The following is a 72089-nucleotide window of genomic DNA, read 5'->3' as shown; positions in this document are numbered from 1 at the left end:
ATGAGCCATTTGCAGGCATTTGTCCCCACGGAAACTACCTCTCCTATGTAAATGCATGTGTGACTCTGGACAGAGAGATAGCAGATAAACACTAGATAATATAGGAAAGCCTTTAATATGTAAAGAGACATCTTTCTACCATTGTGTTGACTTGTAAATTTTGTTTACTCCAAAATGATGTATGGTTTGCAAATTGAACGTGGTCCTATCATGTTAAAGGACATATGACTATAACCAATAGCGGTAAGGGGCTCCTAATTGCAGTTTTTGCTTCTGTACTTCCCACTTACAAAACTGTAAAAACTAAGTAGAACAAAGGGCCGGCACACTCTCCATCAGATTTCTGTCGGAGTTCCTGCCGCTTGGCCAAGCTAGACAATAAAGCTTTGATGTGTAAACAATGGACCTTGTTCCTGTCTTCCATATTTTGGGTCCCTCCGAATTTGGATTAACAATACAAAGATACATATAATCAAATCACTGTCCTAAAGGAATTAATGTTGAAAGACTGAAAGACAGACAATCCAAAATAAGGCAATGGCTAAACATTACATTCTACTGAAGCAGTATAATCCCGAATTAAAATCTTCAATAATTTCTTAAAGGATAAGCATTCATTACTAATGTTTTCATAGTTAAGCTGCAAATACTTAACTGTATTTGTTTACTTTTCATTGTTTGTTAAACTAAAACCATTTTGTGATTATATTAACAAAGCATTTAACTTAAGCAATCTTCAAAGCTTTACACAAGTATGAAGAATAAATTGAAAGTTCAAACAAGTCTTCCTGTTTATCATAAAATAGTAAATTAACATAAACTCAATAGCAGCTTTAAGTAAACTACGAAAGTGAGAGAGAACCATGGATCTGACCAATAAATATGAACACTGAAAACTTGCAGTGTTCCAGGTGCTGCATGCATTGGTGGCAGCTGGGGACAGAATCCCCCCCAGATCAGTAGTGAGGATACAGTCTGCTGGATGCCTTTTAAATTCTGTTCTTACATCTTTCCCATAAGCCCAAGCCACCTATTTTAGCGTTGGCATGAAAATGTCAGAGCTGAATAAAGGACCCCTGTGGAAAGAACCAAGTTTTTGCTCAGAACTGATGAATTACAGTCTAATACTTACAGTTCTGATTATTTTTCCCTTAAGTGATTTATAGTTGAGACTGTCCAGAGACATTGCCATTTCAGAGTCAGCAAACAGGGGTAGTTGATTATAGTTCTGGAGTGCCTGGTGAGTTTAAGCCCTCGGGTTCACTGCCACTCAACTCTGACAAAGAAAATGGGCAAGATCAGCAAAAAAATTAAGACCATTTAAAGAAACTGAAAGAAGAGAAATTCATAAAAATCAACTAGATTTGTCAAAACAAGTAATATCTAACTAGGAAGTATAAATAACACACTGGCAACAAATAACTAAATTACCTAGGAATTGACTTAAAAAGGAATTCATGAGATCTAAAAAGAGAAATGTATATTATAACTCTATAATGCTATAGAGAAGACTTGCAAATACTACTCATTCTATTGATTTGGATGGCTTAATAATATAAATATATTAACTTTATAAAATGAATTTATAAATTAAATGCAATCTCAATTTAAATTCCAGCTGGAAATAAAAAGTTTTATAACAATATTCTAATATTTATATGACAAATAGTTCATAAGCTTCCAAGTTAAACTCTTTTAAACTGCTTTTTTTTTAAACTAGACACCAAGGACACACACCATGAAGAATAAAATTGATGTATGATTAAATTAAAATAAGGATTTCTATTCAATTATAGCAACATAGAGTTAATTGTCAAATGCCATATTTAAAAAAGTTATTTGCAATATCTAAAAATCATTAAAGGCTAATACCTAGGGTATATAAAATCTCCTAAAAACCAATAAGAAATAGAAGAAACCAAAAGAGAATAATAGATTTTAGAAATGTAGTTCATAAAAGAACAGGCAAAACATAAAGCAAAAATATATCCTCAAACCTATTAATTAATTAATCAATGCTATTTTAATACAATATTGCTTGATACTTTGTACTTTTCAGATTAGCAACAATTATAAAGTTGGATAATGCTATGTGTTGTCAGGGATATGGAAAATGGAAGCTTCTGTACTCCTGGCAATAAAGAGCTTGCTGTAGCCATTCTGGAAAGCAATCTGGCAGTATGTGGTCAAATTAAGCATGTGAAAACTATATTCAGTAATCTTACTTTTTTAGTACATACCTGGAGACATTCCTACTCATATATGAGTATATGCCTGACCTGTGGTGGCGCAGTGGATAAAGCATCGACCTGGAAATGCTGAGGTCGCTGGTTCGAAACCCTGGGCTTGCCTGGTCAAGGCACATATGGGAGTTGATACTTTCAGCTCCTCCCCCCCTCTCTGTCTCTCCTCTCTCTCTCTGTCTCTCCCTCTCCTCTCTAAAATGAATAAATAAAAAATTAAAAAATATATATGAGTATATATACTATTATAGATTGTGGTACTGAGTTATGAGAGAAAATCTAGTTGCCCATCATGAGGGCAATGTAAAAGGACAATTTAACAAGAATGTGGTTGAACACTGTTGATATATTCATAAGTAATATGCATAAATATTTTTAAAAATTATTTTGGTTAAAAATAAAATGTATAGGGTCTGTTGCATAATGCAACTATACTAAAAATACACATAAATAATGTTTATAGAACATGTACAAATAAAAAAAAATCACCAAATACATTAGATCAGTTAAATGTAAAGGAGAAATGAAGGGCATTAGGATGAGGAATAAGTGACAAATAAATGTTACTATTGACTAGAGAGATACAAAAAAATCTTTTCCAAATGATGTTCCTTCCTCACAAATTTGGTCTCAAACTCTGAACCTAAAATGATTACAGTGCAGCCTATGTGGACCTTAGAGAACTGCACCTTATTATTACCTACTAGAGCTGATGGGACTGTAGCCTCCAATAATCAATGAAAAAGCTTCATTTTGTACAAAACTTGGGATTTTTTTTCACTTTTTCCCTTTCTCACTCTTCCTCACCTCCTTTCTTTCTTCTCTCTCTAATTAATTAATTAATTTTATTTTATTTTTACAATTTAATACTTGTAATGTTGTAGATTAATTACAATAGTGGGATTTCTCTTCAGACCCATGAATTAAAATTACTAACACAATTTTTGTTGAAAAAAATGAAGGGGATAGGAAAAAACATGGTATTTTAATTTCAGAATATTTATGCATTCCTTCATAGCTTAGATATGGGCAAATCCTATCAGCAGATTTTAGGGACAAGTCTTAATAAATTTTGGATGACATGGATATGGGAACTAGTTAAAGTATGAAACAAAGAGAACCAAATAAAAGGAAAAATAACCTAGGTATTTCCTAGCTATTGTGATTCCATTGGTAAACAAATTTAAAAAATAATAATGGTAAAGGTATAATAATGATAAAAACTAAAACAAAAAGTAAATAGTACTGGTTCTTCTAGATACTATAAAACCTGATGTTTCTGTTGCTACTTGAGCATAAATGATATTTACTCATAAAGTAACACAGCTATTCATTAATCAATGGACTCTATGGGTAACAACAAAATACAAATTATATTCTGTTAAAGAGCTGAGACAATTTAAAGAGAAGTGCTAATAGAAGATCAGTTCATCTTTACTAGCATCAATTCTCAGAAAAATGATCAGAAGAGTGCATCACTTATCTTTGTGGAAGTGATTATTCCATTCCTAACGTGGCTACAAACTTTTGCAAGTAGACACTTCCAGATTGTATTATAACTAATAAGTTGCAATGGTTGAAGGTGGAAATATAGCAAACATAGCCTGAAAATGTCAAACTGCTATACTTTGTCCAACTAACAAATAGCATACTTTTCCCTAAGCAATGATAATGTTAAGGTCATAGGCAAAACCCAAACAGCAATGCGACAGTAAAAAAGCAACCCTTATTTGGTACTGTGTATACAAATCACGCACCCCCAATTTCTGGAACTCTATGTAACCTGGCTTTGGAGGTGGCAAGAAAATATGCAGACGTAGTCACCACATATGTGTTAGATGATCACAAAGATGAATACTATCCTTCATCAGCAACCTATTCCTAGACAAGGTGGCATGAAAGTGAACATGAAGAAATGGAAGAAGGACTAAGCCAGGTGAAAGTTTATATGGCTACTATAAAATGGAATGCAAAATAAAATAAAGGAAATTGTTGAAGTTCCTACTATAGAACTCCAACATTGATGATGGTAGTGAATCATCAATGGTTGACTGTTTGAAAACCAACTTTAACTCTAGCCATATTATTTTCTACTTTGAATAAATTAAAATTCAACAGTGAGAAAAAAAATTAGAAATAAAATAGTTGATGAGGGGTTAAATTCTGCTCCCCTTGGTTAAACAGGAAAGAATCTGAAAATGATTAACTGAAAGACGGATCTTGTTGCACAGCCTTGACAGGAAGAGCCAAGGTCTTAGACAATGGTATAAAAGAAACAGTTGCAAGGCATGTACAGAGGGTCCTCGGGTTTCAACAGTCTTGACATATGACATTTTGAGTTTACGACACTCCCATAAAAACTTAAAAAATTGAGGCCCTGGCCGGTTGGCTCAGCGCTAGAGCATCGGCCTGGCGTGTGGGGGATCCGGGTTCGATTCCCGGCCAGGGCACATAGAGAAGCGCCCATTTGCTTCTCCACCCCCCCTCCTTCCTCTCTGTCTCTCTCTTCCCCTCCCGCAGCCAAGGCTTCATTGGAGCAAAGATGGTCCGGGCGCTGGGGATGGCTCCTTGGCCTCTGCCCCAGGTGCTAGAGAGCGTCGCCCCTGGTGGGCGTGCCAGGTGGATCCCGGTCGGGCACATGCGGGAGTCTGTCTGACTGTCTCTCCACGTTTCCAGCTTCAGAATAAAAACAAACAAACAAACAAACAAACAAACAAAAAAACTTTAAAAATTGAGATGTGAGTGTTTTGGCTTACATCATTAGTGTTGTACTTATGGACTACATGGGTAAACTAGTTTGGTTGCACATGCCAAAAGAATACACAGTAATCTGACATGTGAGTGAGGGAGTGGCGTCCCCCAGTGTGCTTACCTATGCCATTTTGGACTTTTGAAAGCACTACTGTTTCATTTCTGTTGCTTCATTTGGTGACCTTTTGGCCTTTATCATAGCTCCTAAATGGAAGTCATTCTTCAGATGCTAATCCTTTGAAGAAGAGGAAAGCCATCCTCATTGATGTCGCCGAGCTACTGGCATCACATAGAGAGGAGCTGTTTGCTGAGGACATCATTCAACTGGAGAAGCTGACCGAAGAGGAAGAGCTAGAAACCCCAAAACCCAAGAGATTTACCACCAAGGGTTTGGCAGAAGGTTTTTTTTATGTTAGGGTGTGGGTTGGCAAAATTTCAGGCTGAATACCCCAGCAATGACAATTTCAGTAAGGGCTACAGAGCTGTTATGCATGTCTTGCAATGCTTTTGGCAGATTTTGGAAGAGAAGTCATCAACCTTCCAGGCTAGTCGGAAACGGTTCTTTAAGAAAGTAGAGAGACCTGCAATAGATCCTGTACCCTCTATATCAGCTGCTTCTTGAGTTGAAATACCTGTAGTACTGAGGGAAGGAGGGTTCAAAGGGCTGACTGAGTTAGTTTGAAAAGTAAAAAAACCACAGCTGTGCAGCTCCTTTATCAGCACTTTAAATAAATTTCAACACAAGCAAGGAAAACAGGATATGTGAATAGTCAAGGACAAATGGTTTGAACCATCTCTCATCCCCCTACCCTCACTGAAACGGGAAAGTCACATAGGTCTGCAGGCAAAGAAGTCAAATTAATTAGGCGCCCATCATGTGAGAGCTATAAAAGGTATATAAGACTCAAGAAAGCCAGCTTTGAGGAGCTCGTGTTGTGGTGCCTATTAGGTCATGCTGCTTAGCCAGCTAATAAATCCTCTTCATCCAGTACATTGTCTGAGCATCTTTGTCCTCTGGTAGTTGCTTCCTCTGTTCCTGCAACAGTACAGGTACAATCATCTCCAGCATCTCTCTTGAATGTTCCTTAGGCAATTATGATCCACCTGACCCTGTATCTCTAGCACCTTCTGCAGTTTCTTCTGCCTCTCCAGCTTCCTTCCCCCAATAGCTCACTCTCTCCCACCTTGCAATACCCCTTCCAGTGTGCAAGCCAACGACAGGAGTAAAAGTAAGAAGTTTTGTTTTTCTGTGGCTTAGTTGTGTTTTTATGTTCTAGATTATGATTTTACAACTGTGTTAGGATAGGTAAATAACTTAGGCTAGGGTGCGTTTCAACTTACACCAAAATCCAGGCTATGTACGTCATTGTCGTAGGAATGGAACTGTGTTGTAACTCAAGGACCCCTTACAAATCTTTTGGAGATGACTGGATATAGATAGTAAATATGCTATGCCCACTAAGGATAGAGAGGATGATCTAAAGACCCAAAGGTAAAACTTAGATGGTATAGATAGGCTTTGATAGAAAACTGAAAACTATCACAGGAGGATATTTAGTATTCTATCACCATTACATTAAAGTACAATGGAGATGATATTATAAGCAATTGGAGAGAACTGAATGTATCATTTATTAAATTGGAAGTGAGCCAAATTTACCCTTGACCCAAATAAAATTGGACATATGTAAACCTTTGAAATTTCTTTGGCTCTCTTCTCTCATAAAACTAACCAATATAGAATTCTGAGAAGGCAACAAGAGACTTTTTTCTCTGATTAAGAAAAAGATTGAAGCAAGAGTATTGATTTCCACTAACTACCTTTTTAACAACTCCTTCTGATAGATATACAAGGCAGTTGGTGATGGAGTCTGACAGTAAGGCTATTGGGGAGCAAAAATGCAATTTTCCTGAGAGATTTGTCTGGAAGAGATATGGTAAAATCTATGTAACAAGAAATACAACAAGACAAGGGTTATTGATATGTCATAATAGATTTGACTAGCCCCTTCTTACCAATTTCCTTTTTTATAATGTAGCTAAACATTACCTGGTTTTATGTGGGGTGGATGTCGGTACACTTTCACAATTCTCCCAAAGGAATATTTAATTCACTGACATAAAGTAGTACAACAGCACTTAGATTTTCAAATCATTGGGACTATTGATGCATTAAGTTTAAAATATAATGATAATTGCTTCCACAGAGAGTCAGGAAGATATAAGGACAGTAGTCACTCATGTGACAAATGAAGACTGGCTGATATAACCAGACAAAAGGCAGGATCCAGAAGAGTCTGTGGAATGTTGAACAATTATAATGGGCTGAAGTCTCTCTCCAAATATGAGAAACAGATTACTGTGTTTTACTAACCCTTGAAACAAAATAGTAAGTACAGAAACTAATGAGGTAATCTGGGTCTGGTGAATCACTTCTCTCATTAAGAATCATGCTGAACCCTATCCACAACATTCTGAGACTTGATTTGAATAAAAATTGAAAAAGAGTAAGTAGGAAAATATTTAAAAGGACTATTGATAAAACACTGCTTGTAGGAGTTTGTGATGAAATAGTTCTTAAAGTTTCTGAAATTAAAAAGAATGAAGAATCAAGTTTTGGCAGGAACTGAAAAGTATACTTTATTGAAGATTACTTGGATTTTGAATTTGAAATATGCTATTGTAGCCACTCAATATAAGTGTTTTGCAAGACAATTAGTAGCTGCTACTGGGCATAAAAAATAGATTGCTTTTAACACAAAATGATATCAGAAAGCCCTGAGAACATAAAAACCTATCATGTTATGTGAAACATCAGAGAAATATTTGAAAGAAGAGAGGCAGCTGTTCAAGATGCAAGATCAGTGACAGGAAATGTTAGTGGGAGACCATTCCCTTTATAAAAAGCCTGCTTCAATTTCTTTAAGGCCAATGATGGAAACCCCAAGACCTCCCTGCTCTTATTGTTGCATGATTTGAACTACATTTTCCCTTGAAACCAAGGGAAAAAGCTTTTTGATTTGCTGATGAGAGTCCCTGTATTGAAGGGCATGCTATTGTGCAGAAATCAGTGAAAATAAACCCTGCAGTTGGTCAAACCTGGGTGAAGGACATGGGGAGTAAATTTTTATCGTAAATAGAGCTGAGTGCTCAATATTGAGTAATGTAAGAAGAATTAAATATATATCCTCAAAAAATATTAAAACATTTACAAATTCTTGACTAGACACAATAGTCTTGAGATAAAGTCAAACAAATAGACCCTAGATGATATCAGGTATTTAGTGAGGAAAGTTCCCATGGAAACTTAAAGGAAGTAGTAAGACCAGTAGTTTGCATAGAAGTGCACTGAGATTTTAAGGCAGATGCCTTGGGCAGACCCATAGTATTAGATACCTAGGTTAATGAACTAAGGTGACACAATGGTGTACAAGCAATCTAAAGATAGACAAAATTATGAAAAATTCCTTTTACATCTAGTGAACCATTATGTTTAAGAATGTAATTGTGTGTGTGTGTGTGTGTGTGTGTGTATATATATATATATATATATATATATATATATATATATATATATATATATATAATCAGGAAAAAACATGCCTGGAGACAGCTTAAGAAAAATTTCTCGAGGTCAAAGAACTATACATAGTAATTGAATTCTATTGGAATTTATTGCTCAATAGATAATTTCATAGAGAAACCCCTAATTTTTGGTGCATTTATTTTCAAATTGTATATACTACCTTAAATCAAATGACAAAATTATACAGGATAGTTTAATCAGCACTAGCTTTAACAGGGCTAGCAGGAGCTTTAGGAACAAAATTCAGAATTCTGAATCACACCAAAATTAAAATCCTGGAGACCTGTCATCAGACTGGAAAAGACTTGCTAATGTAATATGTACATTAGTGGAAGCCCTCTTCAAGACTAGTCATGACTGGTGGTCAATATTGAAAGAAATAAAACAATGTATAATGGATTGAACATGTTGTTAAGTTCATAAACCACCACATATATCAAAAGCTGGCATGGCCTGACCAGGAAGTGACATAGTGGATAGAGTGTTAGACTGGGAAGCAGAAGACCAAAGTTCGAAACCCCAAGGTTGCCGGCTTGAGAGCGAGCTCATTTGGCTTGAGCACAGGCTCACCAGCTTGAGTTGGGGTTTCTGGCTTGAGCCCAAGGTTGCTGGCTTGAACCTAAGGTTGCTGGCTTGAGCAAGGGGTCACTCGCTCTGCTGTAACCCCCTGGTCAAGGCACATATGAGAAAGCAATCGATGAACAACTAAAGTGCTGCAATGAAGAACTGATGTTTCTCATTTTTCTTCCTTCCTGTCTGTCTGTCCTTATCTGTCCCTCTCTCTGTCACCGTCAAAAAAAATAAAAATAAAAAAAGCTGGCATGGAGTCTCACCAAACAGAATTACTGATTATTATTATTCTTTTTAATTTTGTGAAAGCAACAGAGAGAGTCAGAGAGAAGAACAGACAGACAGGAAGGGAGAAAGATGAGAACCATCAATTCTTCGTTGCAGCACCTTAGTTGTTCATTGATTGCTTTCTCATATGTGCCTTGCCCAGGGGACTACAGCGGACCGAGTGACCCCTTGCTCAAGCCAGCGACCTTGGATTCAAGCCAGCAACCTTGGGCTCAAGTCTATGATCCCATGGTCAAACCAGCAACCCCTCACTCAATCTGGTGAGCCCACATTCAAACCGCCGACTTCAGGGTTTTGAACCTGGGTCCTCTGCATCCCAGTCTAATGCTTTATCTACTGCACCACTGCCTGGTCAGGCAAACTACTTATTATTTTAACTTTCATGAAATCTAAGATTTTAAAGATCAGAGGTCATAAATGCTAGAGATCTAGAAAGTAGATTGTTTATAAAAATTGAAATCTTATACTGAAATTACAGCAGAGCATTACTCAGGAGTATAGTCTTTTAATTGTTTTCTATTAAGTCAAGTATTATGTATATAAAGGGAACATATATTATTTCCTATGGTTTACTTTTATTCATGCTGCCAGGAATGAAGAAGTAACACTAAATTCTTCCTGTGGGCTAAGTGAGGGTTGTTACTGCCCTGGCCAGATAGCTTGATTGGTTAGAGAGTTTCTGGATGCACAGAGGTGGCTGGTTCAATCCCAGTCAGGGAAGATACAGGAATAGCTCAATGTTCCTGTCTCTATTCTCTCTCTCTCTCTTTCTTTCTCTCTCTCCCCCCCCCTTCCTTTATTACTAAAATCAATATATAAAAAAAATTTAAGTAAGGAATACTAAATGATAACTGGAAACCTAAGTTGGGAAGAGCCTGTTATCATATCTAAAATATGGTTATCTCTAGAACTAGATGGAATCCAGAATTTAAAGAACAAGTATCTTTTAGGCACAACTGCAGGCATTAGACATGTCATTTCTGTAAAGAAGGAATTGAAAATGATCTTGTATTATGTATGGTGTTCAGCTTTTTAAAATCTCTCTGCCATGCCTGTGTTATATAACTATAACAAAGGTTAGTGAAATCTAATTGATTTAAAAATAAAAATTATGTATTTATTATCTCAAGAACTGGAAAATATTTGGGGGGACTACTTTAATAAAATTTAAATATTATTGTACTTGTGGAAAATGATCAGAAAAATAAGTCAATTTGGTTTTCAATTAAAAATGTAATTAATTATTTCACCTATACATATAAAAGGTTTCCCAATAATTGTGGATTATTATAAAAAGAATACCTGAAACCAATACAAAATAAAATTGAAAGAAAAATTATATACAATAGTCCCCCTTTATCCACACTTTTGCTTTCCATGCTTTCAATTATCCATGGTCAACCACAGTTTGAAAGTATTTCATAGAAAGTTTCAGAAATAAAAAATGCGTACCACTCTTAGTAGTGTAATAAAATCTCATGTTGTCCATTCATTTCATCTGGAACCTGAGTCATCCCTTTGTCCAGCAAATCCACACTGTATGTGCTACCTGTCCATTAGTCACTCAGTAGCCGTCTGAATTCTCAGATGTACTGTCGAGGTTTTGCAGTGTTTGTGTTCAAGCACACTTATTTTACTTAATAATGGTTCCAAAGCGATCCACATTACTTTTATTAGAGTATATTGTTACAATTATTCTATTTTATTGTTAGTTATTGTGGCTAATCTCTTCCTGTGCCTAATTTATAAACTAAACTTTTTCCTAGGCATATATGGATAGGAAAAACATAGTATATATAACGTTCACGACTATGCAGTTTCAGGCACTTACTGAGGGTCTTGGAACAGATAAGGGAGGACTTCTGTACAAGTATCTATTAAAGGAGATGGTCTCTATTAAGATTTATATAAGGAATTTACAATCTTCATTAGATAGCTGCTGAATGACATACGGTAAAGAGTATATTGATTCCTTTGTAATACATTGCTCTTTCTGTTAGCAATCTCATTGCCTCGTGTTTAATCAGCAAATACTTATGAATCTCCAGTCATATTTAATAAATTGCTATTTCCTAGATATGTCATTTTTTGCTCTTATCTCCAGGCCTATCACAATGATATTTCCTAGAAATACCCTTATCTTTTTGCCTCACCATGTCTTAAGCATTTTTCAAATGAACTCCTCGTGGGAGCTTTCCTTCTCCCCGCCTTTGGGTTAGGTGCTCTTTCTCTTTGCTTCTATATAACTACAATCAATTCTAGTCCAAATCCCCTTTTACTTGTTCATCTTGACTTCGAGACCGGACTGCCTCACAGTGTAATTTACAGACCACTGCATCAGCATCACATAGGAAGTAATTTAAAAAATGTGTATCCTTGGATCTCGTCCTAGGTTCATTATATCAGATACTCTGCAGCCTGGGAATTGGCTCTGTGACTCTTATGATCACTAATATTTGAAAAATCTGTGCTCTACTCTGTCCTCTCTTAGATAGTTTATGTACTGAGCCTTCTGACATAAAGTCTGAAATGATTATAGAGCTGCAACTCTGCTTCTCAGTCCAATTAGTTTCCTACTGGATCAGATTTCTCGAACATGGGTCATTTATAACACCTTTAATAGGATTAGTAATAATAACAACAATAATTAAAATACTATGATCACAGCAGTTATTAGAAATATGTATATTATTTGCTGTGTTTTAACACAAATCTAGGTATAGTTAGTGTGATTTAAATTTTTCTATTATTGTAAATCAAAGAATATTTAATTGTACAAAAAAGTGGAAAAAATTAAAATTAGCAATATTAATTTAGAAAAATAGTTTTACTTTGCTAACATTAAGTTACTGCATTCAAATTAATCTGATTTAATTGGCAGGTGTGACGCAGCTTCTTTTGAGTTTATCATGATTAACACTGTGCCTCCAAGAACACAACAGTTGACCTTAAAATATGATGTATCACAAAAATTTCTTTTGTCCAGAATATAGCTTTACTTATTTATTTTCAGTTAAAATTATTTTTAAAACATTAATTAAACATTATTCTTTTAAGGTCAACTGTTGTTTTATTGGAGGCATCATGTGGCTAGAGGCCCTGAGCTCCGTCCTGGAAAGGGCTGGGTGTGCCTTGGCTGAGCATGGCCCAGCCTCCCACAACATACTTCTACCCTCCTGAAGGCAAGGAGAAGCTAGTCACCTGGGCACACCCAGCCCCGGGGTTGGCAGAGGGGGGTGGCTGGCAGGCAGGGAAACCCAAGCAGAGGGCCTGGAATCACATGTGCAAGCTTGGACCCCAGCTCCTACAGTCTCCGTGTTTCCCCAGCCTACAGTCCTGTGCTTCTCCTTTCAGGAAGAGCCCAAAGGAAGAGGGTGCCATGCCCGGTCTTTAAATTTAAAAATTTAAATCACAATAACTATACCTAGATTTTTGTTAAAACACAGCAAATGATATACATATTTTTGATAAGTACTGTGACCATAGTATCTTATTATTGTTGTTATTATTACTAATCCTATTAAAAGTGTTATAGATTACTCATATTTGAGAAATCTGACCCAGTAGGAAACTAAGTGGACAGAAATGGAGAGAAGGCTGTGAGAATGCAGGGAAGCTGCGAACCCAGCAAGGTGGGCCAAAGAGCAGGTGCAAACCAATCCTACTGGCTGCCTGGCATCTGAAACACGAGATTCCAGTGGGAGAAATGGTGCAGGGCTCTGGTTTTCCCGACTCTGGTCCCAGCCGCCTTGCCGCTTGGATTTGCAAGTGTAGGGCTGCCTGGAGCTGGTCTACCCTGCTCACAGTCCTACTGGCACAGGCAGAGCACATGCCCCAAATTCACCCTCCCAGCATCTGCTGGATCCAAGGCCCAGGTCTGAACGCATTCCGAAGAACAGTCTCCTTGGCAAGTGCCTCTGACAGCCTGGGTCCTCCATCTACCGCGACCAAGCTGAAGGTATAGAGCAAACCCATCCAGGCTGGTTTCCCAGCTTGTCTCGGCTCTGCAGCAGTCATTGAGAGAATATATATATTTTTAGGGTTCACAATTTTAGGGTTCACCTTGTTTGTTCTTCTTTTCTCAGGCCTCACTGGTTTGCACTCCTCATGTCCAATGTCTGAATCTGAAACTATTGTTATATATGTGTGTAAATATATGAATAAATAATTGAACATTTTCATATATATTATATATTATATATATATAAATGTATATATTTTCTAGTTCTGTGTTGTGTCCTTTTTGCTCCATTTTGAGTAGAAGAGGAATTCCTTTAAATGAGTTTTTACATAATCTGCAATACCTTTCATGACCAAATATTTCCACACACTTTCAATACTTTTATTTGCATTTCAGTTTAGGGTCACACTGATGTTCAGTAGAATTGACAGGAGAGATTCTAAATGTCCTGTATGAGGTCAAACACAGGTTATAGCTCTATAAATATACTTACATACATACATGTGTGCACACACACACACACACACACACAAAGAATATATGATATATATTCTCTTGACCCTGGCCAGTTGGCTCAGTGGTAGAGCATCTACCTGGAGTATAGAAGTACCAGGTTCGATTCCCGGCCAGGGCACACAGGAGAGGCATCCATCTGCTTCTTCATCCTTCCCTCTCTCCTTCCTCTCTGTCTCTCTCTTCCCCTCCTGCAGCCAAGGCTCCATTGGAGCAAAGTTGGCCCAGGTGCTGCGGGCGGCTCCATGGCCTCTGCCTCAGGTGCTAGAATGGCTCCGGCCACAATGGAGCATTGCCCCCTGGTGGGCATGCCGGGTGATCCCGGTCTGGCGCATGCGGAAGTCTGTCTCTCTGCCTCCCTGCTTCTAACTTTGGAAAAATACAAAAAATAAAAATAAAATCTATCTATCTATCTATCTATCTATCTATCTATCTATAGATAGATATATGCCAAACTATATCTATGATGCTGTTGCAATTAACTTTTTATATAACTTATTACCATAGCAACATGTAGGCTACTTAAAATATCTTTTTCTATAATTGAGTTTCAGATGTTAAATCTTTATTAAAAGTCTACCATTTAAAGATAATAGTTATGTAATATGCTTTGGAAATTCTTATAGATTTGTTTGCTACTAAAATTTTAGTTTTCTGTTTATACTTGATGTATATACTTTTAGTTATTGTTATTTTATGGATGTGGCTTTGTTAACTGTACACTTAAACAATAGTGATCATTGAGTTTTTACTTTTGATATTTTATCTTACCACATCCCACTTGGGAAATGGCAAGTTATTGTTTTTATTTTCCCACTCTAGTGCTTTTTTTCTGTTGCACGCTAATGAATGGCTTTTTTAAACTATCGATTGTTCCTGTCGGCAACGTGCATTTATCACTGCTGCATCTCTGTTTTCTAGTTTCAAATTGCATAGTAATTTGCTCATTTATTTAATTTTACAACTCACAAAGCTAACCATTCTAAACACCCTGTACTAGGGGAACATAGAAGACATATTTAACATGATATTGTTTTTTATGAGCATTTTATTTAAGCATAAATGTCTTTAAAATATAGATAATGAGTGCTCGCTTTGGCAGCACATATACTAAAATATAGATATTGACAGAGGAACAAAAAAATGAAAGAGGGTTAAATGAATGAAAAGAAAATTTTCTAGGTGTAACTACTGGTAATGAAAAGCAAACTAATAATATTTCTTTATTTAAACATTTTATAATATACTCTCAAGTATAATAAGGTATATTGGGCTGCTCTAATCCTACTTTATATTTACATCCTTACTCTGCAGCTCTTTCCCCCTTTGAATCATTGAGTTATTGCTATCCTTCCAATTTTGTTTAAGGTGGCTGAGTTTAGGTCTCATTGGCCGCAATCAAAGAAATCTTGTAACTCGACTACAGCCTGTCCCCGTGTACTAAAATTAATTCAAAATGGATCAAAGACCTAAATATAAGACCTGAAACAATAAAGTACATAGAAGAAGACATAAGTACTAAAATCATGGACCTGGGTTTTAAAGAACATTTTATGAACTTGACTCCAATGGCAAGAGAAGTGAAGGCAAAGATAAATGAATGGGACTACATCAGAATTAAAAGTTTTTGCTCAGCAAGAGAAACTGATATCAAAATAAACAGACAGCCAACTATATGGGAACTGATATTTTCAAACGACAGCTCAGATAAGGGCCTAATATCCAAAATTTACAAAGAACTCATAAAACTCAACAACAAACAAACAAACAATCCCATAAAAAAATGGGAAGAGGATATGAACAGACACTTCTCCCAGGAAGAGATACAAATGGCTAACAGATATATGAAAAGATGCTCAGCTTCATTAGTTATTAGAGAAATGCAAATCAAAACTACAATGAGATACCACCTCACTCCTGTTAGATTAGCTATTATCAACAAGACGGGTAATAGCAAATGTTGGAGAGGCTGTGGAGAAAAAGGAACCCTCATTCACTGTTGGTGGGACTGTAAAGTAGTACAACTATTATGGAGGAAAGTATGGTGGTTCCTCAAAAAACTGCAAATAGAACTACCTTATGACCCAGCAATCCCTCTACTGGGTATATACCCCAAAACCTCAGAAACATTGATACGTGAAGATACATGTAGCCCCATGTTCATTGCAGCACTGTTCACAGTGGCCAAGACATGGAAACAACCAAAAAGCCCTTCAATAGAAGACTGGATAAAGAAGATGTGGCACATATACACTATGGAATACTACTCAGCCATAAGAAATGATGACATCAGATCATTTACAGCAAAATGGTGGGATCTTGATAACATTATAAGGAGTGAAATAAGTAAATCAGAAAAAAACAAGAACTACATGATTCCATACATTGGTGGAACATAAAAATGAGACTAAGAGACATGGACAAGAGTGTGGTGGTTACCAAGGGTGGGGGGGGAGGGAGGACATGGGAGGGAGGGAGGGAGAGAGTTAGGGGGAGGGGGAGGGGCACAGAGAACTAGATAGAGGGTGACGGAGGACAATCTGACTTTGGGCGAGGGGTTTGCAACATGATTTGATGACAAAATAACCTGGACATGTTTTCTTTGAATATATGTACCCTGATTTATTAATGTCATCCCATTACCATTAATAAAAATTTATTAAAAAAAAAAAAAAAAAAAGAAATCTTGTCCCACACAGTTTTCGGGCCATCAACACTTAAACGTTATTTTAAATTTATATGCTATATAATTTGATAATTTTTGTGTAGTATTAAATATAAATAAAGCATGAATTTTAAAGAATTTAAGATATGGTGGAGATTTTAAATATAAATTTGTATAATGGGCATTTAAACCCTAACACTTTAGACAAGGTTATGTTTGACAAAAATTTCTAAGCCAGTGTTCATAATAAAAGTCTATGAACAAAAGGTTTATAATGAAAATTTAGGCACATATTAATATTATATTCAACAACTTTTTCACATTTTTTCCAGAGGAAGACTAAGTCAAAGAGAGAAAATAAATATTACTAAATTAGATCTTCTTGGATATAAGAAGTTCTTGGATTATATGACCCTTTTCCCTAAACTATTGTCAAAGTTCCATAATCTTAGCTTCCATTATTATTCTATAAATCATCAATTGTTCTAAGCAAAATTAATATCCTCAGTTACTACATTGGCTAAAATATCTGTGAAGTCAGAAAGAAAATATATATTTAGATAAGGGTAGCTTAAATTACCAGGCTGATCATTGAATATTCAGCCTTGTAACATCTAAAATAAAACATTCGCCCTTGCTTAAAAGTCCAAAAACTAGATTTTTTAACTGTTGGGATTTTTTAAACTCTCAAGCAAAAATTGGGTTGATGCTAACTAAATTCACAAGAGATTGATAAATAAATCAGATTTCCAATATATTAATTTATTCCAGTGATCACATTTCTAGCTAGGGCAGCTCGCTTTCTGGTATTTGAATTATATAAGAAAATTAATTATTGATCAAAAGATTGCCTGATGACCACCGAATGAAAGAATAGAGAAGCAGATGCCCACAAGAGATATTTCATCTATGTCAAGAAGATTCTAGTAAATTATTCTAACCCCACACAAGAGAACATTGTCAAGGGGCCAAATTTCTCATATCTCCTCAAATTATTTTTATATCTGAACAGGGATGAATCTATACTGCTGAATTTTGCCTCTTTGAAAGCTTTCTTATTCTGTTATTTTCTCTATTTATTCTTTCGCTATGTTAACATCACTTAGTATACTACATATATCAAGTTGTTTACATAAAAAAGAGACATGAAATCTTTTCCTGCTTTTTCTTAATAATTAAGTTTTGGAAGTTTACCTGAACCTTATATTAAGAGTAAGTTCATTCTTTCCAACTGGCTGTTTTATTTTTCTTCAACCTCAAAACTTCCATTTCATCTCACACATTGGTAATCTATTCATAATCGATGTTGACATTCATAGGATAAAACTACCATTATCCCTCTGGAAATATAGGCCAAATTTGTAAGATATTTTTAAAGGATCTCTAATTCTCTTTCCTTATCTCTTATTATTTAGTCATCGGTTCTTTCTGGACAATATTTTGTGTTCTTTATTTTTTTAGTCTAATTCTCACTTAGTTCAGAAATGTTTTATGTTTTCCTTTAACTGACCATGAAATTTTAATTAATTATTTATTTATTCATTTATTCATTCTTTCAGGTATTCAACACCTATTTATTGAATTCCTACTATGTGTCAGGTACTGGTCCAGCTGCTGAGAGTATAGCAATGGATCGACAAGAAGAAGCCTGCCCTTGTGGGATTATGTTCCAGTGGAGGAACTCAATCAGCTATAAATTATAAGTAAATAAATATACCTTTGTATATTCGTATAATATTACTTTGTATAATATACTTTGTATAATATTACTTATTATTTACTTATTGTAAGTAAAATATTAAGAAAATTATAAAGGAGGATAATAAGTAAGAACATAGTGGGGAACAAATACTGTGATATTTCAGTTGGATAATCAAGGAAGACATTTTCTGAAAAAGTAAAATTTAAGCAGGAACCTGAGTGATGTGAAGGAACAGAGGGATAGAAAATACATGCCAATGGATAATTTGTCCTTCAAAATGGAAAAATAATTGGGAAGTTTAAAAAATAATTAAAAACAAACAAACAAACAAGACAGTATTACTGAAGTGGATTGCAAGAGGGAGAAAGCATTGGAAATGAGGCTCAAGAAGTAGGCAGTGGCCAGGTAATTTTTGGCCCTGTAGGTCATAGTTAACATTTGGATTTTACTCTACAGCTTTGAGAAATCATTGGAGTGCTGTAAGCAGTAAAAGAACACCACCTGATTTCAAGTTTCTAATGTTATCTCCAACTGCTGTTTCAAGCATACCACTTTCAAAAAGCAAAAATGGATGAGAACTGATTGGATTTGGGATATCTTTTAGAGATGGAGTCAGTAGAACTTGCTGATGAAACGGAATGTAAGATAAAAATAAGGCCACTGATGTCTTCCGTTGAGAAACTGGTGAATTTTATTACCACTTATTTAGGTGAGGAAGATTGAAGGAGAAGTTGTATGAGAGAGAAAATGAGTTTATTTCAGAAAAAATTTGTCAATATAGATATGTTTTGCAGATTCTGATCCAAAAATGTAAATACAACAAAGACATTCTGACATATTATCTTCATTTTGTATGGTCAACTTTTAATTATAACAATAAGGCAACAAATCATAAACTATGAGTCCAAGAAGCAATTAAAAGTGCTTTAAGTGGGCCTGGTGCTGGCTCAGTGGATAGAGCATCAGCTGGGTGCGCGGACATCCTGGTTCGATCCCCCGTGAGTGCACACATGAGAAATGACCATCGGCTTCTCTACCCTATTGACTTCTTCTCTCCCTCTTCCCCTCTCACAGCCAGTGGTTTGACTGGTTCGAGCCTCAACCTCAGACATTGAGAATTGCTCAGTTGATTCAAGCTTTGGCCCCAGATTGGGATTGCCTGGTAGATCCTGTTAAGGGCACATGTGGGAGTCTGTCTATTTCTCTTCCTTTCACTTAAAAATAAAAGTGCTTTAAGCAATTTAGGTTTGAACAGTATTGAATCAGAATCTGGAATCCAAATTATAAGGTAGTTAGATATGTTGGAGTGAGTATATCTCCTGTAATGGCAATAACAAATGCATTGGAGAGAAGGAAATCAGTAATTCAATTAATGCTTCAAAGATGATAATATGTGATGCTGCTATTGAAATTGGCTTTCTGATTTCAAGGAGGACATTTGGATTCTCAGGTAGCACAGGCCCAGAATTAGTACTTTATTCCTCAAAGCAAGAAGGTTAAGGCTTCTTGATATCCTTGGAATGGTAACAAAAACATTTTGATTTTCAGCATTCTTTGGTGGAGGCTTAATGGATCATATCAGGACCAAGTCTTATGGCTAGGTTACTAAGTTTCTCACTGGATCCACACGGTATATATAACACATGGCCTTGTGAGATTTGCTTCCTATGGTCAAATAAATACTAACTGATCCACCATGCTATAAGGTTGGGCATAATCAGCAACATTACATTATCAATTAGAAGTGGTTTATCCTATATGGTTTCTAATATTCTGAAGACATAAGAAAGTTCTATAAGCAAATGATTCAAAATTTATCGGCCTACTTGTACAACAATCTCATTCTTCCTTCAGCCACAACAATAAGGAGTATTCTCTGTCTCAGATGACAATATCAGATGATTTAGAAGAAGAAAATTTTATAGAAAAACTCTGCCTAATATGCTAACACAAGTCAGAATTGCTCTGTAGTTTTTGAGCCAGACTCAGAAGTGTTTATGGAGCCCCACTGAGAAGATAAATTCTCCCAATGGGCAGACTATCAATCAGTATATCTTGTGGTCACCTTGCAATACAAAAGAGACAATGTGAGGTTAAATTTCTATTTTGATATATGGAAAATAGCTAACAATATTATCAGCTAGTAAGCTATTTAAATAGATAAAAGGTGAAGGATTTGTGATTTATTCCCTTAGAGTGTAGTTGCTGGTTTACTTGTCCTAATTCCCAAGAGTACAAGGATTATATTTGATATAACTTTGAACACCATGCCCAGAGCATGCCCTTTAATCAGAACTCAGGATACTGTTATCCAATATTCAGTTTGTTGAAGATACAGTTCAAGTGCTAGTTAATCCAGAAGACTGAAATGATCTCTATGATTCTCTTTGAAGTGTTGTATCCTACTTTAAAAATTCTACGGTTGTCTTGTCTAACTTTTCATATTTGTATTTCTTTTATCTCACAATTTACTATGTTTCACATTTTACATCTTTCTTTTTCATATATATAAGCCACCATATGTCAGTTTACCAACTAGTCTATATGTTTACTGTGTCAAGGATAATAACTACCTTTCATTGAATGTCTATTTTGAGAAATAAAGATCAAAAAGTTAATTAAACTTTAAGTCTCAAAGTCACTATGAGTCAGAGCCAAGATACAAATCTTAAAAACTTCAAAGCCAAACTCCTGACTATATTACAGTGCCTATGTTTGAGCTGCAAAATGCCTAGAAAATAAGGTCTAAAAATTACTTGTGGATTCATTGTTCACTTAGTTTTAACTCTCAGAATGACTCAGATTGCTTCATGTAATTGGAAGAGCAGTGGAACAGCAGGCTAGGTTTTGCCAAGAGGCTAGATTCTGTCCCCAGGGAGCGAAGTTTCCTCAGCCAGATCAACAGCTCTTGGGTGCTTAAGTAGCCAGATGATTTAATGATTTCAAGCTAAAAAAAAAAAAAACAACAACAACAAAAAAACAAAACAAAAAAAGAAGTAAAATTTTTTAAAAGTAGTTATTCAAGGAAAATTTATATTTCATAATGTATACATTTTTTATTTTTTTCAGTTTAATTCATAATTTATTTTTCAGAAACTATTTTCAAACATATAAAATGAATATTTTAATGTAAAATTTACTTATTGCTGATTTAGATCACAATCTGTTGTGTTCATTTTATTGTAGACTACTTATGGCACTAAAATATCTTTTTATGCCAACAATTGAAAAGGGCAATTAAAAAGAAAATTGAATATTTTTAAAGAAATTTTGAGCAAGAAGTTCTTTTTAAAGAAAAAAAAAACATCATTTTTCAAGAGATGTATTTTTCTCTAAAGAGAAGTGCACATCATTTCCGAAGTACCAATTTCCTTGTAAAACAAATTTGGAGGAAGCTGTTTTCACCATGGTGACAAAATCTGGATGTAGATTACTTCATCAGAAAAAGGCAATTTTCCATAATCATTTGAGCTCAGAACACTCAGAGTTTGTTACATTGAATTTTTGATACAAGACTACTTTTGCAGATATTTGGAAGCATTTGTGTCCTTACTCCAGGTTTCAGAGAGATAAGAACTAACTAAACTGATGAACAATCTTTAGGCAAAGCAAATGCAACTTTCATAACAATAAATTTGTTGTTACATATTTTTAAGCCTCTGCGAGCTAAGATTAATTACAAAAAATATAGTCCCTGAGAAAAAAAGATGTAATATAATTGATATTAAACATAATAAAAAACAGATAGGGAGTTGCTTTCTTTACTATGTGTGGACCTGTTCACTCCTGATCTGTGTGATAACAGCACATGTCACAGCTAAGCATGACCTCTAAGTTCCTGCACAGTTGCAACAGAGTTCCTGTTTATATAAAGTAGGGCAGAAGCTAATACAAATGAAGGCTAATAAGAATATCAGCAGAATTCTAGGGTTCCCAATTTAAATTCAGAGAGCAGGGTGTATATTTTATATATCTTCCTGAACTTCTTTTCTTTTTTTCCTTTTCTTTGTAACAGAGACAGAGAGAGACAGAGAGAGTGACAGACAGAGACAGACAGACAGGAAAGGAGAGAGATGAGAAGCATCAATTCTTTGTTGCGACACCTTAGTTGTTCATTGATTGCTTTCTCATATGTGCCTTGACCGGGGATCTACAGTAGACCGAGTGACTCCTTGCTCAAGCCGGTGACCTTGGGTTCAAGCTGGTGAGCTGTGCTCAAACTAGATGAGCCCGTGCTCAAGCTGGTGACCTCAGGGTTTCAAAACTGGGTCCTCTGCATCCCAGTCCGACGCTCTATCCACTGAACTATGACCTGGTCTGGCTGAACTTCTTTTCTATGTGATGTTTTCCTGATTTGTTTTATAAATTAATGGATAAGCCCAAGAAAGAATTGCCTAGGTGTGTTTATATCAATATCTATCTTTTATTGTTTCTATTTCTGGATCTAATCAGTGGATAAATTATATGAGTCTTATCTATCTACCCAAGACTAAGGCTGGCTGTCGACTTCATCCTCAAATTTTCATGTTCTAGAATTGAATATTATTACTTTTTAATGAAATAAGAATACATTTTATAGATTTATGTAGTCTAAACAGCTGTACATGAGAGTACATAATTTTGAGTAGCCAAAGGATTTCTCATTTTGTCAAGTGTTTTCATTCCAATATTGTACTCAAAAAAAGTGATAGAGGATAGAGGGGCACAAAGAAAACCAAATAGAAGGTGACAGAGGACGATTTGACTTTGAGTGAGGGGTATGCAGCACAATCAAAGGTCAAAGTAATCTGGAGATGTTTTCTCAGAACATATGTACCCTGATTTATAATGTCACTGCATTAAAATTAATAAAAATAAGATAAAAAAGTGATAGAATTTTAATTTCTGCATTTTACTTCTTGAAAGTTATATCATTTATGATAACAAGAAAAATAGGAATTTATCTGCAGACCATATATGGGATCAATGTAATAGTTTTGAATTTCATCTACACTTCTCACTTAAAGTCTATGCATCCTAAAGTTGACTCTATGGTAAGAAAGACGATCTCTGTCAGCGTCATTAGAATCAACCACAAATAGGCTTAGTGGAAAAATAAAACTTGATATATGAAAAGGTGCTCGATTTCACTGATCATTGGGGAAATGCAAATCAAAACCATGGTGATTCTTTGACATCTAAAGAGAAGATGAAGATTATTCTCAGCAATCAGGTTGCTGACCTTCCAGAAGATGTGGACATCCCTCTGAGGGGACATACAGTTATTGTGAAAGACCCCACAGGTACCCTGTGAAAGGATTTCAGTCACATCAATGTTGAACTCAGTCACCTAGAAAGAAAAAAAGAGGCTCTTGTTGGCAAATGATTGAGAAATAGAAAGAAAAGAATAAGCTACCATTCGCACTATCTGTAGTCATGTACAGAACATGATCAAGGGTGTCATCTTGAGCTTGCTGTACAAGATGAGACTGGCTTTTTTTTTTTTAATTTGAAACTTCCTTCTCTGTTAATATTTTTTTAATTTTTATTGAATTTATTGGGATGTAGTCAGTTAATAAAATTATACAGGTTTCAGGTGTACAGTTCTACAACACATCATCTGTACAGTGTATTGTGCGTTCACCACCCCAAGTCAAGTTTCCCTCCATCACCATCTATCCCCTCTCTATTTCTCCTATTTGGCCTCACCTCACTTCTCTCCTGTAATCCTCACACTGTACTTATGTTTCTTTCTCTGCTTAATCCCCTTCATCTTTTTTCACTCAGTGCCCCAAGTCTTATTCCCTCTGACAGCTGTCAGTCTGTTCTATGAGCCTATTTGTTAGTGTACTTTGTTCATTAGATTCCACATATGAGTAAAATCATGTAGTACTTGTCTTTCTGTTCACTTCCCCATCAATGTCATTACTCAGGAGAATGGTTCTCTTGTTAAAATCAGAAATCTCTTGGGCAAAAAATACATTTTCAGGGTTTGGATGAGGTCAGGTATTGCTTATTTAGTATCTCAAACACAGAAAGATGAGTTAATTATTGAAAGAAACAAAATTGTATTTGTATTAAATTTAGCTATTGATTCAGTAAGTCACAACAGTTAAAAACAAAGATATCAGAAAAGTTTTGGATGGTATCTGTATTTCAGAAAAAGGAACAATTTAGCAGGCTGATGAGTAAGATCTAAGTTGTCCAGCTACAGAACAGAGAGATGGTAGAGATTCTTCAGACTTATTTGTGATTATTTTAAAGATGCAATAAAAGCCATGTATTGTTAGATATTTTATTCTTTTTCTTATAATTGCAAAAGAAATTTGTTTTTTTATTATTTTTTCTGAAATTTTATTGTTAGTATATAGAAAAAAAAGTGGATCTTTGAACATTGATTTAGTATCCTGCAAGTATACTGCATATTTGTTTATTGTTTCTAATAGTTTTTTGGTAGAGTGTTTGAAGTTTTCTATATACAGAATTATGTCATCTTCAAAAAGTGAAAATTTTACATCTTCATTTACAATATGTATTTCCTTCTTTCCTTCCTTCCTTCCTTCCTTCCTTCCTTCCTTCCTTCCTTCCTTCCTTCCTTCCTTCCTTCCATTTTTGCTTGCCTGATTATTCTGGTGAGGAATTTCAGTACTACATTGAATACAATGTAGTTTGAATGGACATCCTTGTCTTGTTCTTAATCTTAGAATAAAAGCTTTTGTTTTTCAGCACTGAGTATGATATTGGCTGAGGGTTTGTCATATACGGCCTTCATTAAGTTGATTTTATATTATCAACAAGACAAGTAATAACATGTATTAGAGAGGTTGTGGAGAAAAAGGAACCCTTATTCACCAGTGGAAATGTAAACAAGTACACTACGATAGGGAACAGTATTGAGGTTACTTAAAACAATTAAAAATAAAGTCAATATATGACCCAGCAACTCCTCTTCTGGTATCTACCTGAAAGTTTGAAAACATTTATTCCTAAAGATATATGCACCTCTGTGTTCATTGCAGCATTATTCATAATGGACAAGACATGGTTACAACCAAGGTGTCCTTTTTTAAATGATTGGATAAAGAAGATGTGGTACATATATACAGTGGCATAATACTCAGCTATAAGAAAAGATGAAATATTGCCATTTGTGATAACATTTATAGACCTTGAAAATACCATACTTAGTGAAATAAGTTAGACAGAAATGTTAAGAACCATATGATTTCACCTGTGTGGGTTATAATACTGAATGCAACAAATGAAAAAATAAGAAAAACAAAAAACTCAGAGACACAGACACCAATATGGTCTTTACCAGAGAGGAGGGTATGGGGGGGAGTGAATAGTAAAGGAAAAAGGGGTTAAATATATGGTGATGGAAGTAGATTTGACTTTGTGTGGTGAGCATACAATGTAATATACAGATGATGTATCATATAATTGTACACTTGAAACCTGTATATTCATATTAACTGTTGCTACTGCAATATATTTAATTTTAAAAAGCCATATGTTGATTTGGGGGAAAATATTATGGTGAGAATCACCTCACACCTGTAAGAATAGCTATTATCAGAAAACAAAAATAAGTAAATGTTTGCAAAGATGTGGAGAAAATGGAACCCTAGTATTGGGAATTTAAAGTGGTACAGTACACACATACACAATGGCATATTATTCAGCCTTAAGAAAGAATAAAATCCTGCCATTTGGGACAAAATGGATGATCCTGGAGAATATTATGCTAAGTGAAATAAGCCAGATGCAGAAAGACAAATACTCACTGATATGTAAAATAAAATATGTCAAACTCATTGAAATAGGGAGTAGAAAGGTAACTGCTAGGGACTGAAGGATGAGGCAAATGGATACTAAGTTTCAGTTATGCAATATATATAAATTCTAAAGATCTAATATACAACAATCTGAGGTAGTGAATACTACTGATTTGTGTACTTGAAATTTAAGAGCAGATCTTAGTGTTCTCACCACACACACACACACACACGCACACACACAAAATGGGAACTACATGACATGGATATGATAATTACCTTGATTTTGGTAAATATTTCATAATATATAAGTGAATCAAAACTTCAAGTGGAATTATCTTAAATCAATGTGAATTTTTTTATTTGTATTTTTTTGAAGTGAGAAGCGGGGAAGCAGAGAGACAGACTCCACATGAGCCCAACCAGGATCCAACCTGCATGCCTACCAGGGGTTGATGCTCTGCCCATCTGGGCTGTTGCTCCATTGCAACCTGAGCCATTCTAGCACCTGGGATGAAAGCCATGGAGCCATCCTTAGCACCCAGGCCAACTTTTGCTCCAATGGAGCCTTGCCTGTGGGAGGGGAAGAGAGAGACAGAAAGAGAGGTGAGGGGGAAAGGTGGAGAGGCATATGGATGCTTCTCCTGTGTGCCCTGGCCAGGAATCGAACCCAGGATATTGACATGCCAGGCCAACACTGTATCGCTAAGCCAACCAGCGAGGGTCATAAATATAATTTTTAATTATCAACTATACCTAAATAAAGTTGAAAATAAATAAATCTCCTTTGCTCCAGATCTGTTGGAAAATTTAAGAGCATAGCACTAGAGGATACTGTTTCCCATTACTTTAATCTATTATATAATTCTTCTGGTACTACTGTGCAATATTTGAAATATAGACTTTTATTCTTTATTCTCTTATTTTTTATCTTTCCAAGTACTGTATTCATTTTTAAAGATGCACTCCTTTTAAAAACATCTCTTTTACACAAAAAGTTTTAATTGGCAAGAGCTATTTGGCAAAGTGATCAGTCTGTTTCTGTTTATTTCAAAGAAAATTAATAAACTTAGAAAAAACAAATGACAAAATATATTTTTCAGAAATTTCTGAAAAATTTATGAACTGGCTTCTTTTATTTAGTAGTCCTTAGAGGAACTGCAGTTCAATTTATATTAAGATAAGTGGGGCAGTATGTCGAAATTACTCTATAAAAACTTATTTCCAGAAAATGTATCTAGAACAATTTTCATATAACTTTTAAAAAAATCACACAAACAGAGCTTGGTTTTAATTAATACCACTTTCAATCTTCTAACTCTAGAGATTAAACTCAATATTTTACAAGTAATTTTCTGACATATTTGGAGAAGGCATAAAATGTTTTATATCTCAGCAAACAGGTATTAAAACAAGAATTTGTTTTAAATTTTAAAGAAAAAATAGTTGACTATTTGTATGAATGCCAATATATAATGATTGTGCTCTGTCATCAAGAATTAAAACCTACCTTTTCCTTAAAATGATAAAGTCTAGAAAAATAGCTTGATGTCTCAGTAAATATGTATGTTTTTTTAAGTATGAGGAAGGGAGATAGAGAGACAGACTCCTTCATGTATCCTGACCTGGCTCCACCCAGCAACTCCATCTGGGGCTTATGCTCAAATCAACCGAGCTATCCTCGGTGCCCAGGGCTGATGTGCTTAACCAACCGAACCACTGGCTGCGAGAGGGGAAGAGAAGCAGACAGTCATTTCTTATGTGTGCCCTGACTGGGGATCAAACATGGTATGCCCACACCCCAGGCTGACCCTCTATCCACTGAGCCAAATGGTCAGGGCAGTTATTTCAATCTTAATTGCATTTAAAAATATTTATGTAGTTGCTTCTGGTGTGACTATTGAAAGATTTTTCAACATAGTATATAGATAATATAGCTAAAAATAAAAAGTTTTTTCCTCCTTTAAACAATAAAAGTTTGCTTTTATCATCCATGACATGCAATCTTAGTCTTGAGGCTCTAACTACTGAAAAGTCCCCTTTATATAATTGATATTGGTAATTTAATTGACTCACAATATGACTTTTAAAGAAGTTAATTTGTTAAAATGTTTATTGTAGGCTACTCAATTAATTACCAAAATTTCAATAAACAAACTAGTATAGTGATAATTAACTTACTACTTAAGACTTCTGTTAATTGTTTCTTTGGGCAAACCAAATCTTATATAAATGATCCAAATTCATATTTTAAATAGAACTATTAAGAAACTGATTTTTTTCTTACATATTTATGTGAGGAAAAGAATTACTGATTTGTTTCTAACCCAAGGAAAAGTGTTTTGTTCAACTGATTTATGAAGTAAAGAATGTAAGATATTCTTGTAAACCTTAAAAGTTAAGCATCAAAGGTTATCAAGCAGTAAATGAGTTTATTTGGTAATAGCACAGCAATTGCAATTTGGGACATGCAAACTATGGCAAACCAAGGGCAAGTCTGAAGAGACAAAAGGAAGATTAGCTTTCATTGGGTCCCAGGAGGAGCTTGGAGAGATTGTTTGAACAGCAGTCCATTACTGAGGAATGAGAATTTCGAGTTAAGGCAGTTTCTTATTGGCGCCCCAGAGCCAGCTGCAGTTGCCAAGATGAACAAAGAAACTTTTCTTCTTTGTTACGTAGTGTGAAGAATGGTAGCAGATAAGAGCTCTCTCTTCATGGCTTCCTAACTCCATTTTGAATAAGGTTTCCTTTATTCATTTTCAATTCTTTAACAAATTTTAATACTTTTTCATTGCATTAAGCTGAGGTGGTCAGTGATGGTGGTGTGGATTTAACTATATATCAAGGATGAATCATTTTAATTAATTTTAAAAAAGAGAGGCAGGGGTAATTTTTTAAAAATTTATTTATTCATTTTTTTAGAGAGGAGAGGAAGAGACAGAGAGAGAGAGAGAGAGGAGAGACAGAGAGAGAGAAGGGGGAGGAGCTGGAAGCATCAACTCCCATATGTGCCTTGACCAGGCAAGCCCAGGGTTTTGAACCGGTGACCTCAGCATTTCCAGGTCGACGCTTTATCCACTGCGCCACCACAGGTTAGGCCACAGGGGTAATTTTAAGAAAGAAAGGAAGAAAGTAAGTTATTCCTTTTCAAGTCTTCACCTATTGGCTCTCACAGTGACAATTTATAAAGTTTACCAGTTTATTCTTTTTAAAACTTTAAAACAAAAATATTTCATATGTTTTTTCCCTTTGGCTTTCGTAACTCACTGCCTACAGCTGGCTCCTCTTTCTGAACACAATCGTGTAATATGGAAGGGCCTCAAAAAGCCTCCAGGTTTTACTCTTTGGGTCCCTGGTCTTTAACTGTAATCCTTTCCTAAGTTAACTAGTAAGGTGCTATGAGTATGCATGTCATGTATGTGCATGTTCAAATATAATTTTGAATATAACTTTGTTTAGAGTGATTTCTGGGGTCTAGCTAACTCCTGTCCTCAACCTTTAATACTTTTCATTGTGTTAAGTGAATGTGAGTGAATTGCACAATCATTGATTCAATATTTCAAGCCAAAAATTTGGCTTTCTCCCTTTCAGTATACTATCACTTGCAATCCAAAAGCAATTTCTTTGGCTTTACCTCCAAACTTTTCACTCCCTACTATTATTCTAATGTAAGCCATTATTATTTCTCACCTGGAAAACTGCAAAGTTTAATTACTCTTTCTACTTACATTCATAACTTGCCACAATCTTCTCTCTCTCTCTCTCTCTCTCTCTTTCTCAGCTACAGGAATGATCTTTATTAACTTAAGTCAGATTAGCTCACTCTCCTTCTTAAAACTCTCTAAGACTTTATTTATTCTTAGAATAAAACTAAGTTCATGGCTATGAACTGTAAGGCTCCACATGAGCCAGATTCTATCTCCATGCCTTTCTGATTTCATTCTATACAGGAGTTCCCTGACCTCTTATGCTTAACAACAGTAGGTTCCCACTTATTGTGTAGGAAGTAAAATTTGAACTCTATATTAGATTTCAGCTATTCCTTCAGCTTTTCTTTTAGATCTGCATATGAGTGACTCATTGAAATCATTCAGATTTCAACATATTTTCTAAAAGTATATTCCAGACCACAGTAAAAAATAGCCCTACTTCTCTCCCACATAAAGCACTTTACCATGTCACTGACTTAATTTTCTTCATGGATGTTGCCGCCATGTGAAACTATCTTGCCAGTGTGTTATTAATGTATTGACTGAACATCCCTACTGAAAGGTCCTGGACCTGAAAGGAGTTGCATCAACAATGCAGAGCGTAAAGTGTAGTAAAGCGAGTTTATATTAAGTGCCTGGGTGCAGATGGACTTGGTCAAATAAGGGAGTCAGGCCCTGATCAGGGATGAGAGGGTTAGTTTTCAACTCTGCTGCCTCCTTCTGGCAGTTTCTGTTGATGCTGGTTACCAGGCATGGGCCTGGGCTTGTGGTTTTCTGTTTCAGTTCCTTCCTCCATGGTAACGGGCTTTTTCTGCTGTTTCATCCCCTGCCTCTGTTGGCAATGGATTCCTGCTTGGTCAACTTAAAGGTTAAGTACAGTTCATCATGTATTGACTGAGGAAGACTTGGGAAGGGCAGATTTGAGGCCTGAGGATACATTTTTCTTTAACACCCACTAGATTATAAATTTTAAGATAGCAAGAAACTTGTCTGTACATATTAATCATGAATATAGGGTGAAAATAAGCATGTCAATTTTAAGGACACAAGATTGATCAAAATTTTAATTTTAATTTTGAGGCAGAGTGTTGTATAAAAACAGAAAGTAAATTGATTATAGGTTTTCTGGAAGAACAGGTGGCAGAATTAAGATTTAATGTTATAGAAAACAGAAATGATTCACATTTTCCATTAAACTGGCAAATAAAGACCTCTTTGAATAATTTATAAAACTTCAGTTCCAAAGGTCTGAGGAATCTACACATTTTGTGTAAAACATAACAAATAAGCTTATTTAAAAGAATATGTAGGGTATAAGTATTTGTTTATTTATTAAAGTGCTGTATTTTAATCATGAGTAAATAATGACAAAATGTAAAAAAGTAAAAAAAAAATTATCTATTTCCCATTCAAGGAATAATTTTTATTTTTTTTTATCACTTTTCTATTTTTCTATTGAGGAATTCTATTGTATTTTTTTTTTACCTTAGAGGCATTTGAAGTCATGTAAAGGCAATTTGGCCTTAACTCTAAGGATTTGTAATAGATGTTTGCAATAAAGAAATTCATTCATAAAATATATTTGCTAAAAGGATGTTTAAATGACTGTTGTATAAGCTCTCTGCCTTTTCTTTGAAAATTATCATAGCATTTTCAACTTTACAAACACAATCACCGTTAGGCAATTACTTGGAAAGTGTTATTTTTAGTGGCTATTTTTTTTTCTTTCTTTCTTTCTTTTTTTTTTTTTTTGTATTTTTCTGAAGCTGGAAACGGGGAGAGACAGTCAGATAGACTCCCGCATGCGCCCGACTGGGATCCACCCAGCACGCCCACCAGGGGCAACGCTCTGCCCACCAGGGGGCGATGCTCTGCCCCTCCGGGGCATCGCTCTGCCGCGACCAGAGCCACTCTAGCGCCTGGGGCAGAGGCCAAGGAGCCATCCCCAGCGCCCGGGCCTGGGCCATCTTTGCTCCAATGGAGCCTTGGCTGCAGGAGGGGAAGAGAGAGACAGAGAGGAAGGAGGGGGGGGTGGAGAAGCAAATGGGCGCTTCTCCTCTGTACCCTGGCCGGGAATCGAACCCGAGTCCCCCGCAAGCCAGGCCGACGCTCTACCGTGGAGCCAACCGGCCCGGGCCTTTAGTGGCTACTTTTTTTTTTTAATATTTTATTTATTGATTTTTAGGGGGTGGGAGAGAGAGAGAGAAGGGGGAGGAGCAGGAAGCATCAACTCCCATATGTGCCTTGACCAGGCAAGCCCAAGGTTTCGAACCAGCAACCTCAGTATTCCAGGTTGACGCTTTATCCCACTGCGCCACCACAGGTCAGGCTAGTGGCTACTTTTAAGAAAGTCAAAATATTTCTTTTTAGCAATCAGGAAGGAGATTCTACATACATGTTCAGAATAGATATAAAACAATAATGTTTACAAAGAAATAATGGAAATAAATAACCAAAAATAAAGTGAAAAGTAAAAAATGAACTGAGAATTTACATAATACATTTTCCAGTGGAAGAAATGTTTTTGGTCTTATTTTCAGCTATAATCAGAAAGATTAAAGACTACTTTGCCTATAATAGATGTTAGATATAAAAATGGGCATTAATTTAAAAACCTCATATAATATTTATTGAATTAGCACTTTGCATTTAAATTTATTATTCATTTTTTAATACAAAACATATCCTCATGAACAAACTTATGAAATAAATATAACATAATCAATACAGCAAGACACTAATGAAGTTATCAATAATTTAAACAAAAACACAAACTCGTTATATGACAAATAAACCTAACATCGTTGTCTCTCTACAAAATGTTCAATGTTGAGGACCAGAGAAGAAATTGTTTTACTATTAAAACCAAGGAAGCCTTGAACAACTAAGGAATTCCAGGGATTTCTCACTTTTGTTCTGTGTCAGCAAGAATTTTTGCTACGTTATACTGAAATCTCCACTAATAAAAATCCACTGGCCAAATCTATCAGTAATATCCTTGCATTTAAACAAAGTTAGCTTTATAGCTTGCTGTAGCCAAGAAGAATGTAGAGTAGAAGAACCATATTGTATTTCAAATAAGGATTGTAGGAAGGGTGTTCTTACTGGGGTTGTGCATGTACTGAGTGTTTCTAATGAATGAGCAGGGAAGCAGTGCCCACTTTAGACCAAATGTTGTCATAAAAGAGGGTAGTTCGGTAATTCAGTAATCTTAGTTCAATATATAGAAGGAAAGAAGAATTAAGGTTGGGGATATTATTTGTAAAGCATCCACACTCTGTTACAAGAATAGTTTCTTGCTTATTTCTCAACTTTAGTGTGGTTTTTGTTAGGTTGCAATAGAGATTGTTTTGTATTAGCCTGTCCATGTCCTGTTGGAAACACAGTTAATATTCTTCAGCAACATCCCATTCTGATTTCTAGGAAGGTTGAATTTCTATCTCCCTAACTAAGCCACTTTTGAATAAAGTTTCCTTGGGAAAAATAATGTGGAGTTGAGAAATACAAACCTGACCTAGATATCTCTCTTTCTGTCTCTCTTTCCCTCTCACTTTTTCTTTTTCTCTCCCTCTTTCTCTCTCTCTCCCCCTCTCATCTCTCTCTCCTATCTCTCTCCCTACCATCTCTCCCCCATCTCTGTCTTTCTCTCCCATCTCTGTCTCTCCCTCCTATCTCTCTCTTCTTCCCATCTCTCTCCCTCCCTCCCATCTCTCTCTCTACAATCTCTGTCTCTCCTTCCCATCTCTCTCTCTCTCCTATCACTCTTCAACACTTCATATGAGCTTTCAACATGGCCAGCTTGGGGTTACTCATAGCATAATATCTTTCGTACAGTGCTATTGTACATTTTATATAGTAGTCCAAAATTCCAAATATGAGTTTTTCAAGAGGCAGGATGTACAAAAATCTGTTTCTTTGGTCATAGAAGCAATGGAACCCACTTACATTCAAGGAGGAGGGGACAGAAACCCCATCCCTAAGTAGGATGATTGTGAAAGAATTTGTGACCACCTTTAATATACTACATATAGTTAAATAATCTATAATATTATATATGAGTTACATTGTCTCAAACATTAGTATACTCAGCAAGGATTTCCCTTATTAAAATGATTTGAAAAACTAGAAAAATATTTGCAAAATAATTTTCAATCAGCCTAGCATGAATTCCAAATTCTGAGAGATTATTGGTATTAAAGTTAAAGTGTTATATTATAGCTAGAGCCCTGAAGCTGGTCTTGCCTTTCTTCATAGATGATAGACAACGTAACTCAGTAATATAAAGACACACAATTGCACACAGGAGAAGCGCCCATTTGCTTCTCCACCCCTCCACCGCGCTTTCCTCTCTGTCTCTCTCTTCCCCTCCCGCAGCCAAGGCTCCATTGGAGCAAAAATGGCCCGGGCGCTGGGGATGGCTCTGTGGCCTCTGCCTCAGGCGCTAGAGTGGCTCTGGTCGCAACATGGCGATGCCCAGGATGGGCAGAGCATCGCCCCCTGGTGGGCAGAGCATCGCCCCATGGTGGGCGTGCCGGGTGGATCCTGGTCGGACGCATGCGGGAGTCTGTCTGACTGTCTCTCCCTGTTTCCAGCTTCAGAAAAAAAAAAAAAAAAAAAAAAAGACACACAATTACTGTATCTCTGTATGTTTTAAATAACTGTAAATTAAATGAAAGAAATAAGTGACTATAGAAAAAATAAAGGAGAAACTGATGTCAGTGGCTCCAAGGTCTCCTTCTTTCTACTGGTTTAAAGTGTTTCAAATTTAAGATTTGCATTTTTAGTTCCAAGGTGAATTAGTGAGTTTTTGCATGGGCAAGTTTTTCTGTCTGAAAAGAACCATTTTCTCCCCTGTACTTTCAGAAAGACCTTTTATAATGAAAAGTTGTATCTACTTTACTCTGCTGCCTAATTGTCAGTTGGTTTTGCTTTCACCAGTAATCAACTATAGAAAATAGAAGGAAATTTCAAATTCATTGTGCTAAGTCTAACAATGTATCACCCTTATGAGAGAAAAGATTAAATTATCTTATGGAAGCAAAAAGTCAACTTTGAAAATACCTTTATGCATATACATGAAAAACATTTTTAAAATGTCCTACACATGATAAATTTAATGTTTTGGCTTCATGCTATGATAGAGATGATTGAATTAATATGCATTAAATTTTAATTCTCTAACACTATTGAAAATTTTGATTCTCCAGAGAGACAAAGATTAAAATTATTCAACTGTCACTTATGTAATCTGTTTAAACGGAATCAATTCAAATATGTAGAACTTACTCTCCCATCTATGAAATTCCATAAGATTTACTGTTATTTTGCCCAACTCATAAAACACTTTCGGTTGCTCCTCAAACCACCCCCTGAAGCCACCATGAGACAAGAAGTAGACATAGTTTATTTTTTGTAATAAACTTATTATTTTTAAAAAGTCCATGAATACACTTTAGGAGAAGCATCCATATCTCAAACCAGCAGAGTATTTCCTTCAAGACACTGACATCTCATCCATCTTCAAAGATGCTTCAATCCTCACAGAGTGTTGGAGATTTTTTTTCCTTCCTTGTCTAAACCACTAGAGTTTTAAGCTTCATCTGACTTGTTTATAAATAACTAAGACTGGGGCCCTGAAGTCTGCTCTCTTTTTCTTTATCAACATTTAATGGAAAGGGGGGAAGGGAAAGAGAATGCATGCTGTTAGCTATTATCTTTACAAATGACTTGTTAGCCTTTTATTTGCCTGTTCATGCTTCAAACACTCAAAGGACATTTTCAGAATCTCAGTAGATGAAGGTTCAATCTTGAAATGACTTGACAGGCTGTATCTTCCTTAAGAGATTCTGACATGATATTAAGCCATAGTAACAAGCCAATACTTGAATGGGAAGCCCTGGGGAAATCTTTCGGAGCTGGAGCACAGCATTTACAGCAGGAGGCAGGTGTCTGCACCAGTGAAGCAAACCACAATATGATATATTTAGTATCGAAAATGGAAGCAAAACTACTGACTCTTTACCACTGGGGACAGTGGAAAAAGTTGAAAGAGGAAAAAACCATCTTTTGGGGCTCCTGAAAATGTTAATTTACTGACAGTATGAAATACACTCTCATCACGGCAGGTGCACCCAGAACCAGGTGCTGCTCTCAATATTGTCTTTGAATTTATGGGTCTCCTTTGCAATGATCGGATGTGAAGCAGCTGTACTGGCCATGTGGAGAGAAAGCAAAGAGCTTTTAATTAGCAATCAGAGGGCTGCTAATTTCTTTTGAGATCTCACTTCCTCTGTCTCTGTCTTTTTCTCTTTGCACTTTTATTAGTATCTCAGCAGGAGTTTCTGCATGTCTCCAAAAGCACAGAAAATTTAAACAAACAATGTACTATGATGCATTCAGGTTGGGGGTTCTGTGCTATTTGGTGAGAAAAGTTAAGAATACTATATAACATTATTTTTGGAGATTAAATCCTCAACCAAGATAATATAAATACTACTTTGAACATGTTTTTACTAATAACATCATGTAATCAAGTTAAGAGATAAAATATATTCATTATTATTATAGTCAATCACTTCATTTAATTTTTGAAAGTCTGAAATATATGTATTAAAGCAATTAATTAGAAAGTTTTTGTTTTCATTCTAGCATATTCAAGGACAAAAGCAATCCAATATATAAAGTGTAATCAGCAATAGCACTAAGATTAGTTTTTTTCATATTACTTTAGTATAAATTTTTGTACGTTTGGTGTGAATGGTTTATATTATACATTTAGGTATTAATCAATAATTAGTAATCATTAATCATTATCACTATACTTGAAGATAACTATATATATGAACACATAATTCTATATATGTATATGTATATGTATATAATGTGAAAGTACTCTCATTTTTCAGTCTGGATAAAATAAAATTTATGTTAAAAATTGTTCTGTAATTGATTATGACCATCTGATAGACACAGATTTCTTCTAACTAAAAACTAATATTTTTTTATATTTTCTACTTCCATTTCTAGAATTTTAGGATAATAAAAATTTATTCATCTATTTATTTGTGTGTGTGTGTGTGTGTGTGTGTGTGTGTGTATGTGACAGAAACAGAGAGAGAGACAGGGAGAGGGACAGATTGGGACAGACAGGAAGGGAGAGAGATGAGAAGCATCAATTCTTTGTTGTGGCTCCTTAGCTGTTCATGTTCATTGATTGCTTTCTCATATGTGCCTTGACTGGGGGGCTACTGCAGAGCTTGTCACCCCTTGCTCAAGCCAATGACCTTGGGCGTCAAGCCAGTGACCTTTGGGCTCAAGCCCCTGACCATGGGGTTATGTCTATGATCCCACGCTCAAGCTGGTGAGCCCATGCTCAAGCCAGCGACCTCAGGGTTTTTAACCTGGGTCCCCTGCATCCCAGTTTGATGTTCTATCCACTGTGCTACCACCTCGTCAGGACCCATCTATTTCCAATACTCTAAATTATATTTCTATTTTTAAATCATGAGTGCTTCTTCATTTTGATATTTTTTGTGTCCACGAGTCTTCTACCTTTTTTTTGTTGTTGTTCATTTTTGCTCAATTTATCCACCCCCTCACTCGGCCCCCCTCATTTTAATAACACTTCTAGATCAGTTTTCTCTCTTTTTATTTGTACTTAGACATCTTACATTTGCATTACAAAGCAACATAACACAATTTTTAACAAGAAATCACTTGATATAAATGAGTATCTTTGATAGTGTGATTGTGTTTTCATAATGGTTTAAATATTTACTTTACATTTCTTTCAAAGCTAGCTTTTTAATGTCATAACTAGAGTATGGGTAAAAGTAGATGAAGCTAAACCCAGTTTGGCTGAGAAACTTGATCTGTATCATAAAATTGTGCAGCTTTTGAAGGTATATAGGAGGTGTCAGATTGTTCTCAGGAAACTCAGAACAGGAATAATAAAGGTATATGTGTGAGACAGTGACAAGAGTGGAAAATTACTTTCAAATGCATTTGGAGTATGATTCAACATTAATGAGGGATTGGAAAGTTTGTACTCTGAGCTTCTACTTAATGTAGTTAAAGTTCAATAAATAAAATAAAAATGAGTATAAAATTATGGCAGAAACTAGTAAATGAGTGGTAGAATACAGCAAGGGCTTTAAAGACTAGCAAACATGGGTTTTAAGTTTTGGTTCAGCTACAACAGTTAGGAGCTATGAGTTTTGTTGCTTGAAAATGAGAACAATATCTTTATCATAGGTTTATTTTGTGATTCAATATACTTTTAGGGGTACTGCATTTGGTAGATTATAATCATGAAACAGTGCTTTCTCCCCACTATGTTAAACATACTTTGTTTTATCAGTTATCTTTGACATTTAATAACACTTTAAACAATTCTTAAAGCCTCTTAGTAACTTTCAATTATAAAATTAGATTTATCTATGGACAGATTAAATTAAAAGTTTAAACTCATGTCCACTTAGAAGTTTCTCCCATATACTAATTTGAGGTCTGCCCAGTGGCATATTAACTAGCAGTTGTGGGAGTAGGGGTAGTAAGTTGCAGGAACGTGGCCTGTTCTCTAAATTTTCTTATTTTACTTATCCCCCATCTTAAACACTTGTTACTCCAGCGTTAGGGAATTAAGAAGGAAGAAAAGTGAAAATGCTATTTCTTTTTACTTGACAGATATGATAGATTATGTATTTTTCAGATAACCTTTTAAAACCCATAATGAGGGGAGGGGGGTGTGGGCAAGAGGGTGGCAGGAAGGGAGTAAAGAAGAACAAACATACATTGATGGGAAGTGTTTTGACTTTGGGTGTTGGGTATATAGCATAATCAACAGTTCAAATGCTATAGAAATGTTAACCCAAAACCTATGTTCTCATCCTGATCAATGTCACTCCCATTAAATTTAATTTTCTAAATAAAATATAAAAAAGTGCTAAGCCTGACCAGGAGGTGGCGCAGTGGATAGAGCGTCGGACTGGGATGCGCAGGACCCAGGTTTGAGACTCCAAGGTCACCAGCTTGAGCGTGGGCTCATCTGGTTTGAGCAAGGTTCACCAGCTTGGACCCAAGGTCGCTGGCTCGAGCAAGGGGTTACTCAGTCTGCTGAAGGCCCACGGTCAAGGCATATATGAGAAAGCAATCAATAAACAACTAAGGTGTCCCAACAAAAAACTGATGATTGATGCTTCTCATCTTTCTCCATTCCTGTCTGTCTATCCCTATCTATCCCTCTCTATGATTCTCTGTGTCTATAAAAAAAAGTGCTAGAAAACCCCCCACAAAAACCACCTCTCAATTCCTGCCACTAGAGTTTCAATCACAACCCATTCAGCGGGAATATCTACATCTCAGCTGGCTACCATTTTGAATAAATTCCTCTCTAATGACTTCAGTGTGACCACCTTCCTCATTGTTTATGCTTTTCCAATTCAAATAAAATGAATCCTGGTACCTATTAAATAGTAAAAACACTGCTCACCCCTCTTGTGCTACCTTGCTATCATGGGTGACTAGGTGAGAAATAAGCATCAGTTTCAAGTCTCCACACCCAACAAATGGGTGTGTGATCATTATAGTTCTGTACATATCCAGTAGGGTGAGTGAAGAAGTTTTCTCTCATATGGCAATCCCAATAGCTTTGAATAACTTCCTAGGACCTCCTAGCTTAGGTTGAGGAAAAGGGTGAAGGAAGTACAAAGTCTCATTTCTGATGAAAAGAATAAAGACTACTAGACGACCATTCTCTACCTCTATGATTTCCTTAAAGAATCTCCTCAAATGTCTGATCTCTGCTGATTTTACTGGTAGATGTGTATGGCAGCTAATAGCAAGGACAATTTTAGACACCTCTTAATTAGAACCACTAAGTTGTGTCTAGCATCCTTCTTTAAAACTTCTCATATTGTGCCTTTCCTTAGCTTTGAGCCTATAGTAAAATTTTGGAATGGGAAAATTCCTTCTCTATATACTAAGAAATATAAGAATCACTTAGAAAAGTTTGTCAAAAAATTAAAAGTTTCTATTCTGTTGTATACTGAGATAGATATTTATAATCCTAATAAGACATTGATACATTTTACTATTCATCCAATTAATGAATAAAAAAGGAATAAAAATTCACTTTTACTATTGGTGCTTGATCAATTCTGGACACACACAACAACTGGGTGTATCTTATACAGTGGTTGTGACATTTCCAGTGCCATAGATGGAACTGAGGACAAGGCAATATATGAAGACAGTGATTTGTCATCAGATACAGATGAGGACAAGCTAATGGATGGGAGTGATGAGGCATTGCATGAATTTTGTGATGAATAAAACTTGAGTTCAATAACTTTATGTAATACATTCTTTTTCAAATTTTGGGCCCCAAAATTAAGGTACATCTTATATGTATGGAAATATGGTATAACTTGATATTTATCATCTCTATCTTTTCCTATGTGTTTGTCCCTGTCTGTCTTTCTCTTTCTCTCTCATTCTGTCTCTCTCTCTTTCTCTCTCAATCTTGCTAAAAAAAAAGGAAAGAAATAAAAATATCTACAGCTTTCTGGTTTTCTGATAGTTCCCCTAAGCCATAAGGATCCCAAATAATTGCTTTTGTAGGAATCTTTATATTACATTTTTATAAATATGCTTTTATGACAGTCAGTATGTTTTGTTCATCTATGACATTGTTAAATGGAAATCATTGGCAAAAATATTAGTTCAAAAGCTTTTCATATACACATACTTTTCTAAAGAAGAATGAAAAATTTCACCTTTTTTCTCATATGCAACATCCATTTGCCATGAAAAGCTTTTCATATTTTATGCCTATGTATAATAGTAGAAGCATAAAATGGATCAACTGGTGTTTAATTAACTGAAATTCCTAGGTGAAATGGAATTTTGCTTTGCTGTTTGTCAACATGAATAAACTTAGATATTTAACATTAATATTTTAATAGATGTGTCTTTTGAAACAGAATAGTTAACTTGGAAAACCCTACAGTTTCAGAAAAGAATTGAGTTCATTCATTTTGAAGGCTTTTTTGTTTCCAAAGTCAGCAGTAATTCACAATTAAGTTGGTCCTGTGGGTAAATATTAATTCTCTCACAAAAAATAAGATGTTTCAAAGTCTCACAAAAAGTAGCCAAGTCTTTTTCTTCTGTACAAATATATAGAGCATTTATTGCATAATAACTTTTAAAATATACGTAGAAAAGATATAAGCTTGCAAAAATTGATTGAAACTACCACACAAATTTGCATAAACATTATATCAACTATTTATATGACTTTGTATTTGATTAAGGACTTTCCTAAGTATTGCAAAGACCAGAACATTTAAACATAACAAGTAAACTATTTATTTATTTTCATTTTATACATGGAGCAAATACCTACCAAAAATATCTACTTCTTAAAGCATGTACAATTTGCTAATGTTCTATTAGGTGCTTTTCATCTGGTATTTTCATTGCACAAAACACATTAAAGCAGCTCTTATCCACATTTACTGGTAATGCAACTAAGATTTAGCCTGACCAGGTGGTGGTGCAGTGGATAGACCGTCAGACTGGGATGCCAAGGACCCAGGTTCGAGACCCCGAGGTTGCCAGCTTGAGTGCGGGCTCATCTGGTTTGCGCAAAAGCTCACCAACTTGGATCCAAGGTCGCTGGCTTGAGCAAGGGGTTATTCAGTCTGCTGAGGGCCCACAGTCAAGGCACATATGAGAAAGCAATCAATGAACAACTAAGGTGTTGCAGTGCGCAACAAAAAACTAATGATTGATGCTTCTCATCTCTCCGTTCCTGTCTGTCTGTCCCTGTCTATCCTTCTCTCTGACTCTCTCTCTGTCTCTGAAAAAAAAAAAAAGAAACTAAGATTTAGAGAGCATAAAGTAGTTGTGTTCTACACTATGATGTTCCATCTTATGTAAATCAAGTTTTAGTTTTTAGCTATTTCTTCCTTCCTGTCCTTTAAAAGACAATTTAAGTATTATTGCTTAGCCTCTTCTCAACATATTTGCTTTCTTCCTGCCTTTTCATGATATAATATTAATGATAGCAATGTCAGTATGTATTTTGATTTTAATTTTATTACAGGCATTTTGGTAACCACTTCCTTCTATTATGGCAATTAGCCCTAGTAACGTTACATTTCTATTCCACTGATGTCATATATGAGGAAAATGATGAAGTGATTGAATGAGTGGGTTGATTGCTAATTATGTGTTCTTTCTGTTCATATAAAAGCAAATGCATCTTTTCACATGAGTTAGTGATGATTAAACATTTTCAAAAACACTGTTATATCAGAATCCCACAGAATCTTTCTTTTCAGATAAGATAGAGACCCATTGTTTGTAAGCTGAGCCAATATTTATGAACTTTGAATCAGAAAGAAAAGAAGGATCTAATACCTATTGGGGGTGGAGTTGACTGTGTGGTATGGCTGAACTGTGCTATCATACATATATTTATACCCATGTGGTGAAGGATAATTTGAGAGAATAACAGCAAGCAAAGAGAAACTGAATAGTCAATAATGGAATAAAATGTCAGCAATTAAGGTCCTAGACAGAGATGTTTTTGGATCTCAGCTGCTACATTTTTCTTTCTGGAGTTTTTTTTTTTTAAACATGAGCCAATAAATTATTCTCACTGTGTTTTTATGTAAACCACTATATACCCAGTTTTATAATAGCAAAAGAGTTGTTTATTTACACTATTACAAAAGTAAAACTGATACACAATGTCTCCCATCTCTTCCAAGTAGAATGTATTTTATGTCTAATATTTTGTTAATGTGTTGTCATTTATAATTTGTCCTTTTATAATTTGTACTTAATTTAAATCTTCAAATTGTGTAATCTCTTCTTGCTATTTTGTAATATCTTCTTGTAGCTTTTTGTGATGTCATATAAAAGAATTCACTGACAGTTAATAACTACTGATGTTCCAAACACTATATTGTTATAAAACAGTATTTTTAAAAGAAAACTAACAGCTAATCATCTTCCTCACACATTTCACAATTATAAAGTTGATAATTAAGTAGCTGTATAAATTTGCAGTTTTGTCCTTATTACTTATCTTTATATAACTCCAATGTGTGTACATTGTAACCTTTAAATTATAGGGAAGCTTCTCTTTAAATGCATGTTAATTTCATAATGCATGTGAAAAATTAGTGACAAAAAATAATGTGTTCTTTGTAGTAGAGAAATTGAAAGTTTAGGCAATTCATATTAACTCTAATGTTAGTGGATAAATATAATTTGTATTATTTGTTACTTCATCATTTGCTTATAAAGGAGACTAGATATATTTTAGAATATTTGGATTTTGATGATAATGTTATAAAAATTTTTCAAGAATTCCCAACAAAATTTTATTCTATAAACCTATTAGATATCCTTCCTATATGGAAAAAAAATGGTTGACTAAGTTTTATACAAGTTTTAGAGTTTTTATATGGTTTTATAATTCTTAAAATTTGTGTTGTAAATGAAAAATTTTTATTAAGATAAGCAAATAATTTTAATGTATTTTTAGATGTACTAATTCTATTTGGCACATTTTACAATGGAGATTTTAAATATTATCAGTTAACTGATAAAAGTGAAAAAATAATTTATCATTTGGATCATCTATTTGCCTATTTTTCTCTAACGTTCTACAAAAGTTTATTGAATTGATAGATTCTTTGCTTTATATGAGGGAAAATGGTTAAATAAGACTCATTTTTATCCTTTTGTAGTCCAAGGTGATTGAAATTGCTAGAAAACAAATTACAATGCAGAGTGATAAATATTATAATAGAGGAGGCCATGGAGAGATGAGAGTACAAAGAAGTAAAACAATAAAAATTACACCAAATTAAACCTGTTAGTAAGAATTAGCTTCACAGGGTAGATAACACCTAAGTTTCCTGAATATCAAGCAAGAGTCCTGAATCAGATAAATAGGAGAAATCCATACAAGTATAGGAATTAGCTTTTGTTAAAGGAAGCTAAAGAACTGACATCACAGAAATACAAAGAATTATAGGAAAATATTATGAATAATGATATGCCAACAAACAGGACAACCTAAGCAAAATGGCTAAATTATAGAAACATAAAATTTTCCAAAAACTGAATCTAGAAGAATCAGAAAATATGACTAGACTGATTATAACTAATGAAATTGAAGCAGTTATCAAAAACCTCAGAGGAAACAGAAGTCCTGGACCAGATGGCTTCACAGGAAAATTTTACCAAATATTCAAAGAAGAACTAATACTTGTCCTTCTCAAACTATTCCAAAAACTTCAAGAGGAGGGAAGACTTCCAAGCTCATTTTATAGGGCCAGCATTATCCTAATTCCAAAACCAAATAAAGTCACTACAAAGAAAGAAAAGTATATGCCAATATCCCTGATGAGCATAGATGCTGAAATTCTCGACAAAATATTAGCAAACTGGATCCAGAAGCATATTTAAAAGGTCATATACCGTGATCAAGTAGCATTTATTCCAGGGATGCAAGACAATATCTTCAAATCAATAAACATGATACACCACAAAAACAAAATGAAGGATAAAAACCATATGATCATATCAATAGATGCAGAAAAAGCATTTGATAAAATTCAGTACCCATTTATGATAAAAACTCTCAGCAAAGTGGGGATAGGGGATCATAATTCATCATAATAAAAGCCATATATGACAAACTTATAGCCAACATCATACATAATGAGTAAATGCTACAAACATTTCCCTTAAGATCAGGAACAAGACAGGAATGGCCATTTTCGCCACTCTTATTCAATATAGTACTGGAAGATCTAGCCACAGAAATCAGACAAGAAGAAGAAATAAAAGACATTCAAATTGTAAAGGAAAAGTACCTGTCATTCACTGTTGACATGATCCTATACATAGAAAACCCTAAAGACTCCTCTAAAAACTACTAGATCTACTATAAGTATATTTGGCAATGTGGTATGATACAAAATTAACATTTATAAATCAGTTGCATTTTTATACACCAATAATGACCTATCAGAAAGAGAAATTAAGGAAACAATATATTTACTATTGCAGCAACAACAAAAAATAAATTTAGCCAAGGAGATAAAAGGTCTGTACTCATAAAATTGTAGGACATTAAAGAAAGAAAGAGAGGGTGATACAGGTAAGTGCAAGCATATACTGTGTTCATGGATTGGAAAATTAAGACTATTAAAGCATTTGTATTACCCAAAGCAATCTATAGATTCAATGCAACTCCTATTAAAATACCAGCAGTGTTTTTCCCAGTCTGGAGCAAACATTCCAAAATTTATATAAAGCCTATAAAGACACTATATTGCCTCAGTCATTTTGAGAAAGCAACAAAGTTGGAGGTATCATACTACCTAATACCAAGCTATGCTATAAGGGCAATGTACTCAAAACAGCCTGGCTACTGGCATAAGACACACACAAGCATATAGGTCAGTGGAACAGAACAAAGAGCCCAGAAATAAACCCATGCCTTTGTAGTCAATTAATACTTGACAAAGAAGGCAGGATCATGCAATGGAGTAAAGGTAATCACTTCAATAAATGGTGTTAGGAAAATTAGACAAGTACATCAAAAAAAATAATACTAGATCATCAAATTACACCATACACAAGAATAAACTCAAAGTGGAAAAGAGACTTAAATGTAAGTCACAAAACCATAAAAATCCTAGAAGAAAACATCAGCAGTAAAATCTCAGACATCTCTATTAGCAATATTTTTGCTGATGTATCTCCTCAGGCAAGGGAAATAAAAGAAAAAATAAACTGGACTTCAACTAACTAAAAATATTTTGTACAGCAAAAGAAACCATCATCAAAATGAAAAGACAGCCCATTGAGTGGGAAAACATATTTACTGATAAAACTGATAAGGTAATACCTAAAATTTATAAAGAACTTATAAACTCAACACCCGAAGGACAAAAACTTCAATTAAAAAATAGGCAAAGAACCTGAATAGACACTTCACTAAAGAGGGCATACAGATGGCCAATAGGCACATAAAAAAATGCTCAATGTCTTTAATTATCAGGGAGATATAAAATAAAACTACAGTAAATTACCTCACAGTTGCCAGAATGGATATCATCAACAAATAAGTGCTGGTGAGACTGTGGAGAAAAACGAACCCTTGTGCACTGTTCGTGGAGTGCAAATTGGTGCAGCCACTGTGGAAAACAGCATGAAGTTTTCTCAAAAAATTTAAAAATGGAACTGCCTTTTCACCAGCAATCCCACTTTTGGGAATATATCCTAAAAATCCTGAAACACTAATTTGAAAAATTATATGCACCTCTATGTTCATTGCAGCATTATTTATTATAGCTAAGTCTAGATGATTATTATGCTATGAATCTAGAGATTATTATGCTAAGTGAAATAAGCCAGACAGAGAATGACAAATGCCATATGATCTCAGTTATATGTAGAATCTAATGAACACAATAAACTCATGAACAAAAGAGAAACAGAAGCATGGGCACATGGGAGAAATGGCAGCTGTCAGGGGGTAGTGGGAGAGGGGACTGGATGACAGAACATGAAGGAATTATCAAAAAATCATTATATAATATATATATATGGCACATAGACACAGGCAACAGTGGGGCACTAGCCAGAGGGAGAGGAGGTGTGGGGACAGAGTGGAGGTGGGCATACGGGGGAGAACATGGGGATGGAAAGAGACTTCGCTAGGGTGGAGGGGGCACCATGCTGTATGCAGATGGTGTTTTGCTGAGTAGTACACTTGAGACCTATATGTTATTGCAAGCCACTGTCATCCCAATAAATTCAATTCATAAAAATAAATAAAAATGGTAGAAGGAAGAAAAAATAATATGATGCTAATGTATTTGGTAAGTGTGCTTGAAGCCATTTATTTCACTATGACATGTTAAAATTTTGAACAAGTGTAAGGTAATACCCCAGAAACATGTGTATGATAACAGGATATTACAATTAGATGATGATATAGTAAGATGACTTCAGCTCCAAAATAGAATATGTATTATGTATGTCTTTATGTGTGTGTATATATGTATGTGTTTATTTTAAAAAGCTAAAAACAGCAAGAAGTTGCATTGTAAGAGAACACAAGTCCTGAGGCCTTGCCTTCCCACTGAACCCATCCACACCCAACAAGATGACTTGTAGCAAGAGAAAGCAGCAATATTCTCAGAGGAGCACTAGTTTCAGTTTAGTTTTGGGACTTTCTTTTTTTTTTTTTTTTTTTTTTTTTTTTTGTATTTTTCTGAAGCTGGAAATGGGGAGAGACAGTCAGACAGACTTCCGCATGCGCCCAACCGGGATCCACACGGCACGCCCACCAGGGGCGACGCTCTGCCCAACAGGGGGCGATGCTCTGCCCCTACAGGGCATCGCTCTTCTGCGACCAGAGCCACTCTAGCGCCTGGGGCAGAGGCCAAGGAGCCATCCCCAGCGCCCGGGCCATCTTTGCTCCAATGGAGCCTTGGCTGCGGGAGGGGAAGAGAGAGACAGAGAGGAAAGCGCGGCGGAGGGGTGGAGAAGCAAATGGGCGCTTCTCCTATGTGCCCTGGCTGGGAATCGAACCCGGGTCCCCCGCACGCCAGGCTGATGCTCTACCATTGAGCCAACCGGCCAGGCCCTTGGGACTTTCATTAAAAAGGATATTCATTACACCCTGGCCAGATAGCTTGGTTGGTTATAGCATCATCCCATTGTGCAAAGGTTGCCTGCTCAGTTCCCACCAGTGCACATGTTTCTGTCTCTCTCTCTCCCTTCCTTTCTCTCTAAAAATCAGTGAATAAATTTAATATAAATAATAAATTTAAAATAAAAAATCAATAAATTTTAGAAATAGGCAAATAAAAATGAAAAACATATTTATCATGATGGTGTTTTATTGAGCTGTACACTAAAAACATGTCTAGTTTTGCAATGCATGTCATCCCAATAAATTTAAAAAGATATAAAATATTCAATATAAAAAAATGGAGTGGTTAGATTGCAATATTATGCTTTAGTCAAGAAGAGGCTTTAGTGGATTAAAATAAGCAATACTAACAAGAGTTTAAACACAGAAGATGATGTCTATTTGATCATTTTCTGAAGCAATCAAATGTTATGTTTTGAATTGCAACCTAAAATAAAATTAAACTTTAAACAATTTTGAAGTATATGTAACTTAATGGCCAATCAAAACTTTAGTTTTTCTAACGAAGATTTTCAAGTTTCCTTATACCCTTTTCCTAACAATATCAACTATTGTTTGTTTGTTCATATCTATAGTGCTGTCTCTTACCTGATGAGAAAAAAAAATGGGCTTATAAAAAAAACTCAAGTATTATCCAAAGTACATTAGTCTCTCCCTCAACACACACAGTTTGTGATTATTTTTCCATTTATAAATTAGCAATATTTCAGTTATTTTCAAATATGGAAGAATAACTTTACTATATAGTTGAACTTGTATAAAGTTTCTTTGTTTTGTTTTGTTTTTGCCTAAAATAGGTTCAGATACAAACCCTGGAACCAAATCCTGAAAATTACCATCAAAGTGTGCCTTCAGGACAGTTCTTCCTTCTTTTAAGTTAAACCCAAATACGGATATTTCATTGCTCTGGAAATATGCTATGCACTTTCTTTATTCTTCAAGATACAATCTGTGTAACTAAAATATACATCTTACTGTGGTCTATCAAATATAATGTGTATAGCCAATCATATCCCTTTGAATATTTGAATAAATATAATGAAAAGATGAATGCCAGATATTTCTAATTGAATTCAGTCTTGAGTAAGGCATTAATTTTAAGTCTGTATAGGATAATGAAGATGTGTACTGGGTTTTCTTCTTTTTTTCAATTTGCACATATTTTGAGAGGCAGTTTCAGAGCAGTTGGAACACTTCAGTGCTAACAGCACTCTTTTTCTTGACAATACTTACCTTGACATTTCTATTACAAGAAGCAAATGAGTTATTTCTGCTATTATTCAGGAAATGTCTCAGCAGGATAAAAAAAAATCATGTTTAAGAATTTATATGGAGACTTGACTTTAGGTGGTGAATACACAATACAATATTCATGATGTCTAATAAAACTGTATACCTAAAACCTATATAATTTTATTAACCAATGTTACCCCAATAAATTCAGTAAAAACTAATAAACATAAACTAAATAAAATGTAAATTTAAAAAAGAACTTGCATAGAAATCTTTTACATACCAGATAGTTAGTCATCACATGTCCATACAGAAAAAAAATATTCACAACTTAAATATGTAGGTAGGTTTTCACCCATCCTTGATCTCTGCAGAAGACTATTGATTTCATTAAGGATACATTATAGCCCAGAGTCTTTAAGCAAACACATTTTCCCTAAAAATCAAATAAAGGGATAGCCAAAGAATTCTCTTTCATCTATAAATTATAAAGCCAAGTTCAAGAAAATCAAAATGCTTGAAAAGTAGTATTTGATTTCTTAGGTAATAAAATTGTAAAAAAAATAATAATAAAAACTCAATACAGACTCACTTGAATGATGAAACTGTAATATTTTAATACAAACCCGGATTCTCTGTCCACCTGTGTTTAATTGCAAACTAATACTAAGATGTACAAATCATAGAAGCAGTCAGTAGCAAATTTTATCTCAGAGTAAATGTACGTTGAGTAGATGTTTATTTTCAGTAAAAACATTATTTTAAATCCTGTAAGTACACTCACCCACACATATACACATATCAATTTCCTTCAGTTACCATCATTTTCATCATTTTAGCTAAGAACCAATCTGTCTCTTCTGGTCTAGGGAGAATATAACAACAATGACTCTGAAAGTGTGGAAACAAAAAAGAAATCTTTTTTTATATTTCTGTTCTATTCTGTTTAAAATGAGAAATAGCAAATCTGTAGTCAGTGCATACCTTGAAATGGTATTAAATGACAGTAATACAGAAAATGACAATATCCTTTTGGAAGATGGTATGAGTTTGTTACTTTAAAGCCATTCAGAATTTTTATCCCTCTTTTTTTTTTTTTTTTTTGCCCTTATCATTTTGGCTGGTAAGTTAATATATCTGCCTTTTCACATTCCCTGCTTATATGATGATTTAGATCTAGCTAATGAAAAAAAGGTGAGAGTGCTTGGATAGGACAATCTTTAAAAATTTTAAGAATAAAAAATAATAAAGAATATATCTTTATTAGGAGAGGATGCCTTTCCATTGCCTTCCTCCTTTTCCTTTTTTCTTACCTGGAACTCAGACTCAAAGTTGGAGTCCTAAGGGCCATCTTCAGCCTATGATTTTAAAGCCATATGTTAACAATGAAAATAAAGAGTCACTCCTGTATTTATGCCCTTGAACCCCAAGCTTCTTATTGCTTTAATACCCAAAGCTTATCTAAGGTTTAAACAAATAAATTTATAACTTACTTATGCTATTATAAAAGGTTTTCTGTTAACTATAGAAATATAGCTAAAATTAAATGATATAAGCATGAATAAATGATATGAGCTGTCTGTCTTCTATAAACAGGAGAACCTTTACCATATTGAACTATTGATTATTTCTTCAATTCTGTATTATGTTGAAAAACATCAGAGGACACTTTTTTTTGTAAATTCTCCTATTGTATAGTTTGACACAAGCCTACCCCAATACAGTAATGTGATTCTTTTCAGGGTTTCCCTTGTGAAATATTAACCACCTAGCCATGTCAGATATCTAGATGAAATTGTTCTGTTATTTTTGAAGCATTGGTGCCTTTTATTTAGTCACTCAAAATCTTCTCAAACCCTTCAAATACTTTATAGGGGAAAAATAAACAAATAAAATACCACAAAGATAAAACTATTCAATTATTATTATTATTATTATTATTATCATCATCATCATTGTTTTTATTGGAAGAGCAAGTAGGAGAATAATTTAAGTAAACCATGCTTTTTAAAGAATGATATCTAGACTTGCAGAAAGGATTACAGCTAACTTATTTAGTAGTGTTAGTTGCTACATATACTAGCTATACCTCCTTGTTTAGGTGGTAAAAATCTATTATATATATTATTTATGTAGTGATAGGTTAAAACATCTATCAAATCACCATTTACTTGGGAATATAAGACTCATTTACATGGTTTTCTTTTTTTTTTTTTCAAGTCTGTCATGTTGCTTATTGAATGGATATGTCTGTTGACTGAATGAGTGAAGGCATTGTTTGGATTTAGTTGCTTTTAAGAATAAAACTCTTGCCCTGGCCGGTTGGCTCAGCGGTAGAGCGTCGGCCTAGCGTGCGGAGGACCCGGGTTCGATTCCCGGCCAGGGCACACAGGAGAAGCACCCATTTGCTTCTCCATCCCTCCGCCGCGCTTTCCTCTCTGTCTCTCTCTTCCCCTCCCGCAGCCAAGGTTCCATTGGAGCAAAGATGGCCCGGGCGCTGGGGATGGCTCTGTGGCCTCTGCCCCAGGCGCTAGAGTGGCTCTGGTCGCAACATGGCGACACCCAGGATGGGCAGAGCATCGCCCCCTGGTGGGCAGAGCGTCGCCCCTGGTGGGCGTGCCGGGTGGATCCCGGTTGGGCGCATGCGGGAGTCTGTCTGACTGTCTCTCCCTGTTTCCAGCTTCAGAAAAATGGAAAAGAAAAAAAAAAAAAAAAAAAAAAAAGAATAAAACTCTTTTCAGTTTTAACCAGTAATCAGCAGGCATTTATGCCACAGGATTTCACAAGCATGCGAAACCTTGGAAGGGGCAATTGGTGAAGGGCAGAAAGCAGATTGTGGTGGGGCAGGTGAGGTTAGTGCAAGGTAGCGATGAATGTGGCTTGTGTCTTCTATGTTCTGTAATGGAGGAGGAAAGACAAGATTCCTGGATGAGGGAAGGTTGAGGGAGAGAGCTGTGACTCTAACTGGAACTTCAGAATGGCAGTATACTGAAGGAGTAAACACAACAGAAGAAGCTAAAAGCATAAGAAAAAGAAGGGCTATATTTTTTGTTTGTTTTTTTACTGTATGTCTTTAGTTTATTTTTTTATTATTATTAATTTTACTGGGGTGACATCAATAAATCAGGGTATATATGTTCAAAGAAAACATGTCCAGTTTATCTTGTCAATCAATTATGTTGCATACCCATCACCCAAAGTCAGATTGTCCTCCGTCACCTTCTATCTAGTTTTCTTAGGCCCTTCCTGTTCTCCTTTCCCCTCTCCCTCCCCCCCTAATCACCACACTCTTGTCAATGTCTCTTAGTCTTGTTTTTATGTCCCATGTTTTTCTTTAATATGATTTTATCCCATTAAGAAATATATAATGTCTGCTTTCTAGATTTTTATTTTATTTGGTATATATGTGATAAATATATGAAAGATTTTCATTTGGAATATTGATGTATTGTCAATCTATGTGATTTTAATGGTTACATTATGCCAGACTGTACTCTGTAGTTTAAAAACATTTTCTTACAAAGTAAAACCATTCATTTATTATTTTTATTTTTATATTAAATACAGCATTTCATTTTTATCTATTCCTGATATTTTATAATAATTTTATGTAAATATAAGATATAAAAAAGATACATTATGTAATTTTTAAACATTTACTTTCTTGAATAAAATACCCAACTTGTTTCTTTAAAAGTTCTAGAACATGAAATGTGTGACTAAAACATACCACATTATGATAGTATATTTATGCCATTAGTTCCTGAATATCATTAAGGAAGTAAAATAGCCTAGTAAGTTTTCCCACAATTTTAAATTTTATATTAATTTAAATTTTCTGCAATGAATAGACAGTAAATTAATTTGATCATGGGTACATAGTATGGACAGGATAAAGGACAATCCAGCTATAAAAAGTCCTATTTCAGGAAAGGTAATGACTTCTGGCTTCTCATTTCTTCTAATTTAAGAATTAGCCTGCAGATATTCTTATTATGACTGTCACATTCTCCATTACAACCCAATACCTATGATATGTCTAACAAGGCCTGAAGACTCAAATTGTATTGGGTAAGTAGTGATGCAAAACTAGTTATCTAGATTTCAAGAGTACAGCAAATCAACTCTTCTTCTTTTCTTACTGTAAAGTAGTTTGAAATGATTAACCAACAGCAAATTTAGAATGAATATTTGCAATTCTCTGCAAGGAAAAATGGTATATGATAATAATGCCATAGCCTGACCTATGGTGGCACAGTGGAAAAAGCATTGCCCCGGAATACTGAGGTTGCCAGTTTGAAACCCTGGGCTTGCCAGGTAAAGGCATATACAGGAAGTAACTACTATGATTTGATGCTTTCCACTTTTCCCCCCACTTTCTCTCTCTTCTCTCTCTGAAACTCAATAAATAAAATATAAAAAAAACAATGCCAAATATTCCTGTCACCATAAATAATATCAAGAAATTAGAATTACAACTCTCCCAACCCCAAATTCATGTATTCCGTGTTAAAATTCAACATCAGTTTTACTGTACAAAGTGCATGCATGAGGAGATTTTATATAACTCATTCTATTTCCCTATATTTTATATCTCTAAAGAGCCACATAAACTGCTTTAAATGCAAAGGTTGCTTAATTTTCAAGAAAATTTATTTTAAGTTGATTTGAAAGTTTTCTTTCTTCATTAAGTTTGTGAAAAGATGAATTGGTTATTTTTCTTAAGACTTACCAATGAACATTTACATGACTATTTCAGCCAATAATACACATTTGCTAACAAAACACGATTATGTGGTAACCAGATTCTTATAAATTCAGTACTAAAAATCAAATCAAAACAGAAATAATATGTGAAATATAGTCTCAATTAGATTTGAAATATTTATTATAATTATTGTAATATACAATAAAGAGGATGTGTGTCTCATGTGTTAAGCTCTGGTACTTTGATTTCAAAAAAAACATCTAATGTTTAAATTCCCCTCCACCACCTACAAAATGTGAAGCCTTGAGAGGTTTAGTCAGCATCCTGTGACCCCAAAGTTCCTGTTAGAAAAATAAGAATTATAACACTTGTTTCATGGAGATCATTAAAAAAAATCATTTATAGTTTCTCTCCTGAGTGTAACTGAATAACTATTAGCTGCCAGTGTTATTTCTTTTTATTTAGTTGTATATTGAGCTTCTCTTAGATGCCCTGACTGTGGCTATGCCAGTGTTCCCTCAAGCCAGTGACCTTGGGTTTTTCTTGTCAGTGACCTTTGGGTTTAAGCTGGTGAGCATAAGGATTTTGTGGGATTTTATGGGTGAACCCCTACTCAAGCCAGCAACCCCATGTTGATGAGCCCATGCTCAAAGCCAGTGACCTGGGGTTTTGAACAGGCAACCTCAGCATTCTGGGTGAACACTTTATCCACTGTGCCACCACCAGTCAGGCTTTCTAATTTTGAATTAATTTCCACTTATATTTTTAAAATGAGGTTTAGAGATGTTTCTATGTGGGTGGAGCACAGAGGGCATTCCTAGCAGCTGTGGCTGATGCAATGCTGTGAGAATACTCCAGATCCCAGAACCCTCCTGGGCACACCCAGGAAGTAAGCTTGCCCATTATAAGGAAGTGACTCAGTGCCAACCATGCAGCTCCCTGATCTTTTCAGCCATTGGCTTTGAGGAGCACACTGTAACACCCTATAGGCTGAACCTATGTATATATATAAGCTAGTATACTTCCTGAATAAAGTGGATCTGTGTCATTGAACCTGGTCCCCCAGAGTCAGGTCTTTGCCTCTCCATCATCTTTACCCCCGGCAGGACTTGTCCACAACTGGCTCCCATTGTGGGGCAGGGACCTTACTGGCATCCAAGAGACAGGTGAGTGACCCTCTGCAATGGAAAACCTTCTCCCCCACTCTCAAGTCTCATAGGCTCGAGCACTGCACGCCCTATTGCAGAGTAGGAGAGTTGAAGTTTGTGAAAAGGATCTCTGTACCTACTGTGAAATTCTCTCTGGTCTCAATCCTTGGATTGAGGATGTGCCCTTCTGGGACCCAGATACTTGGGCCCAAGCTCTCCAATGCATTCATTTGGCCGAGGTGCATGGGGGACAAACCTTCCCTCTCGGCATCATTCCTGCCTTGTTGGCAATACATGCCTGCTTGACTGGTGCTCTTGATGGGGACCCTCCACCAGTCCCTAAGGTCCTACAGGCTACTCCTCTTTCAGAGGAGCCCCTATCTCCGTATTCACCTCATCCTGTAGAGGAAGAAAAGAGTTGGGCTACCGAGTTTGATGGACTTGCAGCCGAGCGTGCAGAAATGAAACTAAATACATTGAAAACCGTGCCATCAGCTCTGCCACCGGAAGAAGCGGAAGTTGCTAATTCTGCATTCCCTGCCAGGGCTCAATGCCCCACCCAAGCCTCTCAGATGCCATTTTCTCCAACACATGTTCTTGCTGCAGACCCATGGGCCAGACTATACACCCCTATGTGTCTTTTTTCTTTCTGTCTGTCTTGTCTATTTTTCTGTATCTCTCTCTCTCTCTCTCTCTCTCTCTCTCTCTCTCTCTCTCTCTCTCTCTCTCCTGCCCCTCTATCTGAAATGACGCTGGAAGGACCCAGCCATGGCACAGTGGCAGGGACCACACCCTCTTCTAACGCAAGGGAGAGGTTATGCTTGTGTTTTTCAACCAATTTGGATCCCAGGAACCCCCAACCTGCTTGACAGGGATTCTTGGGCATCCACTAAGTGGTTCAGACTTCACCTGTCCAAAGTCACAGCCCTGGCCTTCTCCACACCGACTATGCCTGATGGGAGGAGGTCTTCAGCACTCCAGAAGAAGACCTTGCGGCCAGCATGTGCACCCCATCACCTGGGGAGATGTGGGGGCTTTGGCGGGGCGGACCCAGAGAATTACCCCTGACAGGCCCCCAGGCTCTAGTGCTCTGTTCTTGCTTATGTGTGCTATAGTAACCGCTGACTCCCAGACGGAGATGGTGGCAGTCCGGAGCTGGAGCCCGGCAGCGCGAGCTGGTGTTTTCAATTCATCTTTGGAGGATGAGGAGAATTGGGCCGGAGTTGCAATTCACAGACTCCAGAAGGTAAATGGCGGCAGCTGCAGCGGGAGGATGAATGGAAGCCAGGCTTGCATCGCAGAATGGACACTGGAATGGCAGGGAGTGCCTGCTAAGCCGCTGGTGGGTTAGCTGATATTTTGGGACATAGAGATGGATGTCATCATGCTCTACAGAACAGAGATGAAAATGCTGACTACCATTGCCACATGCTCCTCCTTGGGTCAGTGTAAGACCTGCCAAGACAGCAAGGATGAGGTGGGAGGCTGAGGCCCCATGTGCATGGACTGATATCCTGGACTACGATCCGAGTGAGCACTGGCTCCTTTGTTGGATGGACTTACGGATTTTGGACAATGTAAAATACCCTGATGGGGGTGGGGGGCGGCTTTGCTGGAGGCCATTCCCCTGCCCCGGGAAGCTTTTCCCATAGCTAGAAAGAAGGCTGAGGACATTTTGTGCTTTTGGTAAAGTGCTCAGAGACTGGTGAAATGTACCTTTGTAATTATTGAAATTGTATGATTTGTCATGTTTTTGTAATTTGTGTAATGTGCCTTGCTACCATTACGCAGCCCTCAGCAAGCCATCCATTCCGTGATTGGATGCTGGGACCTTTGTGGTAAGGGGGCGTGCATGGACCTATGTCCATTTTTTACAATCAAAATGGAACTATGTTTAACAGCACCTAGAAGGTCTCTGTAACACAATGGGAAGGAAATGACATCCTGACCCCTAGGAGGAATCCCCTGTTTAAGACCCTCATTCTATTTCCTAACTAATCAAACATTACAGAAGCTTGCCTCATTGTTTAATCCAGCTAATCTATTAGCATATAGTATAATAGGTATTATAGTTGTTTTAGTTCTACTAGGGTTCTGTTGCATAATGTGTAGCATTCAGAAGCTACAAGAACAGCAAGCTGTCATTCATCAAGTCCAATTGGCCTTAATTAAAAGAGAAGGGAGAGATATGGGTAGAGCGCAGAGCACATTCCTAGCAGCTGTGGCTGATGCAATGCTGTGAGAATACTCCAGCTCCCAGAACCCTCCTGGGCATACCCAGGAAGGAAGCTTGCCTGCTATAAGGAAGTGACTGAGTGCCAACCACAAAGCTCCTTGATCTTTTCAGCCATTGACTTTGAGGAGCACACTGTAACACCCTATTGGCTGAACCCATGTATATAAGCTAGCTTACTTCCTGAATAAAGTGGATCTGTGTCACTGAACCTGGTCCCCAGAGTCGGCTCTTTGAGTCTCTGTCTTCCTCACCCCTGGCAGGACTTGTCCACATTTCTAGACTAGATATACTCAGGAACTCATCCTCATGATATGTTGTGCAAAAAAAAAAAAAATCACTTAATATTGAGGAAATCTATATCCCTTTCATAGATATTCACACTTAGGGTTCCCAGGTAAAATATATTCTTCTAAATTTGAATTTCCAATAAATAAAAAATAAATTTTTAGCTTAAGGATGCACCAAATAGCCTGACCAGGCAGTGGCGCAGTGGATAGAGCATCAGACTGGGATGCGGAAGACCCAAGTTTGAGACCCTGAGGTCGCCAGCATGAGCGTGGTCTTATCTGGTTTGAGTAATAGCTCACCAACTTGGACCCAAGGTCACTGGCTCGAGTAAAGGGTTACTCGGTCTGCTGAAGGCCCACGGTCAAGGCACATGTGAGAAAGCAATCAATGAACAACTAAGGTGTCGCAACAAAAAACTAATGATTGATGCTTCTCATCTCTCTCCGTTCCTGTCTGTCCCTATCTATCCCTCTCTCTGACTCTCTCTCTGTCTCTGTAAAAAAAAAAAAAAAAGAATGCCTCAAATATTATCCTAGACATACTATAATAACCATAATTATTCACCATTTATCTAAAATTCAAATGCTGCTGAATATTCTGTATTTTATTTGCTAACTCAAGCAACCCTATTCACCATACAGTTAGCTTTTAAGAAAACATTATGGGCCCTGGCTGGTTGTTTCAGTGGTAGAGCATTGACTGGGCATGTGGATGCCCCAGGTTTGATCTCCAGTCAGGGCACACTGGGGAGTCAATCATCTGCTTCTTGCTCCTCCCTCTCCCCCTTTCTTTCTCTCTCTCTCTCTCTCTCTCTCTTCCTCTCCTGCAGCCATGGCATGATTGATTCAAGTACATAGGCTCCAAGGGCTGAGGATAGCTCTTTGGAGTTTCTGCCCCAGGTGCTAATAATAGCTTGGTTTTGAGCATGGCCCTAGATAAGCAGAGCATTGGCCCCAGATGGGGGGTGGCGTGTAGATCCCAGTCAGAGGACATGCATGGATCTCTCTATCTCCGTTCTTCTCACTTAAAAAAAATAAGAAAAAAAAAACATTGTTAAAACAAGCAAACCTGTGTGAGTTGGTTTAATACAGTCATCCACAAAATATATTTGACCACAGAACACTTTTGACATTGATGGACGCAAATCTGGAAGAGCTGCTTTTGTCTCATATTTGAATTTTACAGGTAAGGAAACTAAAAGAAGCTAATATACTAAATTTTTCTTGACACTGACAGTAGAGATTATTTGCTGGGCACATAATCAGGTTAATCATGCTCTCTCACACCCTTTCATGTTCTCTTAATTTTATCTCTAGTGATCTGAGAGCTCTAAAATAATGTTATGTTATTATAATTCACTGTACATATTTTTACCTAGAAGTCAGTGACTTCTTGCATGTATTATTTTATTAACTTTATTCATATTATCCACTTTTTTGGTACTAGAAATATATCAGTTACAAACTATGGAATTAGTAAATTTTAAATTTATTGCATCAAATTCTATTCTGAAATAGGTTGAATTTATATGATAAATACATGTTTATGAAATACCTAAAATTCACTTAAAATACAAAAATAAAATTTTTATTTCAATAGAAAATTTAAAACAAAGAAATGTTAAAGTTGAAATGTGATAGAAAGACTGAAAATGCATAATTTAAGGAAAACTTGTATTTTTTATTTCTTTTAACCAAAGCATTATAAATATTTTGGTCAAGTTATTTTTTGACTTAATGTAATTTTAATTTTATTTTCTGAATCAATTACCATGCTGTTCGTAAAATGATATATTTGATACAAAGCTAACATATTGGTTAGAATAGTGCTTTCCATATCTCTTAGTCATAGGGTGTGCATGTATGTGTCTGTCTGTCTTCTTGAGTCACTGCTTAAGAATCCCCAAGCTAATTCATTTCTTTTAGTAATTTTGTTAGAGTTTAATGGCTTATCTATGCAAAGGTTATATAATGCTAAAAAATGATTTAAAACCAGGAGTATGTCAGGATAGCTGATTTTTAATATTTATTTTTAACGCATGGGTGTTCATGTAAGTTAAGAAAATCACTCCTGGGTAGTTTATGCAGTGTGATACATTTTTAAAGTTCATGTTTTTCCTAAAAAATGTTTTAAGCCCTATAGTGAAGATTAAATTCTTGTTCCCTTTTCCATGTGATGAACTCTAACTTGTCTGAAAGTTTAAAGCCAAAGGCATGCTTGAAATAACAGGTGCATGACTCTTGAAATGAGCAGTTTTCTAATCTTTCTGTTTACTATAATTGCTTTGATGCCTAGAGTTATTTAATCATGATAATGTTTCTGTTATCCTTCTTAATATTTACTTCTGTAAGAGATTCAAGGCTATATGTAATTCTTTCTATAAATAATCAAGGTAATTTTTTTTTATTGAATTTCCCTAAATCATGTAAATATATATAATTAAGTTTAAGTTTATACTTACTTTATCATGCACTAAGAATGCTTGCAAATAAATCTTAAAATAGGCCCTAGTCAGTTGGCTCAGTGGTAGGGCATTGGCCTAGAGTGTGGATGCCCTGGGTTCAATTCCCAGTTAGGGCACACAGGAGAAGCAGCCATTTGTTTCCCCATACCTCCTCACCCTACCCCCTCCTGCAGCCATGGCACAATTAGTTCCAGCAAGTTGGCCTCAGGCACTGAGGATGCCTCCTGGCCTCTTCATCAGATGCTAAAAAAATGGCTCCATGCCTGAGCAACAGAGTAACAGCCCCAGATGGGCAGAGCATCATCCACTAGTGGGCTTGCCAGGTTGATCCTGGTTGGGGCACATGTAGGAATCTTCCCCTCCTCTAACCAAAATAAAAAAATATATATAGCAATAGGTCTTGTGATAGCAATTGATATTTAAATTGATCTTTTAAATATATATTTATTAATTTTATGTTCTCTTGGTTATTTAAAATTGCCAAAGTGAGTCCAGGTGTTAAGTGCTGCAATTATTTTTAAAACAAACTAAAAACTTCATATTATGGCATTCAATTATTTAGAGGAATATATTGAATGTTTTATTGGTGATAGAATACAGGACATTTAATTACTACAATCCTGCTTTTGATATAACTTGCTCATCAAAAAAAAATCTTTAAAAATCAACATTGTGAGCCCTGGCCAGAGAGCTCAGTTGGCTAGATAGAGCATTGTCCTAAAGCAGAGAGGTTGCCAGTTCGGTCCCCAATCAAGGCACATACAGGAATGGCTTGATGTTCCTCTCTCTCTCTCTTTCCCTCCCTCCCCCTTCCCCTATCTCTGAGATCAATAATAATAATAATAAAATATTTTCTTCCAACCCATGGTGGTGCAGTGGATAAAGCATCAACCTGAAATTCAGAGATCAATGGTTCAAAACCCTGGGCCTGCGTGATGAAGGCACATAGGAGAAGCAACTAAGTTAATGCTTCCTGCTTCTTTCTCTCTCTCTCGCCCCTCTTCTAAAATTAAAATCTTTAAAAAAAAGTCAGTGTTGACGTATGACATATGTATTATAAAGAAAGCAAAGGTATGCATTTCCGTATAAGAACGTTGTGTTAAATTACTAAGTAAAAATGCATTATTTATAGTTATGAGAATATATTAATTTATAAAATTATTAATCTTCCTTAAATATCATACAAATAACTCTTTCATAAATTTTGAGTACTGGATCATCTTTATAATGAATTAAATAACTGGTAACTATGTAAACAATTATACAACTAAATAAGTCATGATTGACAAATTCCAATAATTCTTTGATTTAAGCTCTAAATTATTGATTTAGTTATGCTGATTCTAATTAAAATAAAAATTAAATCATGTTTACAATAATGATTTATATTTTTAACTGAAATAATAATTAATGTGATAAAACCCCATGTATGCACTAAAACAAGCTCATGATAGTTACATACATGTGTCTACATTATCCATATGTTTCATAACTGTATTATACCCAGTGTAAAAAATAGCTTATTATGTTCTATATATTTTTCTTCATTATATTACAAGAACAGACATTTCTTCCCAAAGTTATTAAATCTGAAATGATTTAAAACATAAATTTTTACCCAACTCACACATTTATAGTGGATTAATATTTGACAAAGTAAGCAAAAAATTGCAAAGGGATAAAAACTGTCTAAGAAAAGGTGTTTGGAAAATTGGACAGATATGTGCAAAAAAATGAAACTAGACCTCCGTACACAAAAATAAACGCAAAGTGGATTAAAGACTTAAACGTTAGGCTTAAAATCATGAAAATCCTATAAGAAAATACTGGTAGTAAACTCTTAGACATTTCACAGCAACTTTTTTTTCTGATATATCTCCTTGGGCAAGTGAAACAAAAGAAAAAGAAACAGAAATGGAACTACATCAAACTAAAAAGTTTTTGCACAGCAAAGGAAACCATCAACAAAAAGAAAAGACAATCAACTGAGTTGGAGAATATATTTGCTGATGTATCTGAAAATGGATTAATATTCCAAATTAAAAAATATATATAAAACCCAACACCAAAAACACAAACAATTCAAATAAAAATGGACAAAGGACTTGAATAGGTCCTTATCCAAAGAGGACATACAGATGGCCAATAAACATCAAAAAGGGTGCAAATGCCACTCATCATTGGTGAAATACAATCTAACTGATAATGAGTTAACCTTGACAAATAACCCCAGAAACTTCATTTTATTGGCCAAGTGGCATCACAGTACACTGATTTTTTTTTTTTTTTTGGCAAAGCATTGGAAGAGAAGAATTATTTTCTATTTGTAGGACATGAGCATGCTTAACAGAGAGAGGCAATTTACCCATTTGTCTTGTGATGACAGAAACAATTTAAAGAAAAAAATTTCTGCTAGATTAAGAAGAAATATAGTCATTGATAAACTTTGGCAAGACATAATTCATATACCTATGCCAAGGGGAATTAAAAGCCACAGGGGGAAAAATGATAATTTATGACAAAATAAAATAGGAATTCTAGGAAAGTAGTGAAGAATGGAAGTTTAGATAAAATGATGTGTCTTCCCTTGATATGTAGTGAAAAAAAACAACAATGTCTTGACTTGAGCAGATAGGCATTTGAGTTAAACATTTTACAGGATGAACTCCAATAAATCATTGGATAAATATTCTAGAATACTCTCCCCTTAGTATTGTGAAAACTGAGGTTTGATTCTAGCCAATAGAGGGTGGCAAAAATAATGGAATAGTTACTTCATTATTAGTTTTTTGGGGTTTTTTTGTATTTTTTTTCTGAAGCTGGAAACAGGGAGAGACAGTCAGACAGACTCCCGCATGCGCCCGACAGGGATCCATCCGGCACACCCACCAGGGGCGATGCTCTGCCCACCAGGGGGCGATGCTCTGCCCCTACAGGGCGTCGCTCTGCTGCGACCAGAGCCACTCTAGTGCCTGGGGCAGAGGCCAAGGAGCCATCCCCAGCGCCTGGGCCTTCTTTGCTCCAATGGAGCCTTGGCTGCGGGAGGGGAAGAGAGAGACAGAGAGGAAGGAGGGTGGGGGGTGGAGAAGCAAATTGGCTCTTCTCCTATGTGCCCTGGCCGGGAATCGAACCCGGGTCCCCCGCACGCCAGGCCAACGCTCTACCGCTGAACCAACCGACCAGAACCTTATTAGTTTTTTTATACATTGTAGTTAGACGATTTTGTCTTAGAAGACCTGAGAGAGAAGTTCTCTTGTGAACCTTGAAGAGGAAAGCTGCTGTGTTTTGGGAGGCTCTGTGAGACGGTTACAGGGCACTGTGGGTGGTTTGAGGACCTGAGAGTCGCTTCCTGCAAAAGCCAAGAAGAAGCTATGCCCTCAACCATACAACAAAGAATGAATTTTGACAACAAACTGAGTTTAGAGACATACTCTTCCCAGTCAACCTCCAAATGAAAATGTAGCTTGGCTGATACCTTCCTTAATTTTTGCCTTGTGAGACCTTGAGCGGTCAAACTAGCAAAACCATGCTGGAGCTTCTAACCCTTGGACAATGAGATAATTGTATGTTGCTAAATTGTTAAGTTTGTGGTAATGTTACACAGCAATAGGAAAATAATGTGACATTTATGTGTAGGTGACAGGTATGTGAGGACAGGGAGTCATTTGCCTACACAGCCTGTTTTCCTCGACTGGTTTTACTGTTCAAAGCAGAAAGTTCAAAGTGACTTTCTTTCTTCTATTTAGAAGATAGCAACCTCAGTGAAACTTGTCCTAGTGAGTAAAACTTAAGTACAGCAAGAGCATATTAAATATATTTGAAGTCTATATGCAGTTTGAAATTGAACTTGTTTCATTTTTAGCGTAGTGTAGCATGTTTAACGGCCTGGTACCAATTAGCCATAATGAGAATTGTGGAGCTAAAGCTCGGTGCACTACACTGAAAATGGGCTTGTTGTGGTTCTTACTGACTTTCTGCTTTTTGTTGAAGGACATATAAACTCCTAGAAACTTCTTTTCCTATCTAAGAAATATTGGTTACATTTATACTTAAAACTCAAAGTAACATTTACTAGATTTGATTAGTAAGAATAGTTTTACATCTCTTCACCAGGAAAAAAGCTAAAGTTAGCTTAAATTTTGATATCTGCCATTTAATTAACCCATAATATCCAAAAGAGTCTTAACAGATTCCTTTAGTTTCTTCAGAATTGTTAGTATGCATACAATCAGTTTTCATTTTATAATATATATTTCTGAATATAAACCTCTCAGATAGGAGTATAGGTTTGGTTTTCTTTGTACAGGGTATTGGTATAGAATTCTAGGTATAAATGATAGTGTATGTAACTTTATCACAGATGCCGATAGTCTGTAACCATTGAATTTGGGTAGGAATCTCAAATGTGAATATATTCCATAATATATTATTTTGAATAATGAAAAAATACTTTAGTATTAAACTGAGGATCTAGAACAATTCATTTGGAAAAATTAAATCTAAAGGAACAAACAACACCCTCTTTCCCCACCATACACACACACACACAAACACACACACACATACACACACACACACACATACACACACACACAACTTAGCTGGGTTTCTCACACTGTTTATTCAACATACACTTAGTATAGCAATGATATTGGATATGCACAACAAATTAGATAATTAATCCTATGACAACCTTCTACAATCAGAAATTATTTCTAATATAATGTAGTTTTTTTTAAAAGAATTAACCATGTTGTTCAATGACCATAATGCAGAAGAAACTAAGACTGAAGACACCATTCTCTTTATCTCCCTCTGATTTAATATTACTTTATTGGCAGAATAGGGAGAATACTGAAGGACATGAAAAAAATCTCGCTCTTTACAAAGATAATTTTCTGAAAATAACTTATGGGTTGTGACGGTAAAATTCTTTACTGGAAATATAAAAATATATGCTGTAGGTTATGTGCATTGTGCAACAGCACATGACTTTCTCTGTCTGGAATACCTGTCCACCCTTCACTATGGCAAAAACCTGGTCATCCAGTCTTAAACAAGAACTCATTTTCTTAGAGAGCAGTAATATCTCGCTAGGATTTGCTTAGAAACACAGGTGTTTCCGTCGAGACGGTTACATCAGTCTCGACATATTATGTTTCAAGTTTATAACTCTCACTCCCATAAAAACTTTTAAAAATTGAGACGTGTTTCAGTTTATGCCTTTAGTGTCATACTTAACGTACTACATTAGTGAACTCGTTTGGTTGCGCGTGGTGGGAGAATAACGCAGTATACGAGTGAGGGAGTTGGTTTCCCCAGTATGCTTGCCTACGCCATTTTGGACTGGTAAAACGCAGTTGTTCTGTTTGCGTTAGGCTAGGATGTGTTAAGTTACACCAGCCTGACCTGTGGTGGCGCAGTGGATAAAGCGTCGACCTGGAAATGCTGAGGTCGCCGGTTCAAAATCCTAGGCTTGCCTGGTCAAGGCACATATGGGAGTTGATGCTTCCAGCTCCTCCCCCCTTCTCTCTCTCTGTCTCTCTCTCTCTCCTCTCTCTCCCTTTCTGTCTCTCTCTCTCTCTCCTCTCTAAAAATGAATAAATAAAATAAAAATAAAATTAAAAAAAAAAGTTACACCAAAATTCAGTTATGTCTCTGTTGTAGAAATGGAACTCTGTCATAACCTGAGGATCCCCTGTATAGCCAAATGAAGACAAGACCAAATGTCACTTGTTCTACCCCTACAAATGGTAATTGTTTTATGACAAAATCAGAATTCAGAGAATCTTAACTTGTTGTGCAGCTCTCTGAGGCATACATAGGAGCACACAATTTCTAAATAACTGTGTTAGCTGTGATTGATTTCTTCACGGAAATTTATGTATTGATTCTTGTTGAAAATTTGAATGTATCTTATTTGGTGATATCTTGTATCTGGGGCACTTTAAGTAATCATCTATATTTAAAGACCTCCAAGGTCATATATTGCACCTTTGATTCTCACACCGATACTATTCTCTTTCCATTAGCCTTATCTATTTCCCATTCTAGGCCAAAGTATTTCACAATAAACTTCAGAGACCCTGTTCTACAGTTATTTTTTTGTATATCTTTGACTTTATCTTATTTTTCCATCTCCTCCAGATCATAAGTAAAACATGGACTTCCCCTATCATACTACTGTTAGATTTTTAATATCTACTTTATTAATATTATCCTGAATTCACATGAGTTTTCTGCATTAGCCTGATTATTAACACATACATGATAACTGTGCTATCTCCCATTTGCCTAGTTCTTATTCTTGGGGCAAATGCTGAGAACTATATGTTATCCTACATTTATCAGAGTCTGTACCATAGATGGGGAACACAGAAATATAAATATTATCTGCTTATATACATGCCTTCCCCACCCCTTCCGAAAGAAAATCCTTTGCTCCAAAGAAAGAATTGTGAGTTCTTACTCTAATTTAGAATGTAAATACATTTCTCCAAGAGAAAGATAAGTCCTGGGTGCCATTCCCACCCCTTAAAATGTAAAATATATTTCAGAGAAGTTAATCTCTATAGAGTTCTCTTTTCATTTAAGCAGTCATAAATTACTCCATAGTTAAGTTTCATTAAATATTTTTTAGAAAAATACACATATAATACACAATATTATAACTGCTTTATTTAAAGGCTTTGAAAGTGGAAATTATTTATTAGGTCATGATTATCTGATTTTCCACTATAATTTCTAGATCATCACTCAACCACCTAAAGATAAATATTTTCTTCTTTTTAGGCTAATATTAATCATCTCTTTCTTAATTGCTGTTTTACTTTATTCACAATACCTACATTTTTCCTCACCTTTTCCTTCCTTTGCCAACATTTGACACTCTTTATGTAACAAAACTCCCCACACAACTCTCAGAATAATTTGAAATATTTTTATATGTTCGGGTAGGATGTAGATAACAATTTAAAGTTTTACAACTTTTTTATATAATCTTTCTCTGAAGTCCATTTAAGCCCAATTTACTCTCCTATTGATATGGATACTTGAAAACATTGTTGTTGTCTACAATTTTATGACCTCTAAAATAATGAAATCTTTTGCCTCAAATACATATCTTCTTTATTTTTTTTCATTTCATAAATTCCATTGGATATGATGTTTTACTGCACTAAGGGTTTTATAATTTTATTACCCTCTGTTAACTAATCTCTGTGCCCTATCTTTGTTACCTTTTCTATGATAGTTATGTCATGAAGTACATGACCTGCCAACTCTCTAGATAATACAATTCTCTCATTTGTCCTACCAATATCCCACATCTTTTTCCAAAAACTCAACTGTGGCTTAATGGCACGGTCCTATTTTGTTTCTCAGATTGTTCATGCCTTAAGCACAATATTAATTGAGAGAACTATAAAGCCTCCAAATTTAGTTCCAATTTATTCTAACAAAGATTTATTAATTTAATAATCCTTCACCTAAGATTCCTACTTTAATATCCATACCACAGTGGTTGTGTTTCTATCTTATGAAAAGTGCTAGTTGTTTTTTTTTTCTCTCTCTCTCTTTTTCAGGTGTACTGCTAGGCCAAATTTCTGAGCTTCCTAGAATTGCATGTGGCTTTGATTAATTCTGGTCAATGGGCTATGAGCAGAAGAGATATGCTACTCCAGGCATGGTTCCTAAAATGTCCACCTCATGATTCCATTTCTACATTCCTTTATTTCCTATCTAGATATAGAGAAGTTTTGAAAGGATACTATGTTTCTAGAAGATAGCTGAGCAATAAATTGGAAGGAAGTCCGAGTCCTTAAAATACCACTTTCTGTTGGGTTTTACTGTGTAATAATAATATCATCCCCAAAGTGGGTTAAAAAAGCCAAATTTATTATATCTCATATTTCTCTGCATTGACTTGGCATTCCCTTTGCTTTATGTGATGTTATTTGAAGGACTGGGATGTTAGAACACTCTAAAATATCCTCATTCACTAGCGGGTAGGTGTTACTGGCTACCAGGTGGGACCTCAAGTGGGCCTGTAGGTCCAAGGCTTCAGCTGTCCTCCACAGGATCCTGTGCATATGGGTGCTTAGACTTCCTTGCAACATCAGTTTGGGTTCCGAAAAGGAACATTTTAAAAGACAAAGTCAGGAGATGCTGAACTCTTGAACCCTTGTCTCATAATTTAAATACTGTTATTTCTGCTTCTTTTATTAGTCAAAATAAATCACTAGGCAAGGCTAGATTTGGAAGGGGTTAAATTAAAGGAAGGGAAAAAGGAGCAAAGAATTTCTAGTCATCTTTGACTAAACATAGTCCACTTTCAGGTTACAAATTTTTTATATTCATCCCTTATGTAAAATATATTCATTTATTTCCCCACCCCTGAACATGAAGCTCAGTCTCATAGTTCTTGTCATAATGTCTTGGTATATGGATGGGGATCACTTGAGACGATCATGTTTGCAGTAACCTAAAAACTAAGGTGATATTTGTATTCCAAATGCAAAACTTAGTGGCAGACAACACTTATTATAATTATTACAGAATTTGGAGCTTCAAGCCTTCTTCTTTGCTGGCAGATAGGCAACAGAGATTTCATTATCTGCTTATGATGCTAATTAGTGCAACAGGGAACAATTAATGCACATAAAGTTGATAGAAAGTGATATACATATAATTGTATGTGTGCATGGACCTGATGTGGAATACCTTGATGAAACTCTAAGTAAATTTGGCAGAGGCCCTGTCCAGTGCATCAATGAATCAAGCATTGGCCTGGCATATAGAAATCCTGGATTTGATTTCCAATCAGAGCACACAGAAGAAGAAACCATTTTCTTCTTCCCTCCCTCCCTTTTCCTCCCACAGCTAGTAGCTCGATTGCTTGGATCATTGCCTCAGGCACTGAGATAGCTTGGTTGGTCCCAGTGGGTCAGCATTTGGTACTAAAAATAGCTCAGTACTTGAGCATCGACCCCAGGTGGGGATTGCTAGATGGATCCAGCTCATGGTGCACGCAGGAGTCTGTTTCACTATCTTCACTCCTCTCACCTAGAAAAGAAAAAAAAAGTCACCAGAAATAATATTACCACAGGATAAATTTTGAGTAAAGAACTGAAGAAACGTAGGACAGCAAGTCATGCAGTAATTTGGCAGTAACAGAAGAAGCAGAATTTTTTAAAGCTTTTACAGTAATCTCAGTGGAGGGTCACTGGTAGTTTGTACCAGAGAATAACATCGGAGGGAATAAGAGTGGCTCCATTCTGGACAACTGAGTAAATTGTGCCAACAGAATTTTTGACGAATGGCCTGGGCAAAAGAGAGAAAGAGGTCAACTAAGTCTGACCCCAAGAATTTTTACATGAGAGGACTTAAAAGAATAGAGTTGTCATTATCTGACTTGGGAGAATATCTGCAAGATAAAAAGTTTTTGGTAAAAGTTCAAAATTTAACTTTTAGATAGGATAAGTTTACAATTACTATCAAAACTCCAATGGAAACTGTCAACAAGAATAAGCATTTGGACTTTTATGAGCCTAGAATTCTGGTTCAAATGTGAGTGACCACTCAAATAAGCTGAGGATTAAGATATGACCAATGGCTACTGCAATATAAAAGTCACCTGCATCCTTGACAGAGCCATTTTCCTAGAGCAGTAGGTATAAAAATCTGTTTTGGGTTTATTGAGTGAGAATGGGAGGAAAGCATCTGGAAATACTGTATTTTGACAACTCTATATCTACAGCATTAAGAAGTAGTCTTGCAGTCCCCAATGATGTCCAGAAGCAGACTTGCACATTTTAAATAACATACCATCACTAAGAAATTTCTCCCATTGTTTTATTCATCACAGAACATTTAGATTTGAAAATCTGAAGGTCCTAGCCACATATGGGGGAACTATACAAATTCATAAAGGAGTTAGAATTATATCCTAATATAGGAACTGTTGATACATCATAAAATATTCAATCAAAAATCTTGTTCAAAGCAATTCTGATATTTTCAGAACAGTTATCTGAAAATAAAGCAGTCTGATTGAAGGTCAAAAGACCAAATTCATGACAGGACATTTCTTTTTAAAACTCTCACTAGCCAGGAATAGTTCACAAATCAGGAAGTAGAAAAAAATTTTGAATTAAAATATGAAGAAGGGAAAAGTTGATTTCTACTCATTTCCTTTGACAGAAATAGTATATTTCAACTAATTAGTCCATTGTGTAAGTGGACAACTGCATACTAGTTACGTGCTACTTAAACAGAATAAATGATTCAACTTTAATGGAGTTATTTGAGCTGATGTACAGAAATTATTTACACTGGGAGCTTTGATTTTGGTAAATTTATGCTCTGTTTTTCAGTGACTTTCTTATATCAGGAATTGAGGATGATCAGGCAGGCTGGCCTGTTACATCCATTTGAAATATATCAGGTGGGTACCCGGAGCCAGACAACATTTTGTATTCCACTAGTTTCTCAAAGTTTGCAATTGGAAAGTTCAAAAATGTATCCTCTCACTACAATATTATGTTTCTTAAAGTGATCTTAGGTTAATTGTCCTCTTTTTCATGCCTAGTCTTGCTTATCAAAATAGCACTGTGGCTGATTTCAATGAATTGTTAGAAACTTAGTGGCAATTCTTTTTTTTTTTTTTTTTCATGAGGGTTATTTTAGACTAAATAATTATATGTTAGGTTTGGTCAGTTTTTTTCAAAGGTTATTTTTGTAAAAAAAATTAGTTTTAAATTGTCCTAAGGAAAAATCTATATCTGTCCATATTTTATTAAGTAGAAAAAATATGCCAACAAGAAAATTGATACACTTTATTTATACTAAATATTTAATGCCTTTAACATGTTTGATTCCCAGCAGCACAAGGATAGACTTTCTATTGCTTCCTCTTGGAATTACTATAGATTTCAGTTTTTATCATAATACTGAGAAGATTTAGGTTTACTAATCCCTGTATGATATAAGAAAAAGAAAAAGAGAAAGAAAGCAACAGGAGTAAGGCCATTAGAAACAGGCATTGAATGATATTCAGCTTAATCATTCTATGGGAATTTGAATGTTGAAGGAGCATACTACTTTTACCTAAATAAATTACTAATTGATTTTTTTAGTTGATAAAAATGTAAGCAATAAAAAATAATTTTAACCTGTGGGACAAAACAGATATTGGATAGAAAGTACTATTTTCCCATATCATACATATAATTCATTACCGATATGTCTGGAATGGACCACTAAATTTATTCACCTCTTTTCTGCACATGTTTTTAGTTCAATCAATGTTAAGCTCAATATATTTTTATTAAGCCATTTAATATTTATTTTCTTGTTGTTATATATGGTGAGATTTGATGATAAATGAAACTGAGCTTTCTACCTCAAAATATAATGGAAATGAAAATATTTTCAAATAAAAGGTGGATTTAAAGTCCAATTCAATAAGTGTTGTGATAGAGATATGCATAAATGTTGGGTACACAGTTTAAGAGAAGACATCATGGGGAGATATGTTAAAAGAAGACTTCCTATATAAAAAGATGACCTGGCTGACATCTTAAGAACAAAAAATTAGTAGTCTATCTAAATAGATATACAAAGTCTGGAGGTATGATAAGACAGCTCATTAAGAGATCAGAAGGTAATTGAATATAGATGTAGCCTGTCATTTATAACAAATCTGATAATGAGAGTTAAGGTGGGAAGGATATGGAGGATGAAGATATTTAAGGTTATCTTTATTAAACTAGGTAAAGTAGTTTGTCTTTATCCTAAAAGCAATGTATACAGCAAAAATATTTTAAGGGGAAGAATGTGTGTTGATTTATTCTAGAGAGCTAGATGGAGACACTTTTATGGAATGCCCAAATGATAAAGTATAGATTGTCTAGCTTGTGTTAAATGTACCAACCTACTGGCCCACCAAATGTAGATAATCTGAGTTACATATGGAGATATATATAACTACTCATTTATATATATATGCTTCACCATGCTTGATGGTTAAAATAATACCATTAATACTTAATGCTATACATCTTGAATATAACAAAGTCTAAGAAAGGGTTAAAGCTTGCTTAGTGCAGTAATGTCAGTTCTATTATTTCTAAAAAGTCACAAAGATAAATTAAAGAAGTTGTATCATTTTATTTGCCACTGCAAGAAGAGGAAAGGGAGAGAGAGTGGGATTGAACAAAAGAAGTACCCACATGGATTACCCTTATTTTTAAGAGTAGATCTGTAGCACATTTTAAATAAAAGGGAACTATGAAGTTTAGGGAAAAAAATCTCTGTTCTTTATTCTACTCTGTGTTGAGATGTACATGGACCCTCAATAAAACAGATTTTTAAGCCTTTGTCTAACCTGTTACGTATTTAGACTGGGAAGACTGGCAGAACAAAAAACACAAGAGAACGAAATGGGAACTATTTCAGCCCCCAGTTATAGTTCAGAAGATAGAGTTGAGAAGCAGCTGATGTGAAACCATTCTTT

The 72089-nt window shown here is 35.6% G+C and overlaps 1 pseudogene; it reads left to right on the top strand.

Annotated features, from left to right (window-relative positions):
• The first annotated feature begins 23467 nt into the window (after positions 1–23467).
• On the top strand, positions 23468–24450 carry LOC136308703 (large ribosomal subunit protein uL6-like; annotated as a pseudogene).
• Positions 24451–72089: the final 47639 nt, after the last annotated feature.

Source organism: Saccopteryx bilineata, chromosome 6 (genome assembly GCF_036850765.1).
Source record: "Saccopteryx bilineata isolate mSacBil1 chromosome 6, mSacBil1_pri_phased_curated, whole genome shotgun sequence".
NCBI lineage: Eukaryota > Metazoa > Chordata > Mammalia > Chiroptera > Emballonuridae > Saccopteryx > Saccopteryx bilineata.
The sequence above is the reverse complement of the archived record's forward strand: the minus strand, read 5'-3'. Positions and strand labels throughout refer to the sequence as shown.